At 37.8% G+C, this 72,089-nt stretch overlaps 1 protein-coding gene across 1 annotated transcript; it reads right to left on the bottom strand.

Annotated features, from left to right (window-relative positions):
- Window positions 1–33,290: 33,290 nt before the first annotated feature.
- TTC6 (tetratricopeptide repeat domain 6) lies at window positions 33,291–69,235 on the bottom strand. The gene is made up of 12 exons (XM_029236365.1): window positions 69,156–69,235; window positions 68,174–68,250; window positions 67,579–67,739; window positions 64,573–64,707; window positions 60,706–60,819; window positions 57,341–57,460; window positions 51,888–51,961; window positions 46,421–46,631; window positions 43,522–43,674; window positions 42,607–42,777; window positions 34,258–34,483; window positions 33,291–33,819 (listed from the first exon to the last, which is right to left on the bottom strand). The coding sequence occupies exons 2-12, from the start codon at window positions 68,229–68,231 to the stop codon at window positions 33,677–33,679; spliced, it is 1,566 nt and encodes a 521-aa protein (XP_029092198.1). The 5' UTR covers window positions 68,232–68,250; window positions 69,156–69,235; the 3' UTR covers window positions 33,291–33,676.
- Between the last annotated feature and the right edge of the window lie 2,854 nt (window positions 69,236–72,089).

The following is a 72,089-nucleotide window of genomic DNA, read 5'->3' as shown; positions in this document are numbered from 1 at the left end:
GTTCTAAGCCTAAAGAAAGATATCCTTAACCTTTACACACCAGGGGCTTATTTTCAAAGAATAAGCATCATTTCATATGGAGTCAGAACACATCATGGGAAAAAATCTTCAGGGAGACTACATCAAATCCTTCACTGAAGCTTTGGAGCAGGGGGCTGGCTAGGAGAGAAGAGGCAAGGACCTATTTCAGGGGGTTGACAGAAGATGGGTAGGCACAGCCTGTAGGCCTGTGCTGAGGGAGAGTGAGGAAGGAGGAGACGTGGGTGTCCTCCCATCTCACTGGGTGCAGTGCGATATATCTGTCCTAGAACTTGGGCCTGAGCAGTTTACTCCCTGAGAGAGTCGCCACACTGAGATGCGGAGAAGGAGTGAGAGAGTGCTGAGCCATCCCAAGGGCACAGAGCCTACATTCAACCCAAAGACTGGTCCTCCCCGCAGTGGTGCCATGGCCCAGAGATTCAGGGTCAGCTTCAGTCTGTATAAACAACAGCACGTTGGTGAGAACAAAAAGATCATATGATGTCATTCCCCTGAGTTTAACTCTCCAGTGTCTCCCATTGTTCTAATGATAAATCACCAACTCAGTTCCAGGAGCTTTTAAAGCCTTCAGATTGGGCCTCGACATATCTCGCAGGTCTCCTCTCTGGAGACTCTCCCTCTCCATTCTTTTTTTTTTTTTTTTTTTTTTTTTGCGGTACGCGGGCCTCTCACTGTTGGGGCCTCTCCCGTTGCGGAGCACAGGCTCCGGACGCGCAGGCTCAGCGGCCACGGCTCACGGGCCCAGCCGCTCCGCGGCATGTGGGATCTTCGCGGCATGTGGGATCTTCCCGGACCGGGGCACGAACCCGTGTGCCCTGCATCGGCAGGCGGACTCTCAACCACTGCGCCACCAGGGAAGCCCTCCCTCTCCGTTCTTATGCTGCAGCCACAGTCACCTTCTTGGTGCTGCCACGCTATTCCTGCTCGTCTCAGAACCGTCTCTGTCTAAAATGCTCTTTCCCCCATTCCTCACCAATTCCGGTATCCTTTAAGTGTCATTTATTTCATGGAAGTCAACCGATCTTCCATCACCCTACACTTTCTCTTTTAGCACTTGACACAATTTTATTAAACCACAATTTGTTTAATGGCTGTCTTTTGACTTAGACTGGAAGATCAGTGAAAATAGGAACCATACCTGCCATTAATTCTCAGCATCTAACACTCATAGTGGGTGCTTGGTAAACGTTTGCTGACTGAATGCCAGAGAATAAACGACGTTGTGCAGAACATGGGAGAGACTTCGGTTAATAGCATGTTCTTTTTCTGGAATTCTGAGCCACCCCCCCCCCCAGATTAATTCTTCCTAAGTACCCATTCAGTTATACACAGAGATTTTATAAATTACAAACAAAATAGGTCTTTTAAGAACTTATAGAATAATTTTAGTCTATCTTCAAAGCCAAAATGTGACATTTCTATTAATAACTGTGGGAGGAAAGAGGAAAATATGCAGAACAATTAAGATACTGTAGCACAATTCATGTGCTATGCCTTTTCACCATTTGATTTAATGGATTAATTTTAATTCAGTAATTTTAAAATTTAGAATTCCAATTATGCTACTTTCTGTTCTCTGTTATTATAGGCAGTTGTTCTGGCATAAATGGAGCAGAAAAAAGTATCTGGGCAAGAATTGATTATTACCAGGTAACAGGGCTGGAACAGGTATTAGAATGATCAGAGATAATTACCAAGTAGGTAAGATTGATCCCAATTCTTTTCTGAAGTGTAGTTGAGTTTGATCTAGTGCTTCTCCAAATTTCGTGTGCACACAAATCACTTGGGGATCTAGCTAAACTGCAGATTCTTATTCAGTAAATGTGGAGTGAGGCCCAAGATTCTGCATTTCTAACAAGCTCCTAGGTAATGTCTACACTGTTAGTTCAAAGATCACAGTTTAAGAAGCAAGGAAGGGCCTAGAACAAACTGGACTGGTCAACACAGATTGGCACAGGTCAGAGGGCACATCAATGCCCTGAAGAAAAGGATTTTCTTCACTTAGAGATAGAGGCCAAAGTGCTAAAGGTAACATATTTCATTAAGAGGCTGGCGGGACCCAGATCTAAAGGGTGAAAAGTAAACACCAGCCGTCGCCAGCAGGGGGCAGCAGAGTTCAGGGTAAATTGCACAGGACTCCTCCCACCCACCCACCCCACCCCAACAGGCCAAACACCCCTGAGGGTAATTATAATAAATCTCAGAACAGTACCTGGGAAAGAGGGCAACTGGAAAAGCAAGACACCAAGAAAATCAGCAGCATGGAGGGAGATGCTCACATAGGCCAGAATACACTCGCAGGAGGGGACACTTTGCAGCAGTGGAAAGCACACCCGTCATGAGATCTGGAGACCCAAGATCCAGTTCAGACACGGAAACGGAGCAGTGCCTTTGGGCCAGCTCTCACGCCCCATCAGCCTTGACTTCCTCCGCAGGAAACGAGGAAAAAGTGCAAAGGGTGATCTCGAATGCGCGTTTCCAACCTTCACATCCTGTGACCCGGGCTTCTGGTTCTGGCTTTGAGAAAACTGAAAGGATCCCTATCCTTTAGGCAACGGGTTGGGAGTCAGAGGGAGGCAGAGCCCACAGAGAACCGGCTGCTCACTCTGCTGGGTGAGGCCCAACAGGGCGTGTGGATGGGCAGTGAAGCTGTTCGGTCTGCAAGCGGGGGCTCCGTGGCAGCTGTGGGGGGTTTTGCTTTTGTTTTTAATCTGTTAAAGATTACACGCAAACTGGTTAAAAAGTAAATAGGCCTGAAAGGCTTATAACTGAAACAAGCCTCTCATCCCGCTTATCCTCCTCATCCTTTACCTTGGAAGCAACGTCTTTGAATCCTTTCCGTTTCTTCTTCAATTTGCCTCCATATTTCCAAATAATATGTATAATATAATCCTACTACATGATCCAGTAGCTACTGGCTTTTTACTCTGGTGGATCAGGAATTAATTCAATCACACCATCTCTTCCCTTCATTATTCTCCAAATACCATTTTTCTTGCTTTTTGGATCATGTCTGTATTTGTCACCAGCAAAGACCATTAGCAATTCTTGGGAACTAAAAATAGAATCTGGGTAATAAAGTCTAACCTTCTTTTCCTTTGCGCTTCCTCTAGTTTCACTTGTTCATAGAGGGCCTCGCAAAGAAGCCTCGCACCCAGCCCTTCAGACCAGAGTTCCTAGACCAAACAGCTGCAACTGAGACTTCAGCCCTGCGGACTGATGGTGCGCAGAATCCCCTCGCTCCACAGTCAGTTCCAGATGGCGGCAGCGGGCCGTGCGCAGAGACGCTACACCTGCGCAGTGATCTGAAGCGGCAGCGGGCCGTGCGCAGAGACGCTGCACCTGCGCGGTGATCTGAAGCCTGAGGAGCACGCCTGCCCTGGACCCGGAAGCGCTCTGCTGCCGCCATTCCCCGCCCCGCGCTGAGGAGAACCCAGTAAAGTAGCCCCGCCCCCAGCCTATGGGTAGAGCATGTGCTCTAGAGCCTGAGCTCAGGACCCTCCATTCTCTGATCAAAGAATAAAGCTTTCCTTTGGTTTTGAACCAAACTTGGTCTCGTTCTGTCGGCTCCAGTGACACCAGGCAGGACCCTTGTTGGGGCCCCAACTCAAAAGGGTTGGTAACGCAGTCACTGTTCCTATTATTATGAGTATGTAAATATTATTCAAGGAACATACTATGTTAAGGACAATAATATACTGTGATTATATTTAGCTTCTTATACAACCTTCTGTTTATTCTGAAATTAATAACTGTCTTATTTTTTTAGTTGCTTAGTTTACTTTGACCATCTGACTAAATTTTGCACACACCCCAGCACCTCTATAAAATGTCCCTTCCAAAGACAGTTTTCCACAAAGGAGAATTTGTCAGATTATTCTGTTTCACATTTTGGTGTTGGATCCTGCTTCCTGGATTCCTGTGTTTGGGGATTTTTTTGTTTTGTTTTTTCCTCATTTTAGTGGAGCATATCCTCCAGTAACATCCAATACCCTTATGTCAATGCCTCTTTGGTTATTGTGGTTGTCTAAGGTACATTCTCTAGTAGATTCCTCAGGAAGAACTCACGAAACCAATGCTTCCTGAGTTTCGGCGTGGTCATGACAGCGGGTCTGAACACTGTATTTTGTTTGGCTGGATATGAACTCCTTAGCTTACATTTTCCTTCCTTGAGTATCCTAATTATGTTATTCCATTGTTTTCTGGCATAACACATTGCTCTCGAATGGTCTGATAAAAATTGATTTTCTTTACCTAACACATGAATTGTCTTTTAACCTGGATACCCTGAAGATTTTTTCCTTTTACCTCTTTCAAGTCCCATATGTTTACTAGACTATGTATCAAGGTTGGCCTTTTGGGGGCCAGTTTTCCCAAGTTTTCTCTTTTAATCTGAGGCTTGAAATCATCTTCGATTTCAGGAAAGTTTTCTTGAATTATAAACTTTAACATTTGTTGTACTGCAGTTATTTGGTTTTCTTCTTCGAGGATTCCTGCCATATGTATACTGGATCTTCTTTGCTAATCCTTCTATCGCTTACTCTCAAATTGTTTCTTCAGTTCTACTTGATTTTTAAAAGTTTTCCTTTTCCCCTCTTCTGTTTCTCTAAGGCAATATCCATTGCATTTATTTTCTTTTGTTTTCTTCCTTGTTTCTTCATTTCTAAAATTCTTTTTCTTTTATTTTTACTTCTTTTGTGAATTCTGTTGTTTCGCATTTAAATGTCCCTTTCTCCAGTATCTCCTGAGTCTTCCTAATTCTGATTTCTGTTGTTCTCTCATAATTTCTATCAATTTCTTTTAGCTTGTTTTGAAATATTAGTTTACAATTGTCATCTGCTTTGTGGGAATATCTTTCTAGAATCTTTCATTGAATGGGGATGTTATTCTACTTCTTATTCTCCTTTTTTGAATAACTCTGTATTGATTCACTCACAATCCTTTTCTGTTGCTCATTTTTCAGACAGAGGGGTTTTACTATACTTTTAGGAAGGAGGGGTGAGTGCATAGCTTTTCTAGTTTCATATCACTAGGATTCCCTCTTGTGTTGTTTTTATTTTTCTTTTTTTTCTTTTTTTTCTTTTTTTTTGCGGTACATGGGCCTCTCACCGTTGTGGCCTCTCCTGCTGCGGAGCACAGGCTCCGGACGCGCAGGCTCAGCGGCCATGGCTCACGGGCCCAGCCGCTCCGCGGCATGTGGGATCTTCCCGGACCGGGGCACGAACCCGCGTCCCCTGCATCGGCAGGTGGACTCTCAATCACTGCGCCACCAGGGAAGCCCTATTTTTGAAGAGATAAATATTTACATGGCCTTGAGCTTTCTGAGACGTGCCTTCTGTTACCCTCTCCCCTCTTCATCAGAACTTCTCATTCCTTTTCCATCATTATTTCTATTCTCAATTGGATTCTACTTCCAGCAGTTTCTCCTCAGTGCAGATCTTTGCCTGCACTAAGAAGGGAGCTTTTGGTTTTTTGTTTCTAAAGTTGGCAGTACCCAGGTTACCCCCAAGTTCTCTCTCATTAACTGTGGTCTCCAGCTCTAGTCACAGATTTAACTCAGATTTGGGTATGGAAACTCTAAGCACTGTGGTTTTTTGACCACATCTCACTGTAAGCCAGAAAGTGTGTGCTGGTTCCACACTGCTTGTACTACATTCCACTCCCAGGGTTTCCTGAGTATGTGTCACTTTCAGAGGCAAAGTCTGAAAGGATTTGGGGAAAGTGACCATAGCATAATTTATGAAACTCCTTCAATCCCTCTCCATATAAGAACTGACAGAGCAACTATTAACCTTGAGTTTTTGTTTTTCCAGTATCATTTTTTAAATTGGCTACTTACTGGATCCATGATTTTGGGTTTTCTCTCCTAGTTGTTCTGTCCGAGACCTGAGCTTGAGGTGAGCCTGTGATCTCGGGCTTACACAATCCACTCTTTCATCGTTTGTAAATAGGATCAAGAATAATACCAGAGTTATCAGAAAAAGATGAGATGATGTGGAAGTTGAAACTTATGAAATTGCCTATGATTTACCCTGACATGTAAAAAAATTATAAACTGTAAAATGATATGCCATCATTAGTTATTTCAAAATAAATTTATGTAATGTGTGAAAACCTATAACTTTATGTTTAACCACATTGTTAGCGCCTAATATGCTTTTTTTTTCTTTTCTTTTTATTTTTTTTCTGTCTCTTCCCAACGGAATATTGCTTCATAAAGAGTAAAGATTTTTATCTGGTTTCTTCGGTGCCATATCCTCACTACAGAGTCCGGTGCCTGGCACATCATAGGCACTCCGTAAATACTTGATGAATGAATGAATGAATTGTGCTAACTTTGCCTTAAAGCATATTGTGAAGGATAAAACAAATGGGCAAAAAATAAATTATTATTAGGCCGTTGTCGAATTGGGCCTGTGTAACATGCTCTGACAAATTTTCCTTCCGCATCTCCATTTGCTTTGCATTCTTGCCAAAAAATAACATTGGTCCCTGCTGTGGAGCAGGGACGAGGCAACACCCAGGGCAGCGCCAGAAAGGGCTACTGCTCCCAGCCTCCATCCTCCCGTCCAAAATACAAAAAGCTGAAACAATGTGGAGAATAGCTGGGCTGAGAACAAGGGACAGCTCTGTCCCTCTCTCGCTGGCGTTTATGCAAGGAAGGCTGGCAGTCTGTTTTTAAGTAAATAGACTTGCTTTAATGGAGCAATCTGTCAAAATAAGCCGGGCTGCTTAGAGGGGGCCGAAAAGGTGCAGCACCGCTTCCTTCTCCCATGGGAGCTATTTATTTGAGGAGGATGACAAATGAGAGGGAGGCAGAAGCCTGCGGTAATGACACTCAAAGCAAGAAAAATAATAGCGTGTGGCTTAGAATGGGCTCATCTTCACTCGATGTATAGATGGGTTTTGTGTGTTTAAAGAGCCAGCCCTTTCCATTTGCATCTCAAACACACCCTCCGTGGAGCAGACAACGCAGAGGCATTACCGGGCAGCTAGCTTCTGGTTCGAGGGTTTTGTGAGAACAGGGGAGGTAACAAAGAACAGATTAATGAGCAAAAGTTGAGTCTCTACAGGTTTTCTGCCTCTTTACTAATGGAGGGGTGACAAAACCACTAATTTGCTTCATCGCCACACAGTACTTAATAAATAACATGTTTACACCGTGAGATATATGGGGTTGGACACGGTGCAGAGGGGCGTGGAGGGAAGAAATTACCAAATATTCGCATGAAGACTCATATTTTGGACTTTACTCATAATATTCGCTGCTTATGAAATGACACAATGAAAGGGCCAGGTGTAGTTTAACCCTTTTAGTTTGTACCAGAACCTTGAATTCTTTGGAAAGAAGAAAAGGATTTATTGTGAACTGCAAATGCTTTAATCAAGTGGCTTTCTTCACATACCATGAAAGCATTTTGAAACATTCAAGTAAAAAAAAAAAAAAAATCCCTATTTTCTGAAAATATAACCTCTTAAACACCAAGGACGGGGCCAGACCAAGTCCCATCAAGTAACAAGGCACAATAAGAAGCTTAAAATAGGTAAGGATTAAGTTACATTTGTATGAATAAGCTCATTTTTGTTGTTCTGGTCTCAATCCTTAAATGATCCTATCTCGTGCATGGAAGGTGTCTCCTCTTTAAATGATACATTAATATTCTCAGTGTGGGTCCCAGTGAGACCCAAAATGTCCCCAGGGCTCACCAACCTTTGGAAATAACTACATCAATAGCAATCATTCCGAGTTTCCTTGCCCATTGTCCCCACCTGGAGGGCCCTCCCCTCACCCCAGCCAGGTGCTCCTGAGATGCCCTGGACGTGTCTCACGTGCAGATGAGAAGTCTGCACCTGCTCCCTCCACGTGACACAGGTGCTGCCCCACTACTGGTACATTCTGCGGGGAAGCCATTCCCAAATCAGGGCTATCCCCAGTCTCCCAGATCTGCAAGACACACCAGCTGCCAAAAGATGCACATCCCCTTCGGGCCTCTCAGGGCCATTCATGCCAGCTCCATGTCCCACTTTGTTTCTTGGGCCTTGAAACAGACTGACTTGTGCCCCACATGTCACAAAATCTTTCATGAAAACACCTTCATCGCTTCTACCTTCTGCCTCTCTCTCCACCTGTCTCAGATATAGACCAAGGCCCTGGAAATGGAATAAATACCCCTCCTCCAGCACCCAAAGGAGCACAGGTGTCCTCCTTCCAAGAAATATTAACATCCCCTATGCAAATTAACTCCTTCAGGGCCTTCCCTCCCATTTGACAAACGTGCCAAGATACACTTGAACCTTAACAGGAGAGTGTCTAATCCTGCCTGTCTCTCACACTCAGGCACCAGGTCCTATAAATGAATTTTTCCTTTGTAAAACTTCACCCTGACCTTCCTTTCCTTCTCATCTGCCACCATCTTCATTCAAGTTTCTTATTTCTTTACCCCCGGCTGACCTCAGAAATTCACTAATCGGAATCACTTTGCTAATTCATCCTAAAAGCCGCTTCTAAAACAAAAATCCTTAGACTCTGTCTTGAGAACATAAACTTCTTGCTGTAGTTTCTGACTTTCCATTGGCCGTATGAATCAGGTCTGTTACAGAAAGAGTGCTAGCCTTGGAATCAGTTACCATGGGTTCAAATCTTAGCTCTACGCTTCAATAACTTTTGTAACTTTAATTGCTTAAAGCCTAAATGTCATCATCTATAAAATGTGATATTAATATCTGCTTCATAGGGTTATTGTAAGGAAAAATTAAATAATGAATGTAAAGTGTTTTTAATGTGAAAATACAAATGTGAAGAACAATGTTATGAAAATTCAAGCACTTCCCCTTGGAACTAAAGTCCTCCATAAGCTGGCCACCACCCACTTTTTCAACATTTTCTCCAATTAATCCCATTTCCAGCCCTCCTTCCAGGACTTATCAATCTGTTTCTTGCCCTTCAAACATGTGTTTCACTTCCAAATAATGCTACTTGTTATAACAGAAAAACCAAATGTCAGTGGCTTAATACAAGAGAAGTTTACTGCTTGCTCACTTAAAATCCAAAACAGGTATTCCTACTTGGCAGGTGGTTCCCCTCCAAGTGATGATTTGGGGATTCAGGATCCTTCAATCTTGTGGCCCTACCATCCTTAACATGTGGTTTCCAGGGTCACTCCAAAAGGAGAGAGACCAGGGAGACTCACACAGGGAGCTTATTATGGGTCAGGCCTGGAGGAGGCACATAGCAGAGCTGAGTCACATAACAGCATCTAATATAATCACATAGGGTGTCCAGAAAGAGAAGGACACAGGTTTGGTGAACAGCTGGCTACTCTGTGCTACCACCACAGACATATGTATTTCCCAGACTGTATTCCCCAGATACATCCTTCAAAAACCAGCTCAGGCCTCGCTTAATTCATGAAGTCGTTTTGGAGCAATCTGGCTGATGATCTTATCCTCTGAACTCAAACTCCTAGCATACATTGATTATACCAGCCTTTGACTCATTTGCCTCTTTTTTGTTAAATCACATAAACTTATATCAAGTCTCTTTCTTCTTAAACTCGGAGACATTTAAATCTGATAGCGCCCTCCTTGATGAAACATTTCCTACATCCATTGACATCCATCATTTCAGACCTTCTCCTACCTCCTGTGAGCTCTAGTCATGGTTCAGGGCTTTTTTCCACTGAATAACTGTGAGAGTCCCCCAAAGAATGATTCTTCTGGTGAAAGTGGCTGGGAGGCTGCAGTCAGGCCCCAAACCTCAACCTCAAATCCAGAAGGCATTGGCTGGGGAAAAAGCTGACTTCAGCTCAGAGATCTTCCAAAGTTTCTAAAGCCTCTTCAGCTGGTAAGTAGAGTTTTTCGATGTTAACAATTCAGACAAAAAACATGATAGAGTAGAATTTATACTTGTTTTTAGCCAAGAATCCATGGTTAGAATTGGGTTGTACTGGCTATAGAGATGTAGTAATAATAGGAGTTAAGTATTTAAGTGACATTGGGAATAGTAGAAGATGAAAAAAATGTCTCTGTTCACTTTTTATAGTGTTCATTAGGCAGACATAGTCAGGCATGTAATCCATTTTCTCCCTCGAGACGGCAACATGTGTTCTGTTCACTCCTGTCTGTTCTTTATTGCTTTGGGGAACAAATAAGACTCTATGAGATGAAAATGTGGGTATAATTTGGAGATGGAAGAAAATTAAGATGCTGGATTCAACAGTAATTGCTTACAGACATTTAAAATATGAAAAACAATTTACCAGGATTCCAAAAACACATTGCAATTGTAAGATAACTTTCAATTCCCTCTCCTCTCCTCCTCAGATGCCTGGCTCTCACAGGACAGTTTGGACATCACTAGATTCTGAAAGCTCTAGAGAAGTCCAAAAGGTAGAGAGAGATCACTGCTCTCCAACCGCTTCAGCAGCCCAGTGTGAAGCCTGCATGCTCTGGGCAGAGAAGCTGGCTCAGTCCATCGTTTTGAACAGACACAAATCTCGCTTCTCATTCCGCTGTTGACGGCAGGGAACGGTGTAAAGACTCCTTCACGTTTATTCACGCAGCTCCACTCCTGCTCCGTTGATGTTCCTAAGCAGATGCACAAGTGCCCGATGACAATTAACTGATGACTCATCCTTCAGGACGCCTGCTAAGGCAGGCTGCCGGCTGTGAGTGAAAACATACGTTTGCAGTAGCTAATCTTTCCCTTTGGTCGAGGACCAAGTCAGCCAAGGCATGGCTTTGAAGTTATTTCTGTCTCAGTGGATTAGAGGTATCAAAAGAAGCAGCTCCACAAACCTTTAACAAATATTTACAGTTCTGCACTAAACAACCTCCACCGTACCTTAACCTTTACTGTCTTGTGAAATGCTTGCCAACTTCCCTGCCAAACACATACACTTGACAGAGTAGGAGAGAGGGCAGCAGCTCAAAGAAAATGAAGTGCAAAACGGTAAGGGATCCACTGTCTTTGCTGTGGAGGAGAACGAGGCCCTTTTGTGCTGACCTACCTGCAGAGAGGGACTCCCTTCCCCGTCCCCTCCCCCATGAGGGGTACTCCTCCACCCCTGATAGCTCACCTTCTCAACCAGGGTGTTGAAGAAGAGACACGTTCTGTATTCAGCTCACTGAAGTCGTGGGACTGCCCTGAACCCAAAGTTTCCAAATGTGCCAAGGGATGGCTGTAGCCAGTGCAGGAAGGACACAAAACAATAGGTTAAACCCCAAAGGAGGCTGGTTATGAGGGTGTTGGTGTTTTGGTCATTTAGAGGACTGCCACACTTCGCATAGTTTATAGTAAGCCTCCCTCCTCGGAGGTTTTTCAATGAAACTGCTCATCATAGAATTCTCTAGTTGCTTCTAAAACGCTGTAGGGATTAGTTAAATAGATGACTGATGTGTTTTCTATTTTTAAGACTCCTTACTGTGAGCACAAAAATCTCATAACAAAAAGAGGTGGATAATTATTTTTAAAAAAGGATAAATGAAGGGAGCCGGCAGGCAGGATACCCTGTCGATGGGGTGGAGAAGAGCAGCAGGCCAGCCCCTGCCTCTTCTCTGTCCTGACTTCTCGGGGGGCCACTGCATCTTACCCGTGGAGTCAGGCCCATTATAAGATATAAAGGAGACTCATAGCAGGGTCCAAATGGGTGAGGTCCCCCAAGGGGCTTCAATCAGCAACAGAGACCCATGGCAGAGAATCTACCAAAGGAAGCTTTAGCGGAACAGCAGCTGCCGACATAAGAGCCACTGAGGTTTGTTCATGAATCCCCCTGACATAGTACTCAGGGACCCCCCCAGAACTTACTGTGAGACTCTGAGGGAGCCTAAATGGAAGCCCACAGCAGTGATGGAGGCAAGAGTCAAAAGTATGTGCTATACGGTTAACAGGAGCACCAGCTGTTACCTCTGGCTAGATGCAGATGAACTCAGAGATATAGTGGCTAGGGTCGTGGTTAGGCATTTCATTCATTCGTTCACTCATTTGCTCATTCATTCATTCAACACGTTTATATTTCAAGACACTGGGTTAAGTGCTTTGCAAAACAAAATTACACATTGGTTTTGCCATCTAAAAGCTTGCACTAATCGCTACTACAAGTACATAAATATCCATAACACAGGTTAGGAGTGGGTCATTATATAGTCACAGATAAAGTCTGCACTGGCCAGGTGGAAGAAAGTGATGATTTCTGTGTTGGGAGAATTTGGAAAGATTTTGTATAAGAGCTAATGGTTGAGGTAAAATTAGTGTGTGCAAAGGTGATACAGAACGTATTCTCAAAGAGAAACAGTCTGAGTGATGGTATTGAGAAGGGCAAGGTTGCACATGCTTAAAAATAAAAGTAGGTCGTTCCATTGTCTGGGCAATAGTATACAGGAAAGGAAATAGTGGGAAACATGGTCAGAAAAGTGGGATAGTCAGGAAATGGAGGGCTGAGTGCACCAGGTCAAGGAGTCTGATTTTCTGTATTAAAGTGATGGGAAGTCATTCAAGATTCCTTGGCAGAGGAGAGACTTGATGATTACTTCTGGAAAATTAATCTTTGTTTAACAGCCAAGAAAACTCTTGTATACAGGGACAGGTTTATGATTGAACTTTACAGTGACTCCTGTTACAATAAGACTCAGTATCATAAACAAGCAAGAAGATCGTTCATCAATTTTCAATCCTAAACTTATGTTTTCCTACTGCCCAGAACACTGTTACAGGTTACCCACTTTCTGCATGCTCAGGGAGTGAAAACTCGTAAATAATAGCTTATGTCAATCATAATTAGGAAGGTCTGTCTGCTATTGAGAGGGGCAGGGCAGACACAGTGAATAGCTAATTATTATATAAAAATGACTCTAACCCATGCTTACCAACAAGGGGCACATCCTCCAGGAAGTCTTTCTGGTTGCCCCACAATCTCTCCTCACCTCATACAGGTTTGGGGGGGAGCTTCTTTCATAGTCCAGAATCCCCAGGCATGTATTCTTAATATCTCAAATAACTTACAAAGTCATTAATGCACAGCTACATTCCTGAAAATTGGTGAAAACATCTTTTTTTCTACAGGGATATTTTCCTTGTTAATTATGTAAAAATAACAGGAATAGCCCATAGACATTGAGAGTCTTATTTTGAGGCATTAAATATAGCATAAACTCAATATACTTTATTTCACACATTTTAAGAATATGAAATGGGAACAATGGTCATAACTCCATGAAATCTAGCCAACACCTGTTAGTTGTAATCAAAATAATCTCTATTTATAGAAAATGCTTCCATGACTCCTGCAGCAGTTCATGAATATTTGCTTTTAATTTCAGAATTGCTTTACAGTTTCAAAATTTTAAAGACTTAAAAATTCAATGTAAAGTTTTCTCTCTTTTCAAAAAGGTAGAAAATACATCTTTATTAGCAAAATTAGAAAAATTATATAAGCAAATTAAAGAAAAATCTTTAGTCCCTTAATCTTACCATTCAAAGATAATGACTATTAGTACAATGTTGTACATATTCCTCTAGATAGCTATGTAAACAGGAGCACATTACCTTGTAGTTGTATATTGAACAATATATTGTGAGCATCTTTCTCTGGAAAAAAATTCAGCTATGATACACAGTAGTTTTTAATAGAGAAATAACATTTTATTGTATAAATAGACCATAATTCATTTAACCTATATGCTCTTGTAGGTTTAGTGTTTTCAATTTTTTCATTTTAAAAGCAGAACTTTTATGAGCATGCTATCTAAATATTTGCTTACATTTCGAATCACTTCTTATGGCATGTTTATAGAAGTCTAATTTCTAGGTCAAGGGATAGGCATATTTTAAAGGGTTTTGATGAGTATTGACAAATCATACAGAAAAGTTAGACCAATTTAATTTCCCTCCTGCAATGAATGAAAGTGGCCATTTTCTTGAACACTGGATATTATTATATTTTATTATTTATGTATTTAAATATTTTATAATGCATATTACTCATGTGACTTCTTCCTTTTTGAGTTACCTTCTTTGTCCATTTTAAACTTCGTATGTTTGGGTTTTTTCTTTTTTGGGGGAAAGGGGGCTCATTCTTATGTTTAACAAGTATTTATATATGTTGCAAATATATTTTAATGTTTTGTTTTATCATTTTTGTAGTATTTTTGATATTAAGTCATTTAAATTTGTACATGGTCATATCTATCCACCTTTCACTTTCATGATTTCTGGATTGTTGTCAGATATAGGAAATCTAGCACACTCAAGTTTACGTAAATATTTATCAAATTTTTATACTATTCTTATGAATTTATGTTTGATGTTTAAATATCTTTAATCCATTTGGAATTTATTTTGGAACGTGGTGGCAAAGCAGTGGTGTGTCCCTGTGTGTTTTGCAAGTAGCTAGCCAGTTGTCCGAACACTATTTGGTAAAAATTTCATTCCCCCGTTTAATTATATATCAAATTTTTATAGATGAATGGACCAGTTTGAGGACTTTCTATTTTTTCTTTTTCTTTTCAATTTTCTCTATTTTATTTTAGCTTTATAACACCTTGTAATATCTGGTATGGTGTGGTGAGGGCCTCATGATTGGTTTGTTTTGTTCAAATAGAAATTGTGCTAGTCTCACCTATTTATCCTTTAACAATTTTCAAGATGTTATGAAAATTTTAAACCATTTTAAAAGGCATATAGAATAATTAAATGAACACTCATGTACCTAACACACATCTTAAGGCTCCTTTGAGTTTACTTATATCCTTACTATGTATGTCAATACATATACTTGTTTAACATTGATAGTGTTCAATATTATGTTTGTGAAGTTTGTGCAACTGATATATGTAGCTCTAGTCTTTCATTTTCATTGTTTCCTAATATTCCATTGTATGAATGGGATGTATCATTTAAATTACTTATGCATTACCTTGTAAATAAAGTTTTATGTGGTTTCTTTTGCTATGAACAATCTTGTCCCTGTCTCCACATATATATGTAGGTATTTCTTGACAATATATACTGATAAGTAGAATTGCTGAGTTGTGGCATGTATATTCTTCAATTTATACTCGGTGTTCTTCTGTTGCTGTCCAGAGTGGTTATACATTTACTTTGCTACTAGCAGTGTATAAGAGTTCCCATTGCTCCACAGCCTCACAGATTTTAGTGTTTTCAAGCTTTTAAACTTTCACCAACCTGATCAATTTATTTTTCCAGATGAACTTTAGAACTGTGTTGTTCTATGACAAAGGAGGCAAGAATATACAATGGAAGGAGAACCTACTGGCTAGCTCTACTCAGTGCTCTGTGGTGACCTAAATGGGAGGGAAATCCAAAAAAGAGGTGATATATGTATATGTATAGCTGATTCACTTTGCTGTACAGTAGAAACTAACACAACATTGTAAAGCAACTATAATCCAATAAAAATTAATTTTAAAAAAAGAAAAAATAATAATATACAATGGAGAAAAGACAGTCTCTTTAATAAGTGGTGCTGGGAAAACTGGTCAGCTACACGTAAAAGAATGAAATTAGAACATTCTCTAGCACCATACACAAAAATAAACTGAAAATGGATTAAAGACCTAAATGTAAGACTGGTTACTATAAAACTCAGAGGAAAACATAGGCAGAACACTCTCTGACATAAATCACAGTAAGATTTTTTTGACCCACCTCCAAGAGTAATGAAAATAATAAAAAAAAAACAAAACAAATGGTACCTAATAAAACTTATAAGCTTTTGCACAGCAAAGAAACCATCAACAAAACGAAAAGAAAACCCACAGAATGGAAGGAAATATTTGCAAACAAAGTGACTGACAAGGGATTAATCTCCAAAATATACAAACAGCTCATGCAGCTCAATATCAAAAAAACAAACAACCCAATCCAAAAATGGGCAGAAAACCTAAACAGACATTTCTCCAAAGAAGACATACAGATGGCCAACAGGCACATGAAAAGATGCTCAACATAGCGAGTTATTAGAGAAATGCAAGTCAAAGCTGCAATGAGTTATCACCTCACACCAGTCAGAATGGCCATCATCAAAAAATCTACAAACAATAAAGGCTGGAGAGGATGTGGAGAAAAGGGTACCCTCTTGCACTGTTGGTGGGAATGTAAACTGATACAGCCACTATGGAGAACAGTATGGAGGTTCCTTAAAAAACTAAAACTAGAACTACCATATGACCCAGCAATCCCACTCCTGGGCATATATCAGGAGAAAATAATAATTCAAAAGGATACACGTGCCCCATTGTTCATTGCAGCACTATTTACAATAGCCAGAACATGGAAGCAACCTAAATGTCCATCGACAGAGAAATGGATAAAGAAGATGTGGTACATATATACAATGGAATATTACTCAACCATAAAAAAGAACGAAATAATGCCATTTGCAGCGACATGGATGGACCTAGAGATTGTCGTACTGAGTGAAGTCAGACAAAGACAAATATCATATGACATCATTTTTATGTGGAATCTTAAAAAATGGTACAAATGAACCTATTTACAAAACAGAAATGGAGTCACAGATGTAGAAAACAAACCTATGGTTACCAAGGGGGAGGGGGGAAGGGATAAATTGGGAGACTGGGATTGACATATACACACTATTTTATATATATAAAATAGATAACTAACAGGAAGCTACTGTATGAAACAGGGAACTCTATTCAGTACTCTGTAATGACCTGTATGGGAATAGAATCAAAAAAGAGTGGATATATGGATATGTATAAATGACTCACTTTGCTGTACAGCAGAAACTAACACAACATTGTAAATCTACACTTCAATAAAAAATTAATTTAAAAAATAACAGTGTTGTTAAGTTCTAATAGAATTTGTAACGTCATGTATTTGGAAAAATTAGCACACACACACATATTATATGAACTCTGCTTACCTCAGAACATGGTTTTTCTTTCCAATATGTTCTTTTGCCTCTGTAGTTTTACACTTTTTCATAGTCGTGAACATTGCTTAAGATAATTCATATGCATTGCATATTTTGTTGCTACTGTGAATGAACTCTTTTTTTCAAAAGTTGATTTTTTAAGCCAAAAATTTACTTTATTCTTTTATTGACTTTGAATATAAGTAGATTAGTGCCCCCCAAAAGATGGAAAATATGTTAAGAACAAATAACTGAGCATATCACAGCATTATCTAAAATGTCAAATAAAAGGTCAGCATTGAAATTAAATTTTAGTACCATTATAAACACTGCTGGTCCCCTTCATTTGATCTGCACCACTCTCCAGAAGCTTGATTTTTTTTGAAGTCACTTTCAATGACTCCTCCTCCTAACAGGCTGATACAATGAGGTGATCTAGAATTCATCACATGGAAGAGTGGGCAGAGGGTAGGCAATTCCTTTGGGATCCTCCTGCCCAGGACACTTTGCAACACCTTACTAAGTTTCACCAGCAGTTGTAAGGACAGTCCTTAACCATTAGCTTTAACCATATGCTCAAAACTCAATGACAGGGCTTCCCTGGTGGCACAGCGGTTGAGAGTCTGCCTGCCGATGCAGGGGACACGGGTTCGTGCCCCGGTCCGGGAAGATCCCACATGCCGCGGAGTGGCTGGGCCCGTGAGCCATGGCCGCTGAACCTGCGTGTCCAGAGCCTGTGCTCCACAACGGGAGAGGCCACAACAGTGATAGGCCCGCGTACTGCAAAAACACACACACACACACACACACACACACACACACACAAAACTCAATGACATAAGAAAAGGTAGGCATAAGAATGGGGTCTCCTATCTCAATGCTCCTCCCTTGGTCTCTGAGCATCCATCTCTTCATCAGTAGAAGTTATCAAGTACCTACTATGGACCAAGGGGTGGGTCTGATGCTGTTAAGTTAGGGGGAGAGAATATGAAAAGATCCTAAAACATGGTTTCTGGCCTCAAAGAGTATATAGCCTAGCTGAAAAGAGAACCAATGTGCATGCAGAATTCAGTTCAGTACCCCTAAAGAGTACTCTCATTTTTTTCTATAGTACTCTTAGCTGCATCCAAATATAGAGATAGACAGACCATAGATAGATAGATAGATAGACAGATAGATAGATAAAGATAGACATATAAAATAGTTGGGGTATTTTAGTTTCTATGTCACCCTGTGAATTGGAACAATGGAAAATATTCTTTTAATATCACAACTGGAAAGATGACCTAATTTAATGCTGCTGCATCTCAACAGTGACAGCCAGGTACAAAGGATATCATTATTTCTCTTGGGGCTCTGAGTATGTTCCTCCTGCCATCACCACCCACTGGCCCCCAGCTGTGGGTTGTCCTGGACTACAGCATTTTTCTCCCCACCTGGGGGAGATATTATGCTGAGTGTCCAGCTCTGTTTAAGCAATCTCTGGTGTGAAACGGTAAACTCACCTACTTCTCAGAACTTTGAAAGGTGTGGAAAAAAAAGTCCAGAACCCTGTGTACCTGGGATTAATTTTACCTGTCTTCAAAAAAAAATAGTTCCTCCCTCTAGTCTCTGCTTTAGAATGACTTGGCGTAACATCTAGTGGGAGAGAGATTATTCTGTTCATTTGTCTTGCATTAGGGTGCACATCATTAAAGACCTAAATACAAGATTAAAAGTAAATTGCAAGCTATTTTGATTCTTCAGAGGGAATTAATAGTATCACATTCCTTAATCTTTTGTAGAGGATTTACAAAGTAGTTTCATAAATATGATCTCTAATTCCCACAACAACCCAGTTGGGTAGGCTGAGCAGGTTAAATACTACCCCCATCAAATCCATAGAGCTTAAGGTTAGAAGAGACTTGAAGACCCTATCCTGAAAACAGGTTCAGAGAAGCTGAGTTGACACAACTAATAGAGATGGGAATAGAAAACCTAGCTCTGACAACCAGATCCATTGCCTTTTTACTACACCATGATGCCTCATCTATCTCAAGTAGAGAAGGATGAAAGTGGTCGCTTGGTCTGTAGATGACTGCAATGGAAGGAAGGAGGGCAAGGTGATCAAGAGTTTCAGTAGTAGAATGTCTCTATGACCACATCACCTGAGATCCCCACATTCAAGATTATGGGAGTGTGAGGCATAGAACCCCTTAAACTTCCTGTGGTTTGTATTCCAATGTTACAACTGATGCAGAAGTGAAAAGCCCCACTTCAGCTTCTCCAACTCCAAGGGAACATTGCTTTCCAGTCAATGCATCCCACCCGGCTTTCTCAGGGGATGTCTAGGTCTGGTATTTCAGAATCTCTGAGAAGGAAGGTAATTTCTACGACTGACTATGATGCACAGGGCCCAAACTTAGTCCAAAATCTTGAAACCCCATTAGAACAAATTCCACTTTGAATGGAATCAAAGTTTACATTCCCCCCACCCCCCCCAGAACCAAAGCCATGGAAAAATAACAAAGCCAGAGCAAGAATAACTTTCCAGCCCCTGCCTCCTTGAACTAACTCTTGTGTGAGCCCATAGATGTACTGACAAAACTAGACATGCTGGGAAGGAGGTGAGAGACCATTTATTTTATATGGGGACCCCTGTGTCTACCTTCATAGCAATCAGCTGACATGGGAGATGCAAAAGTGAGACAGGTTGCCCAAGGACTGTACGGCAACCTCCTTCTCCTAGTGAGGTGGGGTAGTATGTGGCCTCATAGCTAAGCTCTTTACTTGGCAAGCCACCAGGCATTTGGGACAGACAACTGGATCACCATGCCCCCGTGACATCAATACTGTTCAGACACTGGAGCGAGTAAGACAGGAATTTGATCCAAAGATTGGTTTTGGAGAACCATACTCAGACTAGAAGGCTGAGCCCCTGAAAAAGATCTGTCTCGCCAGCTGGCCAAAATAAATACGTGCAAAAATAAAAGAAAAGGGGAGAAAAGCAAATTATGAATAGTTTTTCCAGACATGCAGTTCTAAACCTAAGTCCAGATATGCACTTTAGAAAAAAAAAGTGCCCTAGTCTTTTGAACTATTTCATCTCTGGGAACAAATTTATTTTACTTTAAATTTGCTTTGATTTAGAAAACAAACATAGAGTGAGACCAAGGAACTTATATGCATTTATGCAGAAGTCTATTATTATGAATATTAAAGCACATTAATACAAGACTGAAATGCACATCACTTGATCACTACTGATATGAAACATATTAATACATGACTGCCTTCTATATCCTGGCAGTAAACCCTGATTTTTTGCTGTGAACACTGAAATCCATGTTCACATTTTAAATTCTATTTTTTGTTTTGAGAGGTCAAATTTCCCCCCAATATTAAGTTTACTTATTTCTACAAATATGCGTCAAATACCTTCTCCATGCTATGCAATTCATTACTGAATTCAGGACTTCTTGTCTTTTATATTGAGGAGAAGAAGGAGAGAAAGAAAGTGAAGTTTCCCATGGGAAAATATAACTTATTAGAGACTTGATTGTTTACATTGCTAATTTTCATGTAACTTAGAAAAGTACTATCAAATTTGGAGATGTTTTAATTCTCCCATTAAGAAGAGATGGGTATTATTTTGTTCTGCTCATAATGACCATGGTCATATTATATTTTGAAATGGTAGCACACATTTGTTGTTTTCAATCCCACAGTCTCAAGTAAAGACAACATCAGTGAAACAAAATTATTATGAATAATATATTAACTATTATGTGCTACAAGTTTAACGGCAATAACTAGTAAAGTAGACCGTTTAAAAGTAAAGTCTTCAATGGTAAAGAAATAATTCATTCAAATACTATAATATTATGTAAAATGGAAAAAGATATTTTTATAATTAACTGTTATATTCCCTTGTTCTAATATTCTCAGGCCTGGGAGAGCAGAATGTTTACAACCGGTATTACAATCCATATCCTAAATAGCTTTTTAATGACACTGCTCTTCTTTGGTTAAATTATGTCACATAAAACCTCCCAGAGAAATGAAAAAGAACACAATAATGAACAAGACATATAAAGTTCCCACACTTCTTCAACAGCCTTGCTGATCTGCTCATCCATTACTGAGCATGCTTTCAGAGCAGCCACTCTGACCCTACTAATGAACATCTTTTGAGAATCACAACTGTCATTAAAGGAAAGAGACCTTATTAACCAAGAAAGGTCATATCCCACGTAAGCCTCGCACATTAAATATTGCATAATCTGTTCACAAGGGAGCAGGAAAGATCAATATTTTAAATACAATAATCTCAAATAAGCTTAAATGAATGTTTTTGTATTTGGACAATAGTGACATACTTTGAACCCTAAATTATGAGTAAACATTTTAATAAAAAGCACCTAAACACTTTCCATTACTTTTGACAATTTATTTAAAATTGTTTTTATGACTTTGATGCCTGACCAATTTATACCTGAGTTATACTGTAAGTGAAAGTCAAAGAGAAGACACCTTTATTATTATGACAGGTTACTGCTTAATACCAAATTTCTGCATCTAAATAGCTAAAAAACTCTTGTTCTGAAAACTCTCTAATCAAAGAAATGTGCATAATAGAAGATGAATAACAACAAAAACATTCAAAAGCAAATCCACTCATGTTGTATTGAGGTTGCATCTATATGCTTCATGTGTTTAATTACATCTTAATACGTACTTACCCACATCAATGATGTGTAGTTTTGTGGTAAATCTCAGATTCATTACTTTTCTTTAATAGTGTCTAGCACAATATGAAGCCCATTTAATAAGAACCTTTGATGATGGTTACAAACCCACAGCAGAACTCCCAGTTACCACAAGGGTATCTTGTTAAAAAAAAAAACCCTTTTAAAACAAACTTATAATCACCAATAATGAAAATTCCAGCACTGACTTGTCACTATTTTTTAAGTGCTCTTTTTTCAGTCAGAAGGAAATTCTGTAATCCCGTGCTTCTCAAACTTGAATGCACAGACAAAACACCTATCTATTCTGATTCTGATTCTGATTCTGGGGTGAGGCCCAAGATTCTGTGTTTCTCACATACTCCCAGGTGAGACCGATGCTGTTGGTCCAGGAACCACAGTTTGTGTAGCCAGAGTAGAGGATTATTTCTAGGAAACCAGTAAAACGCCTCAGCACCCTACTAGAGTTTTCCTTGGATTTTATTAAGTTTTACTATAAAGATGCTCATCCCAAACACGACCTACCTTCTCAGCTAAATGAAAGAACGATTGTCACTGCTGTGAAGACAGATACTTCAAATGGAAAATATAAAGCATAAACAGGCTAGCTCTGACTTAAAGAAATTAAATTTATCCCTCTCCCACTGAAACATTCATTCATTAATCAAACATCTGTTGCACATCAAGGAAGTACCCCCCTGTGAAGCAAAACAAAATAAGAAAGGTCACAAACCTCATATTCAAGGAGTTTGCTGTATGGTAGGAAAGATGAAACACCTTCCCCCCAAACACAAATAAGTGTATCCCCAGGAGGAAAGGAGTCAGTCAGTGTAGTGTCCTCGAACAGGTGAAAAGCAGGGGCTGGGGAGGGTCTGAAGAGAGAGATGATTCATAGTTGTGTGAATCAAGCCTTCCTGAAGGGAGTGGGAGTCACCCTCTGAAGCATGAGCTGGGTTGAACCTGCAGAGATGGAAAGTGAGCAGTGGTCCCCACAGAAGTACAGAGAGAAATTTCAGGGCTTTTGCTAACATTTTAATTTCTACAACAAAATGGTTAATATTTAACATTTGAGAGCAAGTCATTAAGTTGGAAACCCACTGGACTAGACCTTCTTTGCTTCAGTATGGATAGGAATCTCTCAGGAGCTTACTGAAATGCAGAGTCCTTGGCTCCTTCCTAGAGAATCTGTTTTACTACAATTGAGATAAGGCCTGAAATATGCATTTTTAATAAGCATTCTAGCCTATTCTGACCCAGGTGGACCAAAGACCCCATTTTGAGAAACCGTGAGTTCGAGTATGGTCTCAGGAGAGGAGATGAAAGAAAGAAGAAGGGATGTGAAGAGAGTCAACAAAAAGTTAGGAAATGAAGAAAAAGAAAACAGCTCTGTGTTTATCAGTATGAAAGCAGCCAGTAAGGAAAGGGTTTAATTCTGAATGCTCTGGAAAGAAAATGAGATCCAGAAAGCTGATACCTAAGTAACTCACACATTTCATAAAGTTTGATGGACAGTTCCACCAGGATTTTTCATTAGCCATAAACAATTCCTCTTTTATAACACAGGTCTCTGGGTATGACTCCTCCTGGCATTACAGGTGTAGAGAAATCACTTGAGTTCTCCCCTGCCTGATGCCCAAGAATTCGATAAGCCATTGCCATTTTTAAAAGACTGTCATTTATTGCTTGTGGGTCACTGGAGAGCTGAATGGCAGAAATTACTCTTAAAGCCTTGCCCTGTTTAGAGAGTTAGGTCACATTAGCCATTTCCTCCCAGAGGGTCCTTCCTTTATCTCGTAAACTTCCAGGGATAAATCTCAGAGAGTCTTAGTATCCAGAAAATAAAGTTCTGGCTCAGTAGAAACTACAACCCTATAGCATAGTGAGGAAAATTACTAGGTTTTAAGGTTAAATTTTATCCTTTAATCTTCCTCATTTTAAAACAAAATTGAATTGCTTACTTTGGGTCTAGGTTATTCCAAACAGAAGATAAAACGTGGAGTTCCTGAAGTCCTCAAGGAATCGCATAATTTCTGGGGTGCCAAGAGATTGAGTTTCCAGGGCATAGATCTCCCTGAAACCTGCAGGCTGCTGACAGGCAACTCCTTTGAAGATGACAGGGCCTCAGTACCTGTCCTCCCTCACACAGCTTAAAATCAGAGGAAAGAGCAAAAGCCCTAGAGTCAGATTGTTCAACCCCTTAATTGATGTGTGACTTTAAGCAAATTACCTAATCTCCTCTGCTTCAGTTTTCTCATCTATACAATGGGCATGTTAATCATAATAACTGTATAGGGTGGTTGCAATAATTAAAGGGCTAATACACGTACAGCATTTAGAAAAGATCTTGACACAGTAAGCACTTACGTGTTTTTATTATTCCACATATTTTACCTGGCACAGAATGGATCCAAGTAGATACGAAGATGGAACTTAAAATATTAAATAAAAACACATGTATCATTGAAAGTACTTTGAGAAATGGATTACTCTTCATCAGGTTAGTCAAACATGCATTAAACAAACAAACAAAACTCAAAAAAGAGGAGCTTCAGCCATTTTTATCTGGCTTTCATAGGTATTTCCATTTCAAAGTATTCCAGAAACACCGTTTCTCAAATTTCTCAGGTTGCCTGGGTTTGTACTATGGTTCCTCCCTTAACTGTGGGACCTCTGTGAGCCACCTAATCTTTCTGGACCCAAGTTTCCCCATCTATAAAATGGGCTCATGGGCAGCCACTGTGGAGGGAGCCTCAGGAGTAACATTGCTGTGTTGCTGTGCTCTGGAGGCTGCTTCTGTGTCTCAGGTCCCAGCAACGGAGGAGAGTGAATGCTGACCCCTACTGGTCTGTGGCACATCCCGAAGCATCCACCCAAAAGGGAGAAATGTCTCCAAAGTCTTATGTTTTACTGTTAAGATTCGTGTGAATTTTTAAAGTTCTATTCCATGACATTGCTGTATCTTTTCATGTCTAAATTGCTTTCCAGTTAAATTACTTAAATTTCTCCTTCCTCTCTCCCTCTGACACTCCTCCAGTAAAATTAATATGCATTGGCTACCCACTTATTTCCCTAGTGGTTAAGACATCCCAGGTTCAGAAACCCAAGAGGAAAGTTCTATTCAAAAACCACATTTTGAACTTCCAGGAGAGTGAACATAGGCAGATGCTGCAAGAGTGATGCCCTCAGAGCGAGACGGAAGCTTCCAGCCCTTTCCCTGTGTGCCTTGCCTTGTGCGTCTCTCCCATGTGGTTGTTCCCTGAGTTATATCTGTTGTAAGAAACAGCACACCGTGAATGGTGCTTTTGAGTGCCTTCTGTGATTACCTCTCACAACTTTTCCAGGGACACTTTCTTAAAAGATCCAGCAAGCATCCAGTTTACTGAGATATAATCCCAGATTCATGGAGTTGTTGCAGACCAGATACCTCTTATCTCACTAAGACTGGCCGTGTGGCTGACAGGGTCTTGCTGCTCTGGTCGGGTGTCAGGCCTGAGCCTCTGAGGTGGGAGAGCCGAGTTCAGTACATTGGTCCACCAGAGACCTCCTGGTTCCACGTAATATCAAACTGCGAAAGCTCTCCCAGAGATCTCCATCTCAATGCTAAGACCCAGCTCCCCTCAACGACCAGAAAGCTACAGTGCTGGACACCATATGCCAAACAACTAGCAAGACAGGAACACAACTGCACCCATTAGCAGAGAGGCTGCCTAAAATCATAATAAGGTCACAGACACCCCAGAACACACCACTGGACGCGGTCCTGCCCACCAGAAAGACAAGATCCAGCCTCATCACTAGAACACAGGCACTAGTCCCCTCCACCAGGAAGCCTACACAACCCACTGAACCAAATGAAGCAACTGACAATCTCCAAATTTTACAAGCAGCTCAATATCAAAAGAAAAAAACAACCCAACAAAAATGGGCAGAAGACCTAAATAGACATTTCTCCAAAGAAGATATACAGGTTGCCAACAAACACATGAAAGAATGCTCAACATCACTAATCATTAGAGAAATGCAAATCAAAACTACAATGAGGTATCACCTCACACCAGTCAGAATGGCCATCATCAAAAAATCTGCAAACGATAAATGCTGGAGAGGGTGTCGAGAAAAGGGAACCCTCTTGCACTTTTGGTGGGAATGTGAACTGATACAGCCACTATGGAGAACAGTATGGAGCTTCCTTAAAAAACTAAAACTAGAACTACCATACGACCCAGCAATCCCACTACTGGGCATATACCCTGAGAAAACCATAATTCAAAAAGAGTCAAGTACCACAATGTTCATTGCAGCTCTATTTACAGTAGCCAGGACATGGAAGCAACCTAAGTGTCCATCGACAGATGAATGGATAAAGAAGATGTGGCACATATATACAATGGAATATTACTCAGCCATAAAAAGAAACGAAATTGAGTTATTTGTAGTGAGGTGGATGGACCTAGAGTCTGTCATACAGAGTGAAGTAAGTCAGAAAGAGAAAAACAAATACGTATGCTAACACATATATATAGAATCTAAAAAAAAAAAAAAAGTGGTTCTGAAGAACCTAGGGGCAGGACAGGAATAAAGACGCAGATGTAGAGAATGGACTTGAGGACATGGGGAGGGGGAAGGGTAAGCTGGGATGAAGTGAGAGAGTGGCATGGACATATATACACTACCAAATGTAAAATAGATAGCTAGTGGGAAGCAGCCACATAGCACAGGGAGATCCGCTCGGTGCTTTGTGACTACCTAGAGGGGTGGGATAGGGAAGGTGGGAGTGAGACGTAAGAGGGAGGAGATATGGGGATATATGTATATGTATAGCTGATTCACTTTGTTATAAAGCAGAGACTAACATACCATTGTAAAGCAATTATACTCCAATAAAGGTGTTAAAAAAAAAAGCACATTTCCAAAACCAAACTATACTGAAAAGTTGAGTATATTAAGCTATTTTCTGGATTGCCAAGGACTTTCAAATATTTTTCCCCCATCTTGTCTACTCACCATCAAAGGTCCACTATAGTAAACGCACAGCATGGAAATTGAAAGCAGGAGATGCAATACTAGAGAAGCCAGCTTTTGGTGGAGATGAGAATACACTGCAGAGCTATTACGCAGCTCATACATTATTCAGGGTAAATTACACCCTGAAAAATTGTGTTGAGATGTCTCCCACATTTCAAAGGCATAGAGTGGTACTACAGGATTCGTAAATTTCCTGAATAGGGCTCCAAGACTTTAATAAACTCATTGCTCTATCATTTTTAGGAAAGAAGACCTCATCACTAGTTTTTGTGTAATAAATCACCTTAACTTAGACACTAAAATTCTTATCCTGGTCTTCAAATTCAAAAGAGAGATTCGTTCCTAGCTTATAAAGCAAACACACCTAAATGGCGGTCTCCCAGCCTGATAAATTCAGATTATTGCGATTTATAACAATTTTTTAAAAAACACTTACTACTGTGTAACAGTCATAATGCCATAAAATAATAAGCTAAACTCCCAGTTACTTTTTCTTTTTTCAAATGTAAGTCAAGCTAAGTTGATTTATAGGTCTCCTATGGGAAGATTATAGAAAAAAAAGAAATGTTTCATGTAACATAACTAGGGATCTATTCCTTACGTCTTTGAACCACATAAGTAAAAATCATACTTTAAAGTGTCAAATAGGGGACTTCCCTGGTGGTGCAGTGGTTAAGAATCTGCCTGCCAATGCAGGGGACACAGGTTCGAGCCCTGGTCCGGGAAGATCCCACATGCCAAGGAGCAACTAAGTCTGTGAGCCACAACTACTGAGCCTGTGCTCTAGAGCCTGCAAGCCACAGCTACTGAGCCCACGCACCACAACCACTGAAGCCTGTGCGCCTAGAGCCCGCGCCCCGCAACAAGTGAAGCCACTGCAATGAGAAGCCCGCGCACCGCAACGAAGACCCGTGCACAGCAATGAAGTCCCAAAGCAGCCAAAAATAAAGAAATAAAATTTATATTAAAAAAGTGTCAAATAATAAAAAAAATATATGTAACAATAAATGGAATTGTCTAACCTATTAATCAATTGAAGTAAGATTAAGGGGCATTTTTATATTTGAAATGTAAATGATGCCTTTTCCACTTAGAGATTTATTTCTTTTAAGTAATAAAATTTACGGTTATAAAATTACAAGTATCATCAGAATAAACCACTGGTCTCTTAAGATTCCTTTCTCTATTAAAATTTGTGTCATGAAGTTGATACACATGTTGAAGCAAAGTTTTCAGTGGGTTCTTTTTCTTCTCATCAGAGGCTTTGGAGATGTTTCTACTTTCAGAGAAGAGATCTAAAGTAAAGCAAAATCACCACATGAGTACCTGCAAACTAATATCTTCTCCTTTTGCAAGTAAATTAGAGTTGCAGTGCTGAGAAGATAAACGACCTCAACTCACTCACACAGGTTTGGACAGCAAATTTTATATTTTCCTTGGAAATTTAAGTGACTATGACCTAACCATATATACTGTAGAAAAAGATTTTTTTTAAGACTAAGTTTTTCTAAAGAGATGGTGATGATGCAAACATGGACCTCAAATGCTTTGTGGGCAGGACCTGCCTGAACCAGCTGGACCTCTAAAGAGGGCCTGCAGGCCAGATCTAGTTTGAAGTTCACTGTAGGCACCCAGGGAAGAAGGCAATGTGCATCTTTTACGGTCATAAATATTGCCTCAAATAAGCTATTTAACTAAGGGGGTGAGGGAGATTATTTTATATTTTTCCTATTATAGAGCCAAGACACGTTCAATGATTTAAAAATGGATAAATCAGAAAATGCAGAAGCGTCAAAACTAAAAAATCAAACTGAGCTTCTCTTAAACCTCCCACACACCCTTTACCAACAAACCCTACACCAGCAATCACATTCTCCACAGGTACTAACTGTTAAAGGTTGGTGTATTAAAATCATTTAAGGCTTTCTAAAAAGATATAATGGGTATATTCTTTATATGTTTAATTTTACAATAAAGTGGAATTATACTATAAATATTGTTCTACATAATGAAAATCAAATTATCACTAAAGGTTTCTGGGCTAGCATAGAATCAGAAAGAAGAGAAGTAGCTGGATTACCTTAATGGTTTAGTGGATTAAAACTATGACAATGGTATGACCCATTTACTTTATGGGGATGAACTAACAAGAAGTCAAAAGATCAGAATGTTCCTATCCACTCTTTGGAACACCAGTTCAGCAGATAGAGCCAGGAACATGCATATAAATGTTGGCACTCTGACCATTCCCTGCCCCAACTTTAGGTACAGTATACACCATGGCCCCTTGATTACTGCAAGATATCATTTTTTAAAGGGGAATAATTAAAAATTTGTTATAGTCTCTTATTCACTATACTTGATTGGGTTACAGCTTGATTATGTCATAGCATCATCCAATTATAAAAAATTACAATGATTAGCCTGAGATGTTAACACATCATGATTTCAGACATTTCACCCTCATCACCTTGACAGCTGCCTACTTGTTATTTTTATAGCAGACTGATCTCATTCATTACATCTTGGTTTTTCCTAATTTCATTTTCTAAGGTATTCATCTTATAGTTCTAAGGGTGCCGTGTGTGTGTGTGTGTGTGTGTGTGTAAGTTAGGCATTGTGAAAGCTATGTGGATGCTAAGAACCTCTCTACTCACAGGAGATATTAAATAAGAATAGCACTGAGGATGAGTGCTGTCATTGCTTTGACCTTTGAAGGGTCTGTGCCTAGAATCTCACAGGATGCTCACTTTATCAGAGAAATGAATAGTAGAACACATATCCGTAGTGTGTTGGGTCATAATGTCCTGCATTATGAGTGTCCAGACCTGCATTTTATTTAAGTAAATACATCAAATATTTATGAAGCACCAGCTATATGCCAGGAACTGTGACAAGCATTGGTGATACCATGGTGAACAGGAGAGACCTAATCCTTGCCCTCGAAGTTTCTAGTCTAGCGCGGAAGACAGTCATTAAACAACGATATACAGATTTGAAGGGTAATCCAAAAGAGTAGGTAGCAGTGCTGTGGAAGTGTAGAGGAAAAAGACCTAAGCCACCCTCCTAGGGAGAGGAAAATGTCTCTTCCTGAGAATAAATCAGCCAGGTAAAGATGGGTGAAGAGAAGACAACTTGAACATTGGGATCTCATAGTAGATGGTCAAAGTGCCTGTTATTTTTGGAAATCAGTGATTCTCAGGCATTGACAAACAAAACATTTTTATGCCACTGGAGAACCTCTAGGAGTGAGATCTTGTTACAACACGCTAAGAAGGTAGATCGAGACTCTCATGGCTCAAGGATATTGCTTCTAGCTCCGAGCTGCCTGTCCAGGCACAAATCAACTTCTCTTCTTTCTCACTGAGGAGGCATTATATGTTTTTCCCTCCCTCAATGTGATTTCTCTTCCAGCTACACCCATCTAGCAGTGACACTATAGAGCACAATGTTTCCTAAAATGTGATATGAGGAACACTGGTATAAAAAGATTACTTTAGGTAGAACAAGGACAAACTTATTAATAGTTATGCATTTATTTTTACAAATTCCTTCTCTCTAAATAAATTCAATTAATACTAGCAAGTCAACTTAAAGAAATATATTGAATAAATAAAAATGAAACTACATTTGGATAACATCATTATACTCGAGGTGCTTTAAACCAATTATTTAACCTTTCTGTACCTCATATTTTTCTTCTGTAAAATGAGAATTATAAGACTGTCTCACGTATAATGGTGAAATGAAAATGTCCTTAAGCCATAGGTGAGTTTCTGGTACTTAGTAGATTTTTAGCAAGTGAAATTTTCTTTTTCTTCCCTTTCTTGCTGCCAACATACTGACCTTTCTACTGTCATTCCTATCTGGTCTGTATTATTAAAGATAAAATGTAAAATCCTGCCCATTGACTGTATTTCAAATTAAAAGCTCAAGATAATCTTACTACCATCATGCATTTATCTAAGGCTAGGCTAGATACATAGATACTTAGACATAGACATAAATAAATACACATATATGCCAGTACAAAAGAAGTGTTAAAGACTGGAAATCCCTTTTTTGCACTAATAATCATTAGGCAGACAGAGAGCTTTGATGTCATCACGATAAAGGTTATTTAATAGACTATGAGTTCATCTTGTTTTATTTCTCTTTAGGTGAAAAGGAGCAGAGGCTTTTAAACTAGAATAGAGGTTGGCTTTCAGTTCCACCATTTAAAAGCTGTGTGACACTGATCATATAACTGGACCCTTCTGAGCCTCAGTTTCCTCATCTAATGATACCTGCTACCTTACAAGACATGGGTAAAGAAGTAGAGACAATGAATGTGAGGTAGAGAACACTATACCTTGCCTGGTCTGGCTTAGCCTATGTGTGGACCAAGAAAAGGGCCTCAGGTGGAAAGCTGTAGGCTCCTGCAAGAGGTTGGGGGTCAGTACAGACAGAAACTGTGGGTACCCAGGGGATGTGGACCCGGGGTCACCACGTAGCATTTTGGCATGTTAGATATGATTTGCTCCATTACGCTATCATGGCCCTTGGTTTGTATCATTCCTGCCTCTTGTTATAAGTATTTGTATGTAATCAGGAAAGAAATATTAAATTACTAATTGTCTTAGCATGGGTTGTCCCAGAAAGCAGAGCCAGAGGAAAATGTTTCTGGGCAATGACTTTATCAAGAAGTGCAAACCCAAAAAAGCAGGAGCAGTAACAAAAGGAAGCAAAGCAGGGAAGCCAAAAGCCAAAAGCACCAGCACAAGATACATCTCGAAGCTGGCCGCTAGTATGTGTGAACTGATTGCTTAATCTCCAAGGACCATCCTCCAGGAGGCTGTATAAACCAAGTGCCTCAGGACACTCCACCAAGAGATGGAAAAGAGCCTATCTACTAGTTCCTTTCTCTCATCATCAAAAGTTCATTTGACAGGGACTTGGGTCCCCTGCACATCTGCCAAGCACGTGGCTGGGCACTACCGCAGCAGGTGACACCTCAGCCTTAAAAGAGATGCCCAGCGCTGTAGGTGAGAGATGTGTGGCTGGGGCACAAGATGAGGGTCTGTCTGTGGGTGCATGAGGTTGGCCTGAATCTCATCTGTGGCCGGGCTGGGACTAAAGGTTCTGGAGACGAGTGAGAATGAGAGGATCTGAAGAGGCGTATTAAAGGTGTCTGAATCACCAACTGAAATAACTTACTAGGCACTACACAGTCCTCACATGGACCCACATATCATGCTAATAAAACTATCCTGAAAGACTGTGAAGAATCCCCACAGTGGCTTACGAATAAAAATCAGCTTTGTATTGTGAAAATCCGGTACATCAAACTGAAAACAAAGGAAACTGAGTAGATAGGGGTATTTTTTTCCACAAATGATGCCTCATCTCAGTGAACACACGTCTCTGAGGAGCCGGAGATGTACTGGAAGAATGAAACGAAGAAGGAAAATAAACTGTGTGAAGCAAATCTAAATGAGTTTACAAGTCAGGAAACCTTGTTACTATCAGTGAGATAAAGGAAAGGGGTTCTCTGGTTCACCAAAGAGATACCCTATTAAGAATTTTTACCATACGACCCAGCAATCCCACTACTGGGCGTATACCCTTAGAAAACCATAATTCAAAAAGAGTCAAGTACCACAATGTTCATTGCAGCTCTATTTACAATAGCCAGGACATGGAAGCAACCTAAGTGTCCATCGACAGATGAATGGATAAAGAAGATGTGGCACATATACAGAATGGAATATTACTCAGCCATAAAAAGAAAGGAAACTGAGTTATTTGTAGTGAGGTGGATGGACCTAGAGTCTGTCATACAGAGTGAAGTAAGTCAGAAAGAGAAAAACAAATACGTATGCTAACACATATATAAGGAATCTAAAAAAAAAAAAAAAGTGGTTCTGAAGAACCTAGGGGCAGGACAGGAATAAAGACGCAGATGTAGAAAATGGACTTGAGGACACGGGGAGGGGGAAGGGTAAGCTGGGACGAAGTGAGAGAGTGGCATTGACATATACACACTACCAAATGTAAAATAGATAGCTAGTGGGAAGCAGCGTCATAGCACAGGGAGATCAGCTCGGTGCTTTGTGACCACCTAGAGGGGTGGGATAGGGAGGGTGGGAGGGAGACGCAAGAGGGAGGGGATATGGGGATATATGTATACGTATAGCTGATTCACTTTGTTATAAAGCAGAAACTAACACACCATTGTAAAGCAATTATACTCCAATAAAGACGTTAAAAAAAAAAAGAAATTTTAGCTGTTTTAATGTATTTCTACTTGTCAAGTTCTATGATGCACTAATTATAAGTGTATGCAGATTTTTTATATACTTTTATGACATATGCATTAAAGAGGCAGAGGCATGTCAAGATGCTCCAAATCTTTATAGGTGCTGTTCTGGAAGGGAGGCAACATGAAAAAGAGGAACGTTGGAAAAACATGAGTAGCGGGAAGAATGAAAAAGAGGAATGTTGGAAAAACATGAGTAGCGGGAAGAATACAGACCTGTGTAGATATTGTTCAAAGGAGGAGAGAGGATATGTGCTTGACTTCAATTTCTTTATAGTCATCAGCTCTCTATTTTTTTTGATCTGGATACTGTTGATTACATTTAGGTATTGATGAAAATGTCAGTGAGACATTTTCTAAAATCACACAGTATTATTTTAAAAGGAATTATTTTACTTTAAAGAAAATATTTTGTGTTAATATGTCCCTTGAGAAACATTCTCATTTAAATTCTACACCTTGTGAAGAAACTGAATTATTGAGTTGTTCCAAATCTGCAGAAAATGATCTGAAAGTTTTATAATTAATATATAACAAAAAGGTGTTGCTAAAATGCATTAAAGAATTACATAAAAGACTAAACATAAAGCACAAAACAATGAAGATAGTGCAAACTTTTTTTAAAGCAACAAATACTTTTCAATTTATGGAAGAACAGCTGTGTAAACTACTACAGAATCCATGGTCTATGTAGTCATACCACTGAGGCATGTTCTTGAAGATAATGCTTGGTTATAGTCAGCCACAGCTTCATCAATCAGACCTATTTTACCACGAACTTCTGCTCTAAGATTATATACTAGAGCATCATTAGGTTTCAAAGACAGAGCTGTAAAAGAAAAAAATTTCAAGATATGTTTTATGCTAGCACTCAAAAAGCTTCACTTTTTTAAATAAAAAATTTATAATATAAGAACTTTAGTATTATCTATTTGAAAACATTTTTCCCCATATGTACCTAATTATTTAGTTAAATTTAAAACATTGAATCTTTCTAAGAAAATTAACTTGGGAAAACACAGTACAATGTCTTTTTTGAAAGGCTGCCAATGTTTATGTATGGTTTCCCTAATAATTTTCTATGTCTTAGCTTACCAATGCTGTAAGTTATTACATAAAGGAATCCATACTGATTACATTAAAGATATGATATAAAAAAACATTAATTCTAATGTTAGTTTATCTAGGCAAATAGACTTGATGATTTTCTTCTTTTGTCATCAAAAACAAACAAATCAACCATTATAATATTAATCAAAAAATATACCTTTACTTAGGTCTTCTTCAGCTAGTTCATATTGCTTTAAACAACAGTAGAAGTATGCTCTGTTAAAATATACTGCAGCCCAAAATGGACAGCTTTCAACTACATGTGCAAAGTCTTCTTTTGCTTCTTCATATCTCTTTAATACTGTATTTGCAATAGCTCGATTCATGGTAGCACATTCATTTTCTGGATCAAACTTTAAAGCCTTTGAGAAGTAGTCAATAGCCTATAAAAATGCGAAGATAATGATAATCTAATATATTTTAATTGGCAGCTATACAGCAACTTGAAACACTTTTAATATAAAACTAAGGCCAGTGGCACACTGAGGAGATAGTGGAAGCATTTCATCCCAGATACAGATGATAAGGAGGTGCCAACATCTGTAGAGAATGTAAAAGACGATAATAAAACCAACCAATAGTTGTTCTGCTTTTTGTTATCACCATGTGTCAGCAGTTTTAGACAGTGTCAGAGATAAAATACTCTCTGCTGAGGTGAAATGTTCCACTACCACCTCCCCCTCCCCCACTACACACAAATCTCACAACCCTGTACAGCACTAGAAAAAAGTAAAATATAAGTTAGAAAAGAAGGTCACACAGGAGGATAAATGTAAGTTCGAAAATTAACATTTTTCATATAAAAGCAGAGTAAGGGCTAGAGAGAGAAGTGAATTTTGAAAATAAAGTTCTAAACCTTACCAAAAGAGATTAAAAACTCCGTTATACTATGAAAAGCTATGAAGGAAGGAAGACAGAAGATTAAAATCAGCTTGTCAAGATGATCAAAAATTCTAGATGACAACTCGTCATCAAGCCGGAAGGGACCCTCCAAATTGTGGTCCATCGACTGGTGTTGGGGTGTTGATCAACAGTAAGTTAGAAAATTTTTAAAAACTGGTCCTTCATCACACATAGCTTGAGATGCCGATTAGACACCCTACGACTCAAGGTAGGAATCTCATCTCTAACTCTATGATGGATGGAAAATGTGCCTCCTACTTTAAAACTTCCCTAAAGGAAAAGTTGTTTTTAACAATATGGCTTGCTGTCTCCAATTCCTTACCACTCGACTTTTCCCCAGTACAGCACAGTCTGGGTTCTATCTACCTCCCCCTAGCCCATGAGGTCTGCTCTTGCTAAGGCTGAAGATGTCATCAAGCCCAGTAGGCATTTTCTAGTCCTTTCTTTCCATGGCATTTCTGTGGCACGGACGCTCTTGGTCTCTCCTTCCCTCTTAAAACTCTCTCTGTCCTTGAGACAGGGTGTCTCCCTAGTTTTTCCCCTACCTCTCTGATCATTTTCTATCAGTCTTCTTCATGGAACTATTTTTCTCTATATTTCTCAGGGATGTGTCCTCAGTTCACTTCCATTGTGGGTGAAGTGAAACCCTGAGAGCATGGTGGCCAGGAGCCCAGACCATGGGGCCAGATTTCTAGGTTCAAACCCTGGCTCTACCACTTATTAGCTCTATGTCCTTTGGTGAGTAACTAAATCACTCTGACTCGATTTTTCTTGTCTATAAAATGGAGGCAACAAATCGAACCCTACTTTCAGTGCTGCTATGAGGATTAAGTGAGCTGACAGGTAAAGTACTGAGAACGATATGCAGAATATAGTAAGGACTCAGTCAATCATTATTGATACATCATTTTTTTTTGCCAGTGTCTACAAATGGAGAGATGTCATAGCCCTCAGGTAATACTCCATGAATTTTACTGCCTGAGACTTTTGAGAAGCAATTAGATCAAGATTGTGTGACCCATCTCATCCCAGAATGGGAGCTATTCTATGCTGTAGTTAAGTGCAATTTAAGGATCCCTTAAGATGGCAGCAGAATTGACACCCCTCTGTGAAGAGCTTAAATTAAAGAGAATTCACTCCTGAACAGGAGGCTGGACTCACAGTCATTATAAATGAGGCAAGGGAATGACTCGAAGCAGAGCCAAGATTTCCTTCAAAAATTAATTTGTTTCATTTTGATTCACCAGTAAATGATCAATAAAGGCTACACAATTCTACATCACAAAAGCATGACTTGCAATCAGGTAGGAGCAAATGCCTACCTCAGCTAAAATAAATGAACTTAGTGAAACACAATAGTATGGTTAACTCTGAACAATGTAACTTTCTATTATAGCTTTGAAAACATATTACTTAGAAAATGAAAGCCTATAAATTTAATGAGGTTACTTGAAGAACAGGAGCATTAACTATGAAGTAGTTAGAGGCCACAGATGCCTACCACAATAGATGGCCTTGATTTAACAATTGGTCTAATGCCCTCATATCTGTAAGTAATTAGGAAGCAGATCCAGGTATTTTTTAAGTCACCTGTAATTCATGACACATGCATGTAGCTCATCCAATTGTGGTTTAAAACCATTAAGTCACTAACCAACCATAAAAGAAGCCAGAACACACACATGTTTTAACCCTTTAGAGATTATCTGGTCTGTTGAGGGACCCTTCCTCCTGGCCCTAAATCTTCTTTCCATACATCAGAAACAAAGCGGGAGGGGGAGGATGGACAGGAAATAGAAGAATTTGCTCCACAAAGAAGCATAGAGCATACCAAAATAGCTGAATAACTACTCTCAAAGTCTGCTTGTCTCTGAAGGGAGCACATACTGCAAAGCCCGAGTATCCAGTATATCAAGACAGAGAGCGGAATACATTTTAGATCAAATATTTGCCCAGCTGATGTGTCCCCAGCTTGGGGGAGCAAGAGCCATACTTAAAAAAAAAAAAAAAAAAATCAAAGATCAAACTACACTTTAGATCTAACCAAATAGTTTTATACATGATGTCCATAGGGTGATTAAGGACAAATAAGTTTAAATGCGGGGGTCTCCCTCTCATGTGGACCTTAAACACTGATAGAAACAGAAAATTGCCCTGGGCACTGTGTTTGTCTAATGCTCGTTAACTAACTCTACAATGCAGAGAAACATTGCCAAGACCCAGTCAGAGTGTGGTCTGAGCTTGAGGAAGTTTAAGGCAACTGACCCTGGCCTGTCAGCCTAGGAAAACATTAGCCTCCCAGCTGTCTGAGGTCTGAGCTATGACAATCTCATTCATGCCTTATATAATAATACCTTTGATAATTCTCTGTCCCAGCAGCTAGCTTCACCACTGAGGTCAACCAGCCTCATCACAGGGGTCAGCAAGCTAACTGATCTAACTTGGGAAACAGCTAAACTAAGGCAATGGCAGTAGAAATAGAATGGAAAGGGCCTATCTGAGAAAAAAACTAAGAAGGAAATTTGACAGGATTAGATGACTGGTTAGATGAAGAAGTTGAGGAAGAGAAAGTTACAACTGATGCTAATATTTTTACTCAGGTGACTCCATGGAATGACATCTTGAAATGAGACAGGGTTATACGAAGAAGAGCTGGACAGGGCGTAGAGGATAGAGAGATTAATTCAGTTTTGGCTCTCATGCACTTGTAAAACATCCAGTTTTAGCAACTGGTGATAAATATGGGTTAGGAGCTCAGAAGAAAGGTGGAGGCTGACATGTAGTATAAGCCATGGGTATAGATGGACTTTCTGAGTAAGGAAATATGGAGAGAAGAGAAAGCAGTGTGATTCCTGGCATTAAAGAGCTTAACTGGAATGAGGAGATAAGAGACTAACACACAGAAGCAAGTGTGGAGTGACAGAAAGCCGTACTGAATCTGTATAGAAATAATTATATACAAAGCAGTATGGAGTCAAGATCTCACTTTAAATTTAATCACAACCTCAAATGAGAACTTGAAGTTATCTGGTGGTTCTACTATACTTCCCTAGAACATTCACCCTACCACTCTCTAAAATAATTATTTCACATTTTCTCTTCAAAACTCCTAGCCATACTCTCCCCCTTTATACCTGTCCATCCTCACTCTTAACTGGTAACTGGTACTCATATTCCATGGAAAAAATGTAATCATTTAAGAGAAATACCTACTATCAAAATCTACCTAGCTACAGCCAGCTGTGCCCCAACTCTCTGCCTTCCCTCATAACATAATGGATAGTGTGTCCTGCTCCCTTCAAAGGCCACCCCTGGAACTTCCAAACTTTAGCCCCAACAAATCCTCAAAGATTTTGATCCTAATTATCCCTGCCACTCTCCCCTGCACCAACAATTTCTCCCTTTCTACTAGATCCTTTCATTAACACAGGAGCATGAATCAGCATCCCTCATATTTTAAAAAATTAAAAATACGAACACCTTACTCCACTCTAGCCACCACCCCCATTTCACTACTTCTCTTCACAGAAGAATTTTTCAACTCGTTGAACAGTCTCTAATTCTTCACCTCACATTTTCTCCACAACCCTTTCTGCTCAAGGCTCTGATGCCATTGAGACTCCAACAATGTTCTTGCCAAAGTCATCAATGATTTTCTCCATCCTCCCCTTCCTTGACTTCTCAGCAGCATTTGACACAGGACACATTTCCCTTCTTAAAGTACTTTATTCTTGAGGTGATATCATGCTCTCCTGCTTTCCTTCCCAACATCCTGACTGGATACTCCCCACTCGGTCTACACTCTGGAGTCTCCTCTCTACTTCACTTCCAAACACTGGTATTGCCCCAGGGCTTGCTCCTTAAACCCCTTCTCTCCATCTATTCTATCCACCCAGGTAATCTCATGTAGTCCCACACTGTATGCTAGTACTGATATAAAGATGCTTAAATAAGATGGTATTAGATATTATCACTACTAATATTGTTTATTTTCTATTTCTTCCTCCAATAAAATGTAAGCTACATCATAAAAGAAGTCTTCTTTATCTTGTTTAGCTCTGTATCCTCAGGGTCTTAATTCCTAGCACATGGCAGGTACATTATAAATATAAGGAGATTGAAAGAATGAAGAACTAAGTGGAATCAGGAAATATCTTCTCAGCTTTTCCAGCAAAATACAGACAAGGACTTTAGCCTCTCGGTAGATAAAGGTGCCCCAAAGATCATTTTTAAGGGGTATGGTGACAGTATCGGGTGTTAGAGGAGAATACAGAGGTTACAGATCTCAGAAAATGCAAGCAATAAAAACAACTTTTTAAAATGAGAATGCTGTCTTAGAAGCAACGACTGTGAAAAGTTCTGAGAAACACAGAGCTTGTGGTAGAAGCCTTCCCAAACCAGGCGAGGCTAGAAAGGACATACTGTAAAGTCCTGTGCAATAGCATCAGTGGTAGCTCAACTTGGAAAGTTACCATGGCCTATCACCGTATCTCTCACAAGAAAATCTGCTATTAGTCCAGGAAAAAAAAAAAATTATCCCATTCAAATATAAGGAACAGAAAAGTAATTTGCATGCCTTCATTGTAAAAAACAAAGATAAAAAAGTAAGAGCTTAATTTTTGAAAAGATCATAAAAACTGCCCAGAAAAAAATGTATTCCTACAATGTAGATAAAAATTATAATGTAACATTATAAAATAAACTAGAAAAAATTGTTAAGGGAGAAACTGCATTTAAGAAATAAATAAATAAATAATAAAGGATCTTAGAAAAAGGATCTTCCCGGCCAGGAAGATATGTCACGGAAATGGGACAGAACTAAAAAAAAAAGTTTTAAAGAAACCTGGATCATAAGGTCAACAAGGGAATAATAGAAAACACAGTAAAAATTTAGGGGATGCAAAAGAAAATGAAACAGATGTTAAAAGATAAACATTTGAAAAAAATAATTGGCATATAGGAGTCAAAAGACGTCCTATTTATAATCATTGGTATTCATCCCCAGTGAAGAAAATCAAAACAATGAAATAGAGAAAAATATTTACACTGAATTCAACAAAGATTTTCTGAAATCTACATATTGAAAATGCACACTCTGTACTTGATAACTTTGACCCCAAAAGCTTAACTCTAACACATACTTTTAAGTAAAAAAACTTTTCACTTATGGGCTTCCCTGGTGGTGCAGTGGTTGAGAGTCCACCTGCCGATGCAGGGGACACGGGTTCGTGCCCCGGTCCGGGAAGATCCCACATACCACGGAGCAGCTGGGCCCGTGAGCCATGGCCGCTGAGCCTGCGCATCTGGAGCCTGCGCTCCACAACGAGAGAGGCCACAACAATGAGAGGCCCACGTACCGCAAAAAAAGCCAAACCAAAACAAAAAACTTTTCACTTAAAAAAAATAAAAACTTTGGTTATCCTGACAAAAAGAAGTCACCAATAACGAAAATCAGGTTTGCATCAGGCTTTTGACACCAACATATGCAACACCAAAAAAATAGTGAAACAGCACTTACAAAACACTCAAGGAAAGAAAAAATGAGTCAAGGACTCTAAACCCAGACATGCTGTCATAAGATATAAAGGCTGCAGGCTAACAGCTGTGAACGTGAAACAATTCAAGGAATATTGTTCTCATGAACCCTTTCTCAGGACTCTACTAGAAGACTAATTTCAGACCACAAAGAAATGATTGGTTAGAAGGGAAACTTTGGCAAAAAGCCTGGTGATGAGAATTAAATATATTTAACTGAAGAACTAAGACTAAACGTGAAATGAAGGTAACAAAATAGTATATGCAAATATTAAATCCTCTGGCAGTGTAGGAATGATGAAACACAATAAAACGGAAGAATACAGAGAGAGTGGAAAGCAAGCTGACATGACAAGCTGACAGAACAAGCTCAAGCACATTTAAGGATATAAATATAAACATTTTTCAAAAGAGCATAATACTAACTAAAATTGACTAATAGATGAGAGGGAGAAATAAGGGAGGAAGAGATTAAAGGGTCATTTTATTGTTCTTCATAGAAGAGAACTAAAGAAATAAGGAAGTAAGGGTACAAGGGTGTTTTTATAAAGGTCATCACTAAAGCAAACTGTAAACCTTCCTAAATATTAGAAAAACTCTGAAATTTTAAAATAAAACAGACCACAGAATAAAATATTTTAAATACATGTAAACAGAAAATATGATATAAAATAACAGAACTAAGACCAAACATATTGACCGTGCCAAAATGTCAATGGGACATAACCCACCTATTAAAAGATAAATATTTTCAAATTGTCATCTAAACCAAAATCCAGCTCTATGCTGTATAAAAGAGACACAGCTAAAACAAAAGATTCTAAACACTGAAAATAAAAGGAAGGACAAAGGACTATCAGGCAAAAGCAAACCAAATGAAATCAGAGGTCAGGATCTTCACATCAGATAAAGGAGAATTTATTCCAAAGAGAAACAAAGAAGAGCATTTGTAATGCTGAAGACTACAATTCACAACACAATGCATATGTAATATGTATGAACATCTATACATGAAATAGCAGCAATTTTCATAAAGCAGACATTACAAGAGATGTAAAGAAAACTATCTAGGGCCACACTAATTATAGGATACTTGAATAAACCTTCCTCTGTCCAAGATAAACCAAATTAAAAAGAAAAAAGTATGGATATAGACTAATTATACTCCAATATTAGAAAATATAAAAGCCCTTCCTCTTGAACATTTTAAGTGCCCTATTAATTTATTCTTTAGTCAAAGGAGAAATAAAATTTCAAGTGCAATGTTTTGGGAAAACAAAAATAAAAACATTAAAGAGCAAAATACAGGGGATACTGCTGAAAACAGTACCTGGGGAAAAAGCATAACCTTAACAATTTATCACAATATAAATGAAAGGGTGACAATAAATGGATTAAGCTTCTGACTCAAAAAGATAGACAAAGAACAAAATAAAATTGAAGATGAACAAAAGGGTGAATATAGATTTAAAAAAAACAAAAAATAGCGTTTGAGTCATGCAATGCATTACAGTTCAAATAAAATAAATTCAAAATATAAAAAATATCATCTAATAGCCCAATGCTTTCATTTCAGCCATTCTGAATTAAGGTCCAAAAAGATTAAGTTGTCATGAAAACCAGAACTAACAGACATATCTCCTTACTCCAGTCAAGTGCTCATGTGACTGAAACTTAGCAAAGGTAGAAATTAAGACGAGTTAGACAATCACATCACGAAAGAGAGTCTGGAAGGAAGTCTGACATTTGGCTAAGTGGGGGCAAAGAGCAGAGGATTCCAGGCTGGAAGCTGGTGACAATGGATAGCAAGGCGACTGCCGGCACTCAGAGAAGTCCAAAACAATGTTTACTGGACAAGTGCTGAGTGGCTGATGATAATGAGGAGAAAAAATCCATAGAGGTGTAAACATTTAATAAATAATTATAAACATTTTTATGAAAGAGAAAAAAATTTTCAAAGAGCTAATGAATAAATTAGCCTGACATATAAGGATTGCATTTTGAAACTATATGTAGCAGAGAAAGCATTTACGGTCAAAAAGAAAATGTTAATGAAAACTCACATTACCTGGGAAAACTGTCTGTGGTGAAAATAGATATTTCCTGCATTAAAGTAAGCCAGCGAGTACGTGGGGTTTAGAGAAATTGCTGCTTGATAGTCTCTCATTGCATTCTGTTGTTGACCCATAAACTCATGAATCACACCACGATTTGTTAAGAATTCTGCTCTAGTATTGATCTGCAATATAATAGTATGAGTATTTAGCATCTGGGAATAGTACTTATCTCCAACTTCATGTCTGCAAAAATGGACGTTATGAAATCTCTTTGTGGGAAACTAGTAATTTTACAGGGCAGGTGAAACCCCATTAGAGCAAATATTTTGAGAAACAACTCCGAATGAAGTTGGTTCAGTGTCAACACTTTATTTGGTTGCAATAAAACAAATAATCTTAGTGCTCTACTCAGTTCCTTTGCAAAGAATAGATGTAAGGGGAAAAAAGCTCATCTGTTTAGCTCTGTTAAAGATTACAACATCTACCTAAATTTACAAAAAAAGAATCCAAAATCTAGAAGAAAAAAGGCAGATTTTCTGTCACTGCATTTTTTATTTGCCATTTCACTACAGAAGAAGCTGGGGATTTACACTATTCTTTCTTTAGTTCCTTCAAACCCAGAACGTTATTTTATTTTTTGCATTCATTTTTTATTACACAATAATACTGATGTATCATGAAACTATAAATTTGCATTTACTGAAAGGAATCAACATTTATTAGGGATCTGTTTTTAAATTTTTTAAATGCATTAGGTTATAAAACTGGTAAGCTATAATAACTCTTTAGGAATCTCCTGGGGAAAAAATACAAATATTATTTTCTCTACAAGTCACTTTTAGAAAGCAACAGAGAACTTATTTGATCTTACTCACTGATGATGTTAATTTAATGCTAATGATAATATAATCTGAGTGGATTTTTACCTTTATGGCAGCATTTATATCCTGAATTGCAGCAAAATTATCACCCATCTGAAGAGAGACCACAGCTCTTCCTTCATAGGCTAGGTAGCTCTTCGGGTCAACTTCTATGGCAATGGTAAAGTGGTTCCAAGCTTTCTGGAATTTTCCTTGGGCCTAAAATAATTTTCCATTTACACCAAGTAGGAAATTGTCCATATCATGACAAATGTTTATGATTCTAACTTAATCAAATAAAGCCTTTAGTAAGGGTATATTTATATTGTGCTTAATCTAAGATATTTTAAACAAGGAAGTAGGCTGTACTGTGAGTGCATTCAATTGACTGATTACCTCTGAGCATTTATGCTGAAATTTTAATTAACTGAAATAAATCTAATTGTCAGAGCCATCTCTTATACCAGTCTTGAACAACGTAAAATCTTGACCACGACGGGAAACACCAATGCTTCTGACAATCACCACAAATTTTACACTGAGCTCTGCACACACAGGCAGGAATTGTCTATTTGCTTGGCATTGAATCTCCAGTTATACATACTATACATAATAAAATAAATATGTGTTGAATAAGTAAATGAATAAACTGATGGTATAAAACCTATTTGATAAATTGTACCAGCATCACACATTCCATGAAAACTGCATGCAAATCTACCAAGCAGGTGTTTACACCAACCTTAGCGCCAAGTGGAAAAAAAGAAAGAAGGTTGGGAGAGGACATTGTTAACAGAATGATATCAGAGTATTTCCTAGAGAAGGCCATTTGGCAACTAAATACCTCATCACAGGAAGGCAGTGAGTTGATAAATTCAGCACAGTCCAGGGACTGTCCTTTATTCCTGTGGGTTCAAAATCCCAACTTGCCAGAGCCTCAGAAGCGGACTCTCACATAAACCAAGCAAGCCCAGTGACTCTTGCATAAAACGAACACGAAATATAACTAATAAGTTAACTAGACATTGTTCTTTAACCAGTAAAGCTTCTCCCTCACAGTAAATTATGTGGAAACCAACATCGAATTGAACAAGGAATTGAACTTGTCTGTTCTGACAACAATTGCTTTGCTCACTTCCATAACTCTAGTGGTAGGCACATAGTAGGGGAATCTGTTTCATATTTGTCCAAGAAATGGTCACTCTTCCCCCGAACAGGATTTGATGGGTCTCTCTAACTCTCCTTTTTCAGTCCTTCCTTTCCTGATTCAAGTCTTCCTCACACTAATGTGTTTTTCAATCCTCCTTCAGGTTGATATATATCAGTGAAATCTTCATAAAACACAAATCTGATGTCACTGCTCTGGTGAGTGACATTCACATTTTTCACTGACCTGGACCAGTTAAAAAGACCTTCACCTCCAGTCATTACTCAATTCAGTTGCATCCCATACCACTCTCCCCTTGTCCATAACATTCCATCCCCTTGAGCCCTCTGTCTCTTTCTCACAAGACTTTATAATGGGCTGTTCCCTCTCTCTGGAACACAGTGTTCTAAGCCCTAACTCCTAGTCCTAATTCTAGTCTTTCACACCTCAGTTTAAATGTTAATTTCTCAAAAAGCCTTCCCTCACCCCTAAAATGAAGCTAGGTTCCCTGGTTATAAGTTGTCCTAAAACCCATCCTTTTTCTTTGTTGCACTTATCCTGAATAGAATTAAATAATTATTAATAAGACTGCTTGGTGCTTATCTCTCCAGTAGGTAGTAAACTCTACAAGAAGAACCAGCGCATTTTGGGCACTGCTGTATCACTAGGCCTAGATCAGTTCCTGTCCTATACTAGGTGCTCAGTAAATCCTCGTTGAAGGCAATGAATGATGCTGTTAACACATTTCTTTTGATTACAGTAAGCTCTAGCTGTTTTAGGAGTCACCCTGTCTCTAAATTGACTCTGCAAATTTCTACTGTGATCAAATAATGGCTAATTTTATGTTTAACACTCATAAGGCAATCTTACTTCCCTTATTAATCAGTTCTTGGGCATACCTCACTATAACCAAACCCACAACCACCTCCAATATTATTAATCTTAGGTCAGCCAAATTCACTTACTTCTAAATGAAAAAAATTCAACTTTAATGACAGATTATTAATAGGAATTTCTGCAAATTACCATAATTTAAACATACTTTGGAACACTGTTTAAATTTTTTAATATTAAAAGGGATAAAAAGATTATTCCTTTCCTTTTCATGGAAAATATAACACATCTAGCACTTTATTCCACGAATACCACTACATCTTTTGTTAGTGCACATAGCTCGGTGAGTGCATGGGTCAGGTCAGAGTGTCCCAGAAATCACTCAGAGACCTGTGTGACAACACAACAGAGCAACACCCTTCCAACTTGCTGGAAGGACAAATGCCTGGTCTCCTGCCTTCCGGTATGTTCTAACTCACTGTCATTTGGAAGATGACCTGAATTCAGAAATCTCTATGCAGTGGTTGTCTGATCCATCGCATAGATCATACATTGTTTATTCCCTTTAGCTTTTCACTAATTTAATAGGCCAAAACCTATGGAGCCCAGGTATAAGCTAGTGAAACAAATTTTAGCCAGGTTCTTATATGTGAAACTCATCAGGCAAGTTTAAAAGTTGTCTGTAAGTGTGGTAGGTATAAGAGGGTGAGGTAGAAAAGGGTGCAGGCGTTAAGGAAACTCAAGTTCAGAAGATCCTCATCTCACTATCACGCCAGGTCCCTGGGTATGCTCTCCAGGCAGGCTGCCTATAACTCATCAAACCCCTGCTTCTCACTGCTGCTCTGAATACGAATAAGAAAAGAAAGGTAAAATGTTCATAGCCAAAGAAATATCATGTATCCCCATCACCACTAACAGGCCAAATATATTCTTTTTCTTGCCCAAAAGGTGCTTCCGTGGTAAAATGTTGTTATACAATATTACCTGCAAATTATAGCCTAAACAAATTCTGGCTTTTGTATAGACTGGATTAAAATGCAGTGCTTTCAGAAAGTCCTTCTGTGCTTGTTTGATGGCCTCATCATGTCCATATTCCATGTAAGAATTTCCCCGTCCGATGTAAGCATCCAGAAAACAGGGATCAATTTTCACAGCCCAGGTAAAGAAATTGACAGCTTCTTCAAACTCTTTATTTCTGAAAACAAATTAAAATATTGATGCTTCCTGGTGAATAATCTAACTGCTTTCCTGTATATAACCTCTTCATAAAGAAATGCATTGACCCTTAAAAAACTTTTTATTATTTTTTATTATCATAAGAACTAATTGTGTAAGTCCATATGACCTAAGGAAGCCTGATGGATTCTTTAAAGATATTGGTAAAAGGAAAGAGGGGAGGTAAGAGACATTTTTATAGCAGAATATGTTGGGATGACATGCTAGAGTTCTTTTTCAGAATTATAAAAATCTGAATGGCCTTCTTGAACCTGTTTTTAACAGTTATCAGTGGCCAGTATAGAAAGACATATGCTATTATTTATAAAATACACTATTTAAATCAGATTAAAATAAATCCATTGTCATTTATTCAATATGTCCTTTATAATGAAAGGAGCTAAATTTTTATCACATGGGAGTTCTTACTTCAGATCTTCTATAAAGGCAGCCCATTTCATCTTGGACACCAAGAGAGGAGGGGAGAAAAAGAAGTAAAATGCATTTTATTTATTAACTTGTGAATATATGTGACTAAATGATAATTCTGTCTCTCTATCTTCCTTAATTAGTCTCCTATGGTGAGGAGAGGGCTGTTGAAGGAATCGAATATTCCCATGTCCATGGGTATATAAAGTCACTTTTCCACTTCACGTGCATATCTAATAATTATTTTTAATATCAATTAATATGGAGAGTCTAGAATTTTTTTTAATAGAATGAAGGCACTAACACTGAATAACTGCTTACTTACCAGGTACTGTGCTAAGTGCTTTACATATGTGATTTTACTTAATCCTTCCAACATTTCTGTAAGCTTGTTATAATTTTTTATATTTTATAGATTAAAAGAATATCATGGCTCAGAAAAGTTTGCACATAGTAAATAGCATGCTAAGATTGCACTGAGCAAATATCTGGGCCTCAAACTCAGGTGAGCCAGACTCCAAAATCCATGCTTTCCCACAGTCATCTCTACCCACATTCTTCACCTTTAATATACTTGTAAATTGGTGCACAAGAGCCAGTGAGCTGATATCTCAACAGTGTAGTCAGAATAAAGCCTTGGAGTTCAAATCTAAGCCCAAACATACAAATTAATAGTAATTTTTCAAAATTGTTAGAAGGATCAAATGACAGCATGTGAAAAACCCTTAGCACAGAGACCCTCCCCCAATAAAGATTATTATCTTCCTTCCATTCTTTTCATTACTTCTCAAAAAGTTTTCAAATTTTTATGAGATGCATCATTACTTTGCTAACTTTTCCTTTGTAAAATACATGGAACACAGGGTAACCGTTCTAGAAACTACCATCTCTTAGATATTACTCATCATTATCTTTTAAAATACTGTTTCCCAAACCTCAGCCCCTCCTTTGTGACAGTTGCCCTATGTTCCACCTACACTATCGTTTACTTAGTATTTTTCTTTAAGTCAAGTTACTCTTTTACTTAAGTGAATCTATTTTTTTAAATAACTTAATTTCAGTACCACAAATACAAAATCAGTATCTCATGCCATAAACAGAAGGCAACCATGAAAATAAATAAATATTGGTGTTGGATAGTGTAGTCTGCAGAAAACTAAACCTGAGAGCTGTACCATCTATTACAAAGTGTGGGAAAGATGTTAAAGACTAACTCTTAGCTGACACCTTCTCCTTGATGTATTCAGAAGGTCTGAGAAAGAATTCACTTTGAAACTGAAAAGCAATTCAGCTGCTCATAATGTGATTCAATATTTTTTTAATGCTTGTGCACACCATGAAAAATAATGGAGTTACTCATGATATTTGCTCCATGTTTTGGCAAACACTACCCAAAAGCATTCACCAAGTATTGTGTCAGAAGATCACCCAAGAATCAACAGTGAAGCACCAGGAAAGCCTGGCCTCTGACGTTACAAACAGGGGAAGGTTAACATTCACATACGTAAGCCAACTGGTATCTTCTGAGTTCACTCTGTGGATTCTCACTAAGAAAACATGGGCTCCCTTCCCTCAAGTAGTTTACAATGAAACTATCCTCCTCCTTCCTCATAACTAGCACTATTTGAGAAGTAAAAGTTCACTGAATATAAGGTCACAATGCTTGTAGCCACTTTCTCACTGTAGTACAGAAAAAATTCTAGCATAAATAACAAATTTTTTATCAAGAATAATTACACAGTAGTATTCCTGTATAAAAATGCATTTAGTTGACAGGTTTTGTTATGCTCAGTATTTCTATCTATGGATAGTGAACTACTTACTTATGATGCAGACCTATGGTGACCATGTAAACTGAAGTTTACAGGGCAACCCCAGCTCTCTCATATTTTTCCCACAAAACATTGAAATGCTTCTGCTATATTTACATCCAAATTGTATCATACACATTGCTCCCCTCTTACGCAGAGGGAGATTTAAAATCCTTGTGAGTACATATGCCGATATATGGTTTATGAAACATAATCTCACCCTTTGAGTAGTCCAACCAATTTAAAAAGAAAAAGAACAAGCAATGAATTGAAGCTATTTTTCTATACATATCTAGTTATCAGCACTAATGTTTAACGAACATCTAGTCTGTTCTGACTAAGTAAATAATCATTAAACCTTAAACCTGGAAAGGGATCCCGAAAGCTACTTGGCAAGCTCTTCAAAGCTGATGATAACTAAAAATCAAGTCCAGAGGAGGTGAGAGAGCCAAAGCCAGAGACTCCCAAACCCCTCCACCACTAGAAAAAAAAGAAAAACTCCATACACACAACAACTTCATTTTTCTGAAGATGTGTGTATCACACAGTGCCCTGCAGGTTGGAGCTCCTGTTAAATAATCACATGGTAGTTAGACAATGAAAAAATGTGGCAGTGTCTCTTACATCAGGATACAGGTTCACTGGCACATAAATTGCTAAACACCAATTACACAAATATAAAAGTATATTAAATTAGTTTTTCTAAAACAAAAAGTGTTTGTATAAATCTAAAATAACGTGATCACTGACGGAAGGTGCATGCCTCTCATTATGGTGTCTATTAACTAAGAATCGTGTGCTCAGCTTGCAGGCTAGGCCACGGACACCAAGGCCCACCTCATTTTCCAAATTAATCACATAGGTGACCAGATGTTCCCTACTGAGTTGTACAAATGAATCATAAATACCTCCCAAAACTAAAGAATGTGGCTTGCAGAGTCGAAGATTCAGAAATATTTTATACAAATATAAGAATGGTAAAATAAATGTGCTGAAGTAAAAAATGGACAGAATATGTAACTCTGAGCCACCAGGCTCTCCCTCTGTGACATTTTTTTTTTTAATCTTAAGGTAGCTTTCTCAAAGACATCTAAAAATTAACTCTACCTTAACACCCTTAGTGATCAAACTGGGCAACAAGTAGGATATTCAGCCTAAGGAATGTTGTCTCCTAGCAACCACAAGAGTGAGAACCAGAGATATACAAAGGCACACTTCAAAAGTCCGCAACCCCACGAGTTCAAAAGATCAAAGCCCTAAACTTTAAAGATTTATTACTTTTTAAAAATTTTCCAAATGGGAGAATTTTTACTTTCTCCACCATAAGACGCCAATAGTGAATCTCATTATTTACAATCCATGCTGCTGTAGTAATAGGTTATAGCTCACCTTGAAAAGTAAAAATATTGTTCCTGAAATAAATGTAACCAATCACTAAACACTCCGTATTGTTAAATTCAGTAAAACTGTTAAAACACATGGAATTGGGACTATGAGTTATCAGAGCTTTACTGTTGATTTAAATTCTACTTTTATTAAAGGACAATAGAGATTCTAGCGGGATGATGAAAGGTGGTTGTTTGGAATTGCAAAGCAGTATCAGCTTAAGGAGGCTCCACCATATATACCCAGTGATTACATTTCATAAAAGAGATCAGGAACTGACACACAGAGAAATTTACTGACTCTAATAGTTGCAAAACATCGGAATGAGGTTGAGAAAAATTTTGGTGTCTATTTTTAGTTTTAAGAGAATTCAATGACCTCAGACATTTTTGGCCTGCACTCGCCTACCAAAACAAACACATCAGTCATCGTTATTCCATTTCTTTTTAAGAATGACAATTACTTAAAAAGATAAATTGTACAAAGGTTGCTGGATTCAAATAGACAATGGTGTGACTGTGTTTTGCTGTCTGTATAAAATTAAAGGTCCGAGACCAGTTTAGGCCTTTTAACCAAAAACGCCTTCACAAGTTCCAGTTATTATACTACTATGTTCATAAAATTTTAAAAATCTAACTCTCATAGGGAAATGTACCTGTACTAGCTATGTAATAAAAGGGGAAAAAAAGAATTTCAATTTCCTAAATAATTCAAACTATGTTTTATTGTCTAAATTGTATATTTACACAGCCTAGTCTACTATCCTAATTTCCTCATCCAATTAACTGCTATTGTTTCTCTCATGAAAAATAATGCTGTAAACTATTACTTAACCAAATACACTTTATTTCACATTAAAATACTCATGTGCTGCATTTCTATGCTTTTAAAAGCAAAGTGTTAGAAATTAATTTTTAAATGTCAAATGTATGTGTAGAAATGTAAGTATTATAGTTAGCAAAATCAATCTACTATACGCTAATATTATCTCAGAGTAAATTTTAAACTGACCTTCTTCTGTATTATAGCCTCATATAACTGTTCTTTTCTCCCGTCTATAACTTACTTATTTTTACAATAATACCAGAAACAGGTAATAATGTTTTAAGTAATACATTTTTTGTAGATTTTATTATACCTTGTAGATACTTACTGGTATTATTTTAATCATTTTTAGATTTAGAAATGCTTTCTAAATGTAAAATTTTCTTGGAAATATAATATTTTTCTAAATCAACCTCTCTTCCAAGAAACAGGCTTTTTAAAAGTTAGTTCCATTTTATGAACAAAGTTAATAACTTTATTTTATTCTTAGACATTTCAAGTTACGCATGATTTCATTCTGTGTATTACCAAGGTCCTTTCCAATAAATGGGCTTGAATCAGATGGATACTTGCAATGCTCTGATGCAGGTATTTACTTGCTGACTTGGCTAAAATAGTTTATTAGTAGGTAGAAGAGTGCTGATACAGGGATTCTTTGTGCCTCTCTCCATTTTTGTACTCTGTCACTTCCACAATATTCTCCTCTGTTTCTTCTATTCTTCTATTATAATTATAAATCTGATGGTCTCACTTGCTCTCACCTCAACATAAATTGCACCCCATACCTGTGATAGCACATGGCAGTAGCTTGACAAAGGCTCACATTAGTCTTGCTTATCAGTGCAGCTTGTTTAAAATCCTGAAACAGTTTAACAAATTTTTGTTAATTTTACAGCATTATATTTTGTGCTTTCTTAAACTTCCTTCTAACATTGATTCTACCATGAATAAAATTTACACAAGCATTAAAATATACATCTTCTTAAAACCCTTATTTCTTCCTTTTAGTATCACATATAGAGCGAGAACAGATGGAGCAGAGGAAACCCATAACCAAAAACTCACTCAGAATCTTGCGCTACTGTCCACTTTTCCTGTGATTTTGCCTGGTATTATAAGGAGGTATCAGGTTTACTTTCTTTTTGTTTTTTTCCCAGTGAACACCACCAGAGACTTCCCTATCCAGACAGAGATAGAAACTTACCTGCAGAGAACCTTATGACTATAGGACAAACAGGCACTCAGGCCCAGGGAAAGGGCATAACTGAGCCTCTATGTGTATTAACTAAAGCAGCTGCTACCTTTGCAACCCACACTTCTAGGGGAAAATGTGTCATTTTATCCTGAGATCCTAGAGCAATGGAAACACTAACCACAAGATTTGAAGTCAGGGCAGTCAGCTGGGGTGGACATGAATGGCACTGGGGAAGAGGTTAAGAGAACTAAAAGTGCTAAGTCTGCCAGAGATCCTGCCGCTGTGGCACCAGAGACACAGTGTCTGAAGCTCTTTAGCTTTTCAAAGCCCTACATAAACAACTGAAACCTGAAGCAAAATAAAAACATCACTAAACTGAAATAAATAAAATATCTAAATATCTACATATCAAAATATCATGTCAACTGCAATGAGATATATATGTATATTTGGGTGTGTACATATATACATAAATTATGTGAGACTGATTTCAATGTTTGCCATAAAATGGGAAGGAACCTTCCGAAAGTAAGAGTTCAAAGCCTATGAAGGAATAAAGACGGCTCTGGTTTTTCCCAGAGGACTGCTTCAGTGCGAATCTTCTTGGGCAGTTTTGGTTGTGAGCTCACTTGACCAAGCTAGACTGTAGAGAGTACTCTATCGTCCCCTGGAGTGACTAAAAGAAACCCTTCCAGACTCCCTTCTCATTTCCAGGAGGCTGGGACGTGAACATTCTACAATCTTAAAGGGCAAGTGTCAGAGTTCTGGTTTCTACCCAACAAGGGAGGACCCAACCGTAACGACAGTCTCCCTCCTCCCTCCCCTCCTCCATCCCCTTCCCCTCCCCCTCATCCTTCCACAAACCTTCCTTGGCTGTACTAGAGAGAGAAAGATGGCTGTTTTATGGGGGTAGAATAAGTTTTCTGCTAATACTGGGGGTGGAAGATGGAGCAGTACAGTCAAACTGAGCACTCCTGGATCCTACTGGAGGAGAAGGGTATTAGTCACAGACCCATCTGAGAATATGGACTTCCCACTTAGATTCCCAGCATATTTTGATACTAAATGGAATTATTTGTTAGAAAATAAGAAATGTATTGTCTAATCAAATATGCTACCAGGTAACTCCCGTAGGAGAATTTTTTTTTTTTCTGAAATGGGGGCAAACTTACAGTGTAACTGAGATTTATTACAAACATTCCCATTAATTTTGGGAGTTATGAGGAGTGACCACAAACTTAAAAGGCTGAGAATACCAAGTTTAGTTTTATAATCAGATAAAACTTAAAAAGTCAGCTTGACTCTATATATAAAATCATTATGATGCTACATGGTAATTAGACATTATCAGCAACAGACACAAATGATGACTTAGGATTACTCAGAATAAAGCTAACTGCAGTTTTTATGATTTTCCTCTTCTGCACTAGTTTTATTTCTAATATGGATCATAAATAACAAACCACACAAAGTCACTCACATACAAAGCAAATTCCCTCCACTCCCTTCCTTCTGCTGATGAGTTTATTTGTAAGACTCTTCACCTGCACCGTCTTCCTGTGTGTCAGAGGATGCGCTCTTGACCTCATCCTTCCCATCTCTGGAAACTTGCTCCATCATCTTCTACTGTCCTCTGTAACTTTAATCCTTTTCTCACCACCCCAACCTAGTATGCCTTCCCTCAAATCTGCCTGCCCGCAAGCTACACATGGCTTTGTCTTTCTAGTTCCTGTCACTACCAATCTCTGAAAGCAGAGTCAACACTCACCATCTCCATGTCCCCAAACGCCATCAACTTCTTGTTGTTTAGTAAGTCCAATTTCATTTCGTAATTTGAAAACTGCCTCTAAAGGCATTTTTAAATTTATTTTTATTTTTCTCAAAGTAACTCATGTATCCAGGGTAGGGTAGAGGGTCCAATGAAACTAGAAAACTCACAATGCTTACAGGGATGCCCTGCGCCACCTCTCCTTATCTCTGAGCCCCGCTCCCCAGAGTCAACCATTTTTACATCTTGCTGTTATTTCTTCTGCTATTTACCTCTGAATTTCTAAATAACATGAGTATTTTATCATGTTTAACTTCCAACACCTTACACCATCACTCCACACACCTCCCCTTCTTCCACCATCTCCATATCCCTATGACAATGTGTTTATTTTACTCTTTATTTTACTTCCCTCAAGTGTAGAATCTTTGGCTACCCACTCATCTTTAAGTTTTAAAATCGGGAATGGTAGTTTGGGGTGTCTGGGCACCTCTTCTCCACTATCTTTAACCTTGTGGGATTATGTCCTTTTTATTCCTTTACTGTCTTCCTGGTTTTCAAGAGGACAAAGAAATAAACAAATGTTCTCAATCCAACAAGCTTAACCATTAACTTCCTAAACAATTCCAGTTTAAATGCCGCACTCTACTTCCCGTGTTCTTATGAAGATCACACAACTATCAATTAACTAACATGTGTTCAGTGCTCATCCTATTTGACCTTTCTGTTAATCAATCATTCCCACTAAAAATGTTTCCCTGGTTAGGTTTTAAGACTCTGCTCTCTCTTGGTTCTGCATTTAGCCCTCTTATTATTCAGTCATATATTACTTCATTGGTCTACCTCAGCCAGCCTCTTTTTAAAAATTTTTCAAGTTAATTTTTTAAATTTACAGAGGGGAGAAACATTTTTTTTTGCTTTTAATTACAGGCATATCTTGTTTTATTGCACTTCGCAGATACTGCACTTTGTACAAATTGGAGGTTTGTGGCAATCCTGCCTCAAGCAAGTCTATTGGCTCCATTTTCTCTAAAAGCATTTGCTCACTTCGTGTCTCTGTATCACATTCTGGTAATTCTCATAATATTTCAAACATTTTCATTATTATTGTATTTGTTATGGTAATCTGTGATCATCAGTAATCTTTGATGTCACTACTGCAAAAAAACTACAGCTCACTGAAGGCTCAGATGATGGTTAACATTTTTTATCAATAAAGTATTTTTTAGATATAATGCTATTGCTCAGTTAATAGACTACAGTATAAACATAACTTTTATATGCACTTTTATATGAAACAAAAAAAGTCACTTATTGCTATATTCACTTTATTGCTGTGGTCTGGAACCAAACCCGCAGTAATTCCAAGGCAGGTCTGTAGTGTTTGCAGGGCATATTTTTTTTTCCAGCTTTTTTACTTTTACCTATCTATATCTTATATTTAAAGTGTGTTTCTTGCAGTCAGAATATTGTTGGGACTTTTAAAACATTCTAATCTGGCATTTTCAATATTTCAGTTGGTGTGCTTTGACAATTTCCATTTAATGTAACTACTGATAAGGTTGAATTTAGGTCTACCATTTTAGTATTTGTTTTCTGCTGGTCTCCTCTGTTTCTGTTCCTTTGTTTTCTCTTTCCAGACTTATCTGGGATTATTTTAATTTTTTAATATTCCGTTTTAATTAAAATACTCTTTTTGACTGAGGAGGTCACATTTGAGAAGAAACCTGAAATGAAAGGAGGGTGTGAACCAATAGGAGGAATATTCTACACATAGGGAACAGCTTGTGTGAGGACCCTGAGTCAGGAAGGGAGCCTGGCAATCCAAGGAATAGCAAAAGGCCAGAGTGGAGTAACCTGAGTGGAGAAAAGAAGAACGCTGACAACAAAGTCAGATCAGTGAGCAGCAGTTAGGTCACTAGGGTCTTGGTTGGCCATAGTCAAGAGTTCAGATTTTATTCTAAGTGTGATGGGGAGTCACTGGAGGGTTCTTAGCAGATGAATAACTTGCTCTGCTTTATGTTTTGAAGAGGCCTCTTTGGCTGCTGTGTGGAGAACAGCATGTAGAGGGAAAAGAGCAGAAGCAGAGAGGCCAGTTGGGAAGCTACTGCAGTAATCCGGGGGAGAGAAGGTGGAGGCTGGAAGGAGGAGGAGAGCAGTGGCAAAAAATGAGAAATGACTGAATTTAAAATATGTTTTGATAGCAGAGCTGACCACACTTGCTCATGATTTAGATGTGGGATGTAAGGAAAGAGAGGGATCAAGAATGATTCCCACCAGACTATGAGCTCCTCAAGGACTGGAAATCTGTCACTGAGATTCGTCTCCATATCTTCAATGCCAGTGTCAGTACCATGCCTTGTCTGAAGGAACACAGGATTTGGAATCAAGTGAGACCTGAGTTCAAATCTTGCCCCAGTACTTCCTGGCTGACTAAGACTTGATTTAACCTCTTTTGAATATCAGCTTCCTCTTCCATAAGTTACAATCATAAATTGTGCAGCATTATTGAGAATCTGGCAGATAGTAAGTGTGCGATAACTAGAGTTAATGTTGTTCTTAAATACTAAGTAAATACTTACTAGGTGGATAACACAGGCCCTGCATTTAACTCTCCAACAGCTGAGGTCTTTTGCTTCCAACCCCCATTTTCCTCACTTTCTCCACCCAACACTCTTGCCCAGAGTTCCACAGATTTTTGCCTACACCAAACAAAGCTTCCCCTACCTGAGGGAATTCTGAATGGTATACCTCAAAACCAAAACCTAAGGGAGTTCAACTTGAAATTACATTTCACCATAGTGCAAATTGCCTAGAATACAGTTTCTCGGACACTTCCTTAATAATAAGTAATTTTGTGGGACAGAATCTCAAAAGATGACTCCAGAAGTTGAAAAATAGTATCAATACAAGGAAAACTGTGAATGAGAAAGAGCACTAAGCAGCAAAGTAAATGATACATAAATCATTTTACTGTTTGTCTGTAGCTAAGACACTCCCTTAGGGGAGATGATAGTCTTGATATTTCATCAATTCGGAATTTTTTTTTTTTTACATATTGGCTATTTATCTGTATTAAAAACAAAGTAAAAAAACACTTTTTTTGCAAAGATTCTATTACTCATTCAAAGTATTTCAACACAATTCTTGCTAAAGTTGAATTATTGCTCATTAATATTGCCATTTGTTATCAAGAAAAACTTTTTCACTGGTTTTCAGAAGTGAACATGCAAAATCAAGTGGGTTCATTTTTACAAGTAAACAGAAAGGTTTACCTCTAATGCAAAACTGAACTGCTCTAGTTCTGTGTAGATGAGTCCACGATTAATAAAGGCGTTTAACATCACAGTTTCTCCAGCGTCAAGGAGAAGCACAATTCCATAATCTGTTAATGCCTAAAAATGAAATAATCACTTACAACCTAAAGTCAACTCTTTAGAGCATTACTGCATTGACCATGGACAAACTAGTACCTCATAATTAGTTCTTTAATGTGACAAAATTTATGGCCAAAAATAATCATTTGTTAGATTTAAAGGTTTCCCTTAATTAAATACTGTGGATGTTGCTCCCTCCTAATAAGCGGTGTGCACTGCGCTTGCACTTCACATGTTATCTGTGAATCATCTGTGAACTACTTTTATTGTGTATGGATTGAAGCGGGGATGCAACACCCTTCCCCAACTTAATAGTTTCACCAAATGACTGTTGACATTAAAGCAGAGCACTTGTTACCTTTTGAAATTTAATTTCTTTGTAGTGATTTATTGTTTTCTTCACTGAAACCTAAGTTTTATGGAGGCACAGATTATCCATTTTGTTCACCATTGTAAAGCCAGTAACTAGCACCATGCCTGCACATATTAGGCATTTGATAAATTTTTGTTGAATGAATAAATCATAAAGCAATGAAAACAGATCTTAATAAAACTAACAAATAAGCACTTGTTGGAATATTACTTCAATATTCTCAGTTTTTTTAAGATATTAGCCTAAGCTGAGAATCAACTCAGAGGACCTCTCTCCATTTTTTATCTTTTTTTTTTTCATTCAATGAACAGCCAAGTTTTTACTGGTCATCTACTCTGTACCAGGTACTAGGAGCATCCCAAATTTGGGCTGGAGCTGAATCTCTTAATTCATTTTCCTTCTGAACATTTTGTCCAAAAGGGCCATATGGTTTCATCAGAAAAGGCCCAAATCATATCATATATGCCTGTAGCACATGCTAACTGAAAATGCAAATAAAATAGTATTTTACTATTTGCTTAGTGGTTCTCCTCTACTATTCCATGATTGGGCACTCAAGCATCTAAAAGAATTGTACAATTAAATATCCTATATGTATATTGTGGCATAACTATAAATAAACATTGACAAGGCTGTAAAAATCATTTGTAACACTTGTAAAACAAAACAGAACTAGAATGTTTGCCATTTTCCTTTCACAGAATCACAGAATTAAAACCTGTATATATATCAAGATGCCTTAGAAATCCACTAAGCAGCTGAATATGTGACACAAGAGGAAAAAAAAATCTGGGAAATGAGATTTCGTGAAGGTCACAACGAGCAGGCTTTGTGTTTTGCCTCTGCTATTATTACTAACCCTTCAGCCTTGGGAAGGTTACTTAACACTAAGCCTCAGTTTCCTCATCCACAAAAACGGGATATTAATAACTCATCATATTATTGTAGAAGTCCACTTTAAAATGTTTAGATTATATGTTGGTAAAGCATTTAGCCCAGTGCCTGTCACACAATAAGCCCTAAATGAGTGGTAACTGTTACTGTTTTTATTAGTATAAGGTGATAGGAACCAGAATTCACCTTTTCTAGTTTTTATGAAATCATATCTTGGGAGTGCATTTTCTGCACAAAGTACTTGGGTTTCCTCAGTCTTGTTATGGCAGGTAATGCTGAGAAACGGGTGGAGGTAGACAAAAGGGAGGAGGTGACACTGTAAAATGACATCTGGTCCACATGCTGGAGGTCAGATGGTTTCACAAAGCCACCTAAAGACTGTTAACCAGAAGCAAACAAACCTGCAAACACCGATACAGGTCCCTCTTCCCTGTGTGACTTGGATGTGTTTCTAACCTCATCTGTAAAAGGAGCCCATTGGATGAAAAGCGTTGGGTACCTGGCAGCTCTAAAATAACCAATATGTTCTTATTCTAGTTAGGTTTCTATTTACGTACATAGTTTTTCGTTTTCTTTATTCATGGAGCACTAGCTCTGTTACACATAAGAGATAACAAAGATAGTAGTTCCCTGCCCCCACCCAGACCACTGTTTGCAGTTCAGGGTTACCCAGAAGAGGCAGGAGTCAGGGTGGGGAGGGAGCTGTCAAAGATACCTGCTGTGCAGGTTACTCTGATAAATGATCCTTTAATTAGCTCCTAGAATGGTTTACAACAGCCTGTGTTAAAAATTAGTTATTCATTTGTCAACATTTCTGGAGGAAACCTGATAATCCGGTTACCAGGAATTCTACATCCTCTTAGAAACAATGTTTCTCAACTTCTTCCTTCCATAGCAAATAAATTACTAAATTTCTAAATGTTTTAAACAGATTTAACTTTCCAAGTTTCCAGGAGATTGTGGGAGTGTGCCCACACACAGCAGCAGGTACATGATGCAATCTTTTAAAGAATGCTTCATTGACTATGGAAGTGGATAGAAACAAGGAGAGGGAAACAAGTGGACAGCAGAAAGGGAAGCAAGAGATTGGACAAAACACTAAGAAACTACTGACCTGCTCCCCAGTGAGGGATCCTGACTGAAAAAGAACCAAACCAACAAGGAGAGAGTGGAGAAGGGGTAAGATTAAAAAATATAAAAGAGGGCTTACACTGGTAGCATCTGCCTCAGGACAAATAGAGAAAAAGGTTTGCTGCAGCCATCAGTTAGGCCTTCAAAACGCACAGATAATCCTGGTCACTGGTCCCTGAGCTGGAAACCATCACTCAAAATTCCCTGCTGCATCTGTGGTCTGACCACTGTAAAAAAAATACCTCCACAAACTATTGTAGTTAATGTTGAGATTTTTTTTTTTTTTTTTTTTGCGGTATGCGGGCCCCTCACTGCTGTGGCCTCTCCCGTTGCGGAGCACAGGCTCCGGACGCGCAGGCTCAGCGGGCATGGCTCACGGGCCCAGCCGCTCCGCGGCACGTGGGATCCTCCCGGACCAGGGCACGAACCCGTGTCCCCTGCATCGGCAGGCGGACTCTCAACCACTGCGCCACCAGGGAAGCCCCAATGTTGAGATTTTGAAGCAAACAATATTGCTAGTGATCACTGCTTAAAAATTCTGCACACATTTATCAGTAGAAACATTTTCTCAAATGAAAATTATGTAATACATTTAAATTTACATGGCCTTTAAATGCTTATATAAAAGCATTGTAAAATTAATTTTTCATTTGACATTGCAGAGATTGTATAAGAAAATTTGGTAAGCACAAAAAAGAAAATAAATATTCTTTGAAATGGTTCTTTGGTTTCTCAAGTTTTATGTGTATTTCCACAGAATTATTTTTCCAAAATTGTAACAAAAATAATAAGAAAATACTTTACACATGCTTTAAATAAGTTTACAAATGCTTTAAAGTGTTGTTTACTAAGATGGTCATCTTACCATTTGAAGTTCATTTATCTTGGTGTAACATAATGCTCTGTTATAAAATGCTATATAACTGTTTTTATCCATGTTGATAGCTGTAGTTAAATCTGTAATCGCTAGTTTGTAAGTCTGTAAAGAAAAAATAATTAAGTGAGAAGGGTTAATCATAATGGACTGAAATTTAGTTGTACAATAAATTCTTGATTCTATCAGAGTTTTGAGAATACTCATTTAACCATTCTGTGTATCATCCATGAAATTAAGACAATCAAGCTAATCTTTCACAGAATTAATTAAGTCCCTTGGTAGGAACTGCTATAGTTTCTCTCACCTGCAAATAAAATTCAATATATAAACAACTTAAACGATTATCTTATTTCCATTGTTGCTATATAGCAAGGAAAAAATTAAATTTCTTATGGATAAAAGAGAAGCAAGCCTTATTCATCCAGCAAACATTCACCAGAGCTTGCTTGCTTCTGTCACTCTCACTGTCATATCACATAATCGTCATGTTTTCTATCCATGTTCTCTTTTGCTTCTCTTTGATGCTTCTCTGATACCTTAGATCATTCATTTATATAGATAGTAATTTTCATGGAATTAACAGGTAATGCAAGGTCTTACCTTTGCTTTAAGGTATTATTTGCAAAATATTTCATATGAAATGGCTACAGAGAAAGTTCAAAAAAGAAACACAGGGAGAAAAAAAGTATTCCTTGAAGCATCAGATATCGATAGTGTTGCTACACCCAGTAATTTCCATTTAGGAACCATAAACTCAAGTAACGATTTTGTTCTGTGTGTATAACTGTATTATTTAAAATAGTAAAATAATAAAAAATTTCAAACAATCCAAATGTCCAACAATAAAGTGGTTAAAAGTACACTATGGTGGAATATTATGCAGTCATTAAAAATGGTATCTTCAAAGATTAAATATAAGAAGCAGGGCACAAAACAGATTATGTAAGTAGCATAGTCACAATTTTGGAAAGTATATATTATATTTTATTAAGAAAAAAAGACAAAATTCAAATACATCAAAATGCTCTCAGGGGGCTTCCCTGGTGGCACAGTGGTCGAGGGTCTGCCTGCTGATGCAGGGGACACGGGTTCGTGCCCCGGTCTGGGGGGGAACCCACATGCCGTGGAGCGGCTGGGCCCGTGAGCCATGGCCGCTGGGCCTGCGCGTCCAGAGCCTGTGCTCCGCAACGGGAGAGGCCACAGCAGTGAGAGGCCCGTGTACCACAAAAAAAAAAAAAAAATGCTCTCAGGAATTACCATTTGATGGTGGGAAAACAGGTGACTTTAATCTTCTCCTTTATTCCTCTATTTTCCAAATTCTCTACAATGAATATTACTTTCCTAATAAAAATACATAATCAGTGCTATTTAAAATGCAAATGTCAAAAATAAATATCACCATTTTATGAAAAATTATTAATTGAAATCCTTTTGATGTACTGTCAAAGTGTAACACCTTCTATGTAGTTCTGCCTTCATACCATGGCAATTCTCTCTCACAGAGGATAAAAAGGAAGTGAGTTCCTCCTTGGCACCCGAGCAGCCACCCACTCTAAAATACCAGAGAACAAGGTAGGAAATTGCCTTACCTTGTTGTAGTATTTCAGAACTCCTCTGTAGACGTAGGCACGCACACTCTGAGGATAAATTTTGATGGCCTCATTACAACTCAAGATTGCTTTGGAGTATCTGCCTTTCAAACCATAGTAGGCTACTCGACTTAAATATGCCTTTTCAGAGAAAGAGAGGAGGAAAGCAGGAACAGATATTTTAGTAAAAGCATCAGTTCTACCAAAATACATGGTAGCTGGAACAAATTTATGCCACCCGAAGATGGTATAAAATATAGACTTTTTGTCACTCTCTTTTATTAAGAAAATTTCAAACATACAGAATAATTGAAAGAATACTACAGTAAACACCCATATGCCTACCACCTGGATTCAATAATTATTAAAATTTTTCAATTTTGTTGTATCTATTTTTTTCTGAACTATTTGAAAATAAGTTGTAGACATCATAAAACTTCACCCCAAGTCTTCCAGTATGCATCTCCCATGAAGAAGACATTCTCCTACATAACCACACTACCACTGTATATCTAAGAAAATTAATAGTATTTCCCTAAAATCATCTAATATTTCATCCATATTCAAATTTCATATGCTTTTAAAATCAAGATCCAATGGAGTTTCACCTATTGGATTTTGTGTTGTCTCCAGTCTCTTAAGAGTTAGGAATCAATGTGACAGCAAAACAAGAAGTAAAATTAATAACATAGTATATAAAATAATTATTAATAGGTACATTAAAATATTTATAATATTTGTATAACCACAATTCACGAAGCACTTTTACCTATATAATTTCCCTGTTGGAAATCATATTTTTAGTTCAAGGGGAAATACAGATATATGGATTATTAAAACTGCTGAAAAGCAAGTAAAACTAACTGTTGCTAACTAATAGCAATAACATTTAAAGATTTAATAGTTTTAGCAAATTTAACACACTTTCCAAACCACTGAAATTGTTCACTTAAATACCTGGTAATGTTTTGGATCAAGGGTAATTGCACGATTAAAATCCAGGATTGAACTATCCTTGTGGAGTTTTACTTTACAAAGCCCACGTTGATAAAAGCCTTCTGCAAAATCAGGATCTGCTTTCACAGCTTTTGTAAAAGAATCAAAAGCCTAGAAGAGCAAATCATGTAGTGAGTAGAATGTATTAATTTAAAATGTTAATACATTACAGTATATAACTATTGCTGAAAAGTTTTTATTTTAGTTTTTGGTCATTTTAAATATGTTTCTCCCAGCAAAACTTGTGGAGCAAAAAAATTTATGAACAAGCCAGATTTATTATTATAATTTACAGGTTCCCTTACTCCCAGACTAATGTCTGCATAATCCATGTTGTTACAACACTTTCAGAGGTGTAACTTTAATCATTATTCTTCCTGTTGTGTTTCTTCAAAGAAATCACAATTAGTACATTTATTTTCCATGTGGGCCAGCAGATATGTGGTTACAAAATTTCAAAGCAATGGAACTCCAAAATTTCTCCTAATATTGTAAAGCAAAGCTAGGTTTCCTCTGCTTGTCCAAAAGGGCTAAAAACATGAAAAATATTTGTAATTAATCTTATATTTATTGTAATTTCTTACAATAAATGGAACAACTAATCAAGTGCAAAAAAGTTATGAAGATGCAAGTTTCAGACACTGTCCACCCCTATGAATATAAGGACTGGAATGGTGTGTGTGTGTGTGTGTGTGTGTGTGTGTGTGTGTAGTTGTGGAATATTCAAAAATAGCCGATGGAAAATACATATTTATCATATCATTGAAAATTTTGAAATGGAGAATTCTGTGAAATAGCCAAATACTGGATAAATACATAATAATTGAATCAACTGGTTTTCAATGAATCTGGTTTTATTCTGATTTGAATTGCTCAGCTGTCAATAACAGAAATCAAACAGTGTCCTAATCATTTTCCATTTATTCTACATTACACTGAAGCACTCAATATAAAGTACTTACAATTTAATAAGTAAATTTATACTAATGTGATGAAATTTTGATATAAGTTCTTACAATTAAATTTGTTTAGTGGGAAACATGCATTAGTCTTCCAAATAGTGTTGACAAACAGGCATCAATAAAATGTTTGAATAAATAAAACAATGTAGTAGGTTTTGCAGGGTGCAGACTGCCTATAGTAAGCCAAGCTTTATAAGAAGCTTTGGTCTAGTCACTCACTGTTTAGGTAGCCTTCAGAAATGGAACTGAATGCAAGGAAACAATTTCTAAAACCATAAAATACCTATGCTCTTAAATACACAAAATACCAGTTGTAAGTTGCCTTCCTCCATGTAACAAAGACCCAAGTGATACAGACAGTCTGATGAAGCTGCTACGGCATTTCGTCCTTTATCAGAATGAGAAAAGGTATCCAACGCCTTTTTAAACATTCTCATGGCTTCCTATAATGATTTTTAAAAAAAGAGAGGGAAGGGAATGTTTTTTTCTAATATTTATTTAACACAACAGCCTTAGATGTTAAAAGGAATCCTGAGCACACAGCCCTACTCTCACTTCACAAGAGGACACACAGACCTGGTAAAGACAGAGATCTTGTCAGTGCACCCAGAGGGAGGACTTCTGACAGGCAGGAAATCTGACCCACCCAGGTGCCTATCCTACAGGCAGGTACATAAGCAGGGTTACACAAGTGGACTTTTGGAACTATAATTTCTAAATTCTAAAGGGTATTTTCTCGTAGTCTTAAATCAGACTCAAATTTACAGGCCAATTTATGACCAACTTCCTAGTAATTCTCCTGAAGGGAATGCCAGGCAACTATTAGGTAGTAAAAGTTCTCCACTGATAATATCTGAGGTTGTTGTAATCAACTTTTATTTTGTCCTGCTATGCTCTCAAGGGGGTTCCATTGACACCAGAAAATAAACTAACATCAAAAATTACCCATTTAAACTATTCTGTCAAAATAGTTGAAACTCTTAATGAAAAAAATTCAACTTTCCAAATAGAAACGCGTTTTCATAACTAGCTACTCAATGTATTTACCTAATATACAGAAATACAGCTACTTGTGACTCTTTAGCCCACTTTCTTAATTATATTAAATTGCTAAAGAAACAATGAGGTTGGGCTTCCCTGGTGGCGCAGTGGTTGAGAGTCCGCCTGCCGATGAAGGGGACGCGGGCTCGTGCCCTGGTCTGGGAGGGTCCAACATGCCGCGGAGCGGCTGGGCCCGTGAGCCATGGCTGCTGAGCCTGCGCATCCGGAGCCTGTGCTCCGCAACGGGAGAGGCCACAACAGTGAGAGGCTCGCGTATCGCAAAAAAAAAAAAAAGAAAGAAAGAAACAATGAGGTTTAACTTGGATATGCTGTGTCCTTTGTGCCCACCCTTAGTTTACATCACATGTCTAAAGCTTACCTCAACATTCATCCTTCCAGCCTCACTCTCAGCACACGCCTTTGCAATAGAAAAAAGGGCATCACCTTCTCAATCTCCCTCATTTTTACTATTCAAAGTCTCTACATCTTCTTCATTTCCATCTTTTTTTCTCCTGTCTTTGAATGGTTTCCTTTCTTCTTTTCAGAGCTAACTCCTCAAGCTGTGCCCTTGACCCCAACTCCTTCTGTCCCGCCTTCTGCTTTTGGATCTCTGCCCCTTCATTGCCTCCTGGAGTCCATAAAGTCTTCCATCACATTTAAATTAAAATGAACACATCTTCTCTTCCTCCTCTAGCTGATGTCCCACCTCTCTTTCCTTCACTACTCTAAAAAAGTAGTGGACGCTCTCATAGGGCAAATGTACATTCCAAACACAGTACCGTGGCAGCCGTGTGGAGAAAAGCTTGGAAGAGTTCAACACTATTATATAATTCAAACAAAATACAAATATGTTCTGGACTAGGATAATGACCAGAGAAATAGAGAAAGGAAGTGGATTTGAGAGACATTTAGAAAGTAGAACCAAGGGAGCATGACTATTGATTGGGTAGAAGAGGGATCCAATCAAAAGTGACTTCAGGTTTCAGGGAGGTTAAAGTAAATTTAAGATTATTCCAAAGAAGGAATTTGATATCATAAAGGTGTCAATTCTCCCTAAAATAATCTACAGATTCAATACAATTCAATCAAAATTCCAGCAGGGTTTTAAAATCTTGACCAGCTGGAAGAGTAAAGGCCCAAGAATAACCAGGAATTTCCTGGAGAAGAATATGGTGTGGCAACTTGCTCCACCAGATGTCAAGAATTACAATAAAGCAACAGTAGTTAAAACATTGTACTATTAGGCCAGGGATAGAAAAATTGACCAAAGGAATAGAATAGAGAGCCCAAAATCAGATCCACACATACATGAAAGGTTATAATAGGACAGATGTACCACTTCAGATCTTTGGTTTAGGAGAACATTTCAATAAATGATACTGGAACATTTGAGTATCCATATGGGGAAAACTGAAGTTTTATCACTATATCACATTCAAAAATATCAATTTAAGGTAGAGTGAGGTCTTAAATGCAAAAAGCAGAATTTTTAAACTTTTAGAAGAAAATATGGGAAAATATCTTTATGACCTTGGTGTAGGGAGGGAATTTTTAAACAAGAATTTTTTTTAAAGCTGTGACAATAAAACAAAAAAAGATATATTCAACTACATTAAAATTAAGACTCTCTGCTCATCAAAAGACATCATGAAGAAAATTTTAAAACCAGCCGCAAATTGCAAGAGGATACATGACACACATGTAACCAACCAAGGACTAATACACAGGACTTATTTTTTTCAATGCCAAAAATCAATATGAACAGGACAAACAAAAATGTGTACAGCAAATTGATAGAACAGGAAGTATAAACATATAAAAAGATACCTCAACCTTTGCTCAAACTGAGAAATGTTAATTAAGACCATAATGAGACATTAGTTTTTATCCACCGAACTGATAAAAATAAAGTAGACAGCACCAGTTATTGTAGAGGATGGAGATCAACAGGAATACTCATACACTACAAGCGGGAGAATAAATTGGTACAACCCTATGGAACAATGTGCCATTTTCTTGAAAGTTAAACATTTACATTCTCTACATACTAGCAATGTTAACAGGAGACATGAAAAAGAATATTACCCTTACTCTTAAGAGGAAAAAACACAAAAGAAAACAACCCAAATATTAATTAACAGAAGAATCAATAAATAAATGGTATGGTTTAGTTTTGTAAAAAAAAAAAATATATATATATGTAAGCAGTAATTCCAAGCACAATATAAAAATTCCATTAATAGGTTTAGTAAACGTTACTCAAGACTTTTCACCTTGTTCCTCTTGGCCTTCATTTGAGCTTTTGCTAATAGAGCATACATGGTGACCTCAGGCTTATTCAAAGTGATCCCATCTAAGACCTGAATGGCCTTGTCATGTTTCTCACAAAATGAATAAATGAGTGCTTGCTGTATAGGACTCAACTCAATTAGACCTAAAAGGAAATGAAAATTTATCAATAACTTTGCCAAGTATCTAGGACTTAGAATATAATTATTTTAAGACAGTCAAGCAATTCAATAATCTATTTTTACAATATGAATTAATAAATCAATATGATACTAAAATCTACTTACTGTCAACAAACAATAAGACATTCCAACTACAAATGAACAAACAAAAAATAACAGCATAAGCCTGGTATTTCCTATAATAATCTCTCTCACAAAATTCACTAGGCTATGAAGTATTTTACAAATTGGTTACATACATGTGAAACTGAAGTTTTAGTTTTGAAATCTAACTTTGACTTTCAAGTGAAGCCTTCATGCTACCTATACAGAGCTACTGAAAATAGTATAAAAAATTTAAAGAAGTATTTCTTTTTAAATTAAGACAATATTATAATTTTACATTGATTATATTTACCTTTGGTCATTTCTGCTACTTGGTAAATAGTGAACTTTGCAAGATCACAGCACTTCATCCTAAGAAGATATTGTCCTCTGGAAGAAATAACAGCTTTTTAATTCTAAGCAGTTAAAAATAATTTTTCTAAAATAAAGTTTTTTATACTCAGTTACTTAAAATTTTAAATTATAATACATTTATTCATACTTATTATAATACATTTGAAATTATAAATATTTTATGTAAGTCTAAATAGGCCAATTAGTGTGGAGATGTGAGAAGAAAACAATTTAGGAAATGTGAAGCTGAAAGAAAAATAGTCAGATCTTTTTGTAATTATCAGCATTTAAAAAGTTATACTCTGTTGCTGAGAAATTTTAAAAGCTAAACACAGTTTAAGGGGCATACAAATGGAGAAGTATTTACATAAATTGTTAAAATGTGGTTCAAGAGTTAAAAGATGAAGCAAGACCTTATCAGAAAGCATTGTTCCAGTCCATTTTCCCATTTTCTGTAAATCCATTTCCGATGTTAGTAATTATAATATATTTTTGGTAGTGATAACTCAAAATTTGCAATGGGTCCTTTTATAGCAAGCTCTACTGCATCTGAAATACAATTCAATGTATCTTTTTTTTCACTGAATTATCTGAGGTTTATACTTGGTACCTCTGGGTACACAATCAAAATATATTACCTTACTTTTATGAGATCTGTGATAACTATCTAACCAGTAATCTAGAGAGGCCTCAAAGAACTTAAACACAGACAGCTGTGTTTTGATGCAAGGACAGAACAAAGGGAAAGATCTGTTATATTATGAATTATCTTAAAGTTTAACAAAAACAACTATATCTGACTTGCTGATTTGGAGATGGCCATTTCTGGGAGATTAAATGTAAAACAAGGAGGCTGGAAGGATCAAGAAAGAACTAAGGATTCCAACAGCTAGCTCAGATACTAAGTTATCCCAAGAAGAATTCTATTTCTATACACATACCTTATTATATATAATTGGATTCCATCTGGCTGAAGGTGGATAGCACGAGATAACTCTCTTACTGCCTTTTTCAATTTGTGCAACTGTTGAGTGATAAACAGAAACTTAGCTCATAATAATACTGATTGCTTCCTTTCTGATAGTTATTCCCTCCCACCCTTCAATACAGAAATTTTGCAGGAATCTCTCCTAATACATGTGTTTCTTAAGAATCATCAAAGCAAGTGGGATACAGAGAAGTTAAAAAAAAAATTTATGAAGCAAAGTCTTTTTTTAAAATTATCTTTAAATTTGAAGAATGATTACACAGATCCACAAATATATAGTTTTAAATAAATATGATTATATCATATGTCCTAGTTTGTTTTTGTTTAGCTTTTCAGTTTTCTCCCTCAACCATAACACCTTTTACACCACACTTTACTCATGTTAATAAACTAGCTTGCAAAGGAATGTAAAATAAAAAGTAAAAGTCAATTCCACTTAAAAATAAGAGAGGAAAAACAAGGTTGCACTTAATGAGTAAAATGAATGAATAAAACAAAATACAACAATGATGAAAAAGATATCTGTTTAAAATCAATATACAATGAAAAGTAAACAACGATTCTTTCCTTAATACTGGTTACAGAGCATAATCTGAATTTATACAAATTTTTGCAAACATTGGGGAAATTACAAAAGGGGGAACTAAACACAACCCAGCAAAATGAACCTGGGACAACCAACGACTCCTCTTACTATGCTGACATGGTGATCAAAACATTTGTGCATAGAAGTAGACAATACCTGTTAAAATGGTACAAAGTGTTTGGAGGAAATAGTGGGTGGAGTCAAAAGAGGGAATTCAAAAGGAGGGAGTCTGAGATGTTTTTAAATAAATTTAAGAATTACTGTGGAACTTCAGGCCTGCTGCTTCTCAAGCTAACCCTGATCAGGTTGGTGTAAGTAATAAACCACCTTGTCATATGCCTGCATTGCTCCACCTGGTTCCAATCATACATAGCTATGCACTGAGGAAACCCTGACTGGGAATGATGGAAGCTCACTCTCTGGTCTTTGCAAGTTTTCCTGGGGTTAGACTTCTCCAGGTAGCATTAGATTGGATTTACCCTGGAGCCTAAACCCACACTGTAGGCATATGTATTCTTCTATATACATACACAGGGTTTGGTTTGTCATTGTTTTATCTACATGGGATCATACTGTATACACTTTAAAGTCTTCTAAATCTTGTTCTAGAATATCTCTTGGAAATCCCTCCAAATCACCTGGCATAATTCTAACTATTCTTTTTATTGACTATATAATACTCTATAGTGTGAATACAACATAATTTATTCAACCATTACTGTGAAGAGGTTTTTGTCTCCTCAGAACAATGAGTCTTTGAATATATGTCCTTACACCTTGATATTATGCTGGTGCTTTGGTTTCTAAATATGCTCGGAGGAAATTCCAACTTCCCCATAAGGCCTCAGCTCCATCAACAGGGAGTGAAGCAAAAGGGCCACACACACTCCCCACCCCTTCCCAACAGGGATCAAAAGCAAACCTGCCCTGGGGATAATACCAAAATGGCCCCAGGGTCTTCTGCTTCCATCATCAGGAAGGTAAGGACTTAGTCACACTGCATCCTGAGATGAAGACAATGAGAACAGAGCCCCTAGCAAACTCCCAATGGACATGCAGTGTGAGCAAGAAATGAACCTTTGTTACTTTAAGATGGTGATTTTGAAGTTTTATTTGTTGTTGTTGTTTTCCACAGCGTAACAGGCTATCCTGACTGAAACCAATGTGAGGAGAGGACTTGTAGGAGATGAGGGCAGAAAGGTAACAAGGAGCCAGTTCACATGAGCTCTTGTAGGCCTTTGGCTTTTGCAAGATTTGGCTTTTATTCTGAGCACAAAGGGAAGCTATTGAAGGGTTCCAGGCAAAGAAGTGAAATAATCTGATTTATGTTTTAACAGGATCACTATGCTGCTGTTTTGAAAACCCATCAAAACGGAATAAAGAACAGAAGCAAAAAGACCAGGAGGCTACTGCAATAACCCTGGTGAGAAATCAGTGTCTTGGACAGGACAGTTAATGATGGAGCAGTAGAAGGGAATATCTGTTTTGAAAGGTAGACACAACAGCTAACAGTCTTTATCTCTGGGAAGTCCAAGTTGGTTGGAGTCAGAGAGAGCTCTTATTATTTACTATATTGTTTGAATTTTACACTAAGGATATATTATTTTTTTAATTTAAATAACTTGTAAATTAAAAAAAAAAATTTAAAGGAAAGTGTAAATGATTTGGACCCCATTCTATGCACAGATCTCATTCTATGAACTCACCCATTCACTCACTCCTCATACACACACACACAAAACTGATGGACTCTAAAATGTTAACAGTAGTTATCTCTAAAGAATGAAATAATGGATGTTTTTTAATGTATTCTTATTTGCATACATATATTACATGTGGTAAATATACATTGCTTTTGTAATAAGAAAAAAAACAGGCATTATTTAAAAAAAAAAAAAAAGACAAAAATTCACACCTAATCAGGAGAGGATTTTTAAGTGGGTAATTATAGTTAACTATCAATATATCTACCTAATATGTATTGTTTATAAATGCGTTAGGCTCTGTAATTAGCTGAAAAAGAATACGTTGATATATCTGAAATTACATTGAACAAATATTCAAAAAATTGAAACATTTTTTAAAAATCAAAGTTCCCAAACCTTAAATACCTTATGATAGGCTTCTGCTCGACAAATATAGCTTTGAATGTACATAGGGTCAAGTCTAATAGCCTCAGAAAAATACCGAGTGGCTTCAATGTAGTTATCCAGGTGTAGTAGATATATGAGGCCAATATTTATATAAGCCAAAATAATGGTTCTAAAAAAATGAGAAAGCAAAATATTCTTAAGACATTTT

Source organism: Monodon monoceros, unplaced genomic scaffold (assembly GCF_005190385.1).
Source record: "Monodon monoceros isolate NGI ecotype Baffin Bay Population unplaced genomic scaffold, NGI_Narwhal_1 Super_Scaffold_21, whole genome shotgun sequence".
Lineage (NCBI taxonomy): Eukaryota > Metazoa > Chordata > Mammalia > Artiodactyla > Monodontidae > Monodon > Monodon monoceros.
The sequence above is the reverse complement of the archived record's forward strand: the minus strand, read 5'-3'. Positions and strand labels throughout refer to the sequence as shown.

Coding starts and splice junctions, on each gene's coding strand:
- TTC6 (XM_029236365.1), bottom strand. CDS start 68,231: ATGAAGTGCTGTGATCTTGCAAAGTTCACTATTTACCAAGTAGCAGAA. Junction 57,461..60,705: donor AGATAAATGAACTTCAAATG/GTAAGATGACCA, acceptor TTTCATTTTTAG/GCATTAACAGATTATGGAAT. Junction 34,484..42,606: donor ACCACAGACAGTTTTCCCAG/GTAATGTGAGTT, acceptor GCATTTTTATAG/GCTATTGACTACTTCTCAAA.